Here is a 72,089-nt window from a genome sequence, read left to right on the forward strand (position 1 = left end):
CCACTATGAGCGCGTCCGCTTTCGCTGCATATGCTTCGGGGTCCTTAAAAGAACAATCTGTGAGCAGCAGTCGGACATCCTCGGGAAGCTTCTCTCGGAATGCCTGTTCGAACATGAGGCAATCCGTATGCTCACCGGCTAGCATCATCATCTCGGCCATGAGAACGGCCGGCCGTCGATCTCCGAGGTCCGGTAGGTGCAGAAGTTTTTCAGCGCAATCATGCCTATTAAACCCGAAGGTTCGCAGTAACAATTTCTTCATTGCCTCGTACTTGCTTTCCGCAGGCGGATTAACGATGAACCGCATCACGCGTGTGGTCGTCTCCGGTGATAGAGCGCTGACGAGATAGTAATACTTCGTCGAGTCGGCCGATATGTTCTTTATATGAAATTGGGCTTCGGTGAGAACAAACCAAGATTGCGGTGAATGTGTCCAAAACAACGGAAGGTGAACGCTTACTGCGCTTAACTCCGGTGTGCCAGGCGCGGCATCCAACAACGAGGCGTCGTGTTCCTGCATAGTCGGTGATCGTCCAGATCACGTCGGGGTCACCAATATGGCGAGTCCGTAAACTTGTTGGTTGTAGAAGAAGTTTATTGCGGGAGCAATATTCGAATACAAAGGTTAAACAACAAGGTCAACCATCAAAAACTTACTGTCTTCTTCGAAGACTTCTCCGAACTGAACATTTCGGGCGCCAAAAGCGCACATGACCACGCTGGCCAATCAGCGATGTCGCTCTCTGGACCAATCCCTACGGTCGCGCTCACACGTGACCTTGCTGGCCAATCTGAGGGTTCGACGACCCGGACCATTCTCTATGGTCGCTACAGTAGACACAAAATGCTGGATGGAGTAACTCAGCGGGACAGGCAGCATCTCCGGAGAGAAGGAATTGGTGACTTTTTGGGTCGAGAACTAGTGTGGACAGGTGATCGATGGTCAGCATGGACTGGGTGGGCTGAAGGGCATATTTTCAAGTTGTATCTATAAAGTAAAGTAAAGTAAAAACAAAGTACAGCCCACTGAATTAATAATCAGACCTGAAAACTAATGTATCAAAGCCTCGGACAATAATAATCAGTAAAATGGAATATCTTTGGCGCCTCTCCTTTGATTCTGAAGTCAGAGAAATTATAATTTATTCTATTTGAATAAACAAAAGGTAGATTCTTATTGAATAATAATAATCTGCGAACGGTTTAGAGCATACTAATTAATATCAAACATTCAACATATTACATTAATATCAGTAACCAAACATTTCCTTCTGTGTATTTAAATTAAATTAATTGATAATGAATTAGTAATACAGAAATAATTTGATAACTATATTAAACAGGCTAATTGTATTCATTTCATGCATGTATCTGCCGTCAATCTTACGATTCTGGTTACATGGCTTACATGTTGATGGATTCTTCTGTATATATATTCCTGTTGCAGAATAATAAGTGTAAATGTAGACTGCGGAAATTGTAAGATATTAAACCCATAATTCTCGCAAACATTTTTGATTGGATTAATATATTCATACGGTTGTTTCTAGCCCTGGGGCTTGATGTAAAATTGGTAGCCACTCCACTCCTTTTAGCCCTCGATGGTAAAACCGAATAGTCCTTTCACAAAACTTGTCTTCATCCCGCAAACTTTCGAACCTTTGCATTGAAAACCGCAAAGCTTTCTGTTTTATAAATTCAGAACATGTTGGGGGGGGGGGGGGGGGGGGAAACAAAATGAGACAATGCTACGGTTCAATAGAGCACCAGTTCTCAGTTATTTACTTGGAAGGAATTACATTTACTTACTTCAAAAATATCATGGGGTTCTTAGATAGTCACAAATTTCCAGCAATATGTACTTTCTGAAATGCTTAACTTCCCTTGGACTCTTTCAATTTCCCTCGGGTGCTCATGGACACCCCCGGATGAAAAGGATTAGAGGGAGGCGTGCACGGCGGTCTGACAATTAAACAATATTGAAGAAGGGCGGCACGGTGGAGTTTCTGCCTTACAGCGCCAGAGACCCGGGTTGGATTCTGACTACCGGTGCTTGTCTGTACGGAGTTTGTACTTTCTCCCCGTGACCTGCGTGGGTTTCCTCCCACATTCCAAAGATGTGCAGGTTTGTGGGTTAATTGGCATGGTAACATTGTAAATTGTCCCTCGTGTGTGTAGGATAGTGCAAGTGTGCGGGGATCGCTGGTCGGCGCAGGCTCGGTGGGCCAAATGGCCTGTTTCCGTGCTGTATCTCTAAACTAAACTAAACTAAACTAAGATTGACTTGATGGTGGGGATGTGAATTCCTGTGATGGACTGGGCAGTGTAAACTGCTTTTTACAATTTTATTTATTCCTCGGTATTCGAGTTGCTGTATCTCTAAATCTAAAAAAAATCTAAAATCTATTCCTTTTCTCCAGAGATGCTGTCTGACCCGCTGAGTTACTCCAGCTTTTTGTGTCAATCTTTCATTGTTCTGAGGAATTGTTTCTGCCTTGCACCCTTTGAAAGAAGATTGTTCACAATTATTCACCTCCTTGTCTTTTTCTTCTTATCATATTAACAGGTTGAGTTGTCTCAGGTGCATCCATTGTAATCCATCCTGCACGTCCTGAAAATCACAGAATGCAGCTAACGTTTTTAACCATTCCCATGTGGTTCAAAAGAGGAATGTTTCACAGGCCACCCTGCATGTTCCCATTCAAACTCTGCCATTGTAACTTTGCCAGCTGTTCCTTTGGCAACAGGAGACAAAAATAGTTTAGATTCATTTTGTTTGGTTTTAGAGATACAGCGTGGAAACAGGTCCTTTCTGCCCACCGGGTCCGCGCCGACCAGAGATCCCCGCACATTAACACCATCCTACACCCACTAGGGACAATTTTTACATTTACCAAGCCAATTAACCTACATACCTGTACGTCTTTGAGATGTGGGAGGAACCGAAGATCTCGGAGAAAACCCACGCAGGTCACGGGGAGAACGTACAAACAGCACCCATAGTCGGGATCGAACCCGGGTCTCCGGCGCTGCATTCGCTGTAAGGCAGCAACTCTACCGCTGCGCCACTACGCCATCCTTAAGTTAGGATGACAAATTTGCACACAAAGTACAATGGCCGGTTTGCTTTGTTTTGGGCTAAGATGGCGCTCAACCAAGTCGCAGAAGTGGATCAGCAATCACGCATTACAATCGCTCCACTCTGTTAAATCTCTACTCTGACAGATCAGGTATCTGCACATTGTGGATGGCTCGACTGTAATCATGTATTGTCTTTCCACTGTCTGGTTAGCACGCGACCAAAGCTTTTCTCTGCAACCTGGTACACGTGACAACAAACTAATGACAAATGGATGGAGTGGATGTGGAGAGGATGTTTCCACTGGTGGGAGTGTCTAGGACCAGAGGTCATAGCCTCGGAATTATAGGACGCTCCTTTAGGAAGGAAATGAGGAGGAATTTCTTGAGTCAGAGGGTGGTGAATCCGTCCAATTCTTTGCCACAGAAGGCTGCAGAGGCCAGGTCAATGGATATATTTAAGGACTCTTGATTAGTACAGGTGTCAGGGGTTACAGTCAAGACAAGTCAAGTCAATTTTATTTGTATAGCACATTTAAAAACAACCCACGTTGACCAAGTGCTGTACATCTGATTAGGTACTAAGGGAAAAAAATGAAACATACAGTAGCACGCAAACAGTTCACATCGCCTCCTCAATGAGCCTCAAACGCTAGGGAGTAGAAATAGGTTTTGAGCCTGGACTTAAAGGAGTCGATGGAGGGGGCAGTTCTGATGGGGAGAGGGATGCTGTTCCACAGTCTAGGAGCTGCAACCGCAAAAGCGCGGTCACCCCTGAGCTTAAGCCTAGACCGCGGGATAGTGAGTAGCCCCAAGTCGGCCGACCTGAGGGACCTGGAGTTAGAGAGGGGGGTTAGGAGATTTTTGATGTAGGGGGGGAGAAGGCAAGAGAATGGGGTTAGGAGGGAGAGATAAATCAGCCATGATTGAAGGGCGGAGTAGGCAGGAGGGGCCGAATGGCCTAATTCTGCTCCTGTCACTTATGAACTATAACGACTAATTTAACGATTCATAAAATAAAATGTTGGGCCTCTCATGACCTGTGAAAAACAGAACGTTGTGACTTAAATAAATATCTCATCAATGGAACTTCATTTTAAGGTATCCATATAGACAGTTGAAGGTATGTTTTTTCCAGAGTTATTGTAAATGGCCTGTCCCACTTAGGCGATTTTTTTAGGCGACTGCCGGCGACTGTGAAAGTCGTAGCAGATCGCCAACATTTTCTTTTACCCGATGACAATGACCACGACAATGACCACGACAATGACCACGACAATGACCACGACAATGTCGAGTCAGGTCGAGATTACACCGTCTTCAGAAACATCGCAAAATTCCCATGCTGTCAATTCTTCTCCGGCGTACTGATTTACGCTGAAATCACTGACAAGTCGGTAAGTACTTGAGAGTTTTGAACTATAACACCTTGTATGGGTTACTTAAAAACCAAGCTTCACTGTAACAAGGCATAAACTGGATTTACTTCCAGTTTACTAAAAGCAGTATTAAAAAAAAAAAAAATTTAAATGGTTAAATGGATTTTTGTGAAAAGTGTGGGCATTCTTTGAAGATGTACGGTAGATGCATATCTGGTTTCTGGGTTGCATATCTGGGTTGGGAGCCCACTTTAAATGTAATGACTGATGGCCATAAACATCGCAAAAATTCCCACGCTTACCTGACCGTCAAACTGTCGCCTCCAATCTACCTGTCAAATGTCCTGACGGTAAATAAATTGGTTAAACACAAGCATTTTATGGTATTTTGAAATTACTTTACTTATTTTAATATTATGTGCTTCTAAATGCATCTAAGAGAAGCTATCAAACCTGGGGACAGCGTGCGACAGACAGCGCCCGCAATAAGCAACGATACCTGGCGACAAGCCAGCTGTCGCCAAGAAATTTCAAACCGGATGATTTCTCAGCGACGCGCCGAGATCCACTACGAGCTTTGGAAGACTCCTCGCGATCATGGCGGCACGGTGGCGCAGCGGTAGAGTTGCTGCCTTACAGCGAATGCAGCGCCGGAGACTCAGGTTCGATCCTGACTACGGGCGCCATCTGTACGGAGTTTGTACGTTCTTCCCGTGACCTGCGTAGGTTTTCAGTTTCCTCCCACACTCCAAAGACGTACAGGTTTGTAGGTTAATTGGCTTGGCAAATGTAAAAAATTGTCCCTAGTGTGTGTAGGATAGTGTTAATGTGCGGGGATCGCTGGGCGGCGCGGACCCGGTGGGCCGAAGGGCCTGTTTCCGCGCTGTATCTCTAAATCGAAAAATCTAAAAAATCGAAAAATCATGCCCGCGACATCCCGGCGAACTGTCGGCAACAGCCTAGTCACCGGCAGTCGCCTTAAAATCGCCTAAGTGGGACAGGCCCTTAAGAGTAATCCTATAATTCTTGTCACTGGGTAGAAATTAAATTCTTGAATGATTGAATTCCTTATGCATTAATGTATTTTTTAAATGTAACATTCAATGCGTCAGCCTCAAAGAAACCCCTTGATAGTTCAGACTCGTGTCTTTTGTCACTGCTTTCAGTGAGTAGTTAGAATCATCTCTCACACAATGTCACATTCTGTTACCTTAATCATCTGCTAAAGTCATGCAATGTAAAAGTGCTTTGTGTAGCGATCGGAGCCGTTGAACAAAGATGTGCCGTGGCTATTGTGTGGGAAAACTGATGTGTGATGATCAGCATTGTATACTTTTTAATATTTGGAAAATAGAGCTGGCCAAATTGCTCGTTACACTGAAACAAAAATGCACATCTTGCAAGACAACCCCACCACAAAGCCCATCCTGATCAATTCCTGCCTCTTGTAGAATGCAGTGCAACAGTTCAAATGTTGCTTTTTGTTTCCCGCTCATGGTTGTAAAGCTGAATGCATTCCATACAAGAAGGAAGCATTTCAACCCGAAGCGTCACCTGTTCATTTTCTCTTTGCTGTCTGACCCGCTGAGTTACTGCAGCTTTTTGTGTCTACCTTCAAGACAATAACACATTCTTGTTCAATTACTTGGATACGTTGGAAGCCAAAAAAAGACCTTGCTAATAATGGCTAAGCATCAGAATCAGTCTGATAGAAACAGCCTGATTTTCATAAATACTTGATGCATTGAAGAGAGAGCTGGATAGAGCTCTTAAGGATAGCGGAGTCAGGGTGTATGGGGAGAAGGCAGGAACGGGGTACTGATTGAGAATGATCAGCCATGATCACATTGAATGGCGGTGCTGGCTCGAAGGGCCGAATGGCCTACTCCTGCACCTATTGTCTATTGTCTATTGTCTACTCAATTCTCAATACTGTACTTACAATTCTGATTTCAGTTGAAGACAACTATTACCCAGGGCGGCACAGTGGCACAACGGTAGAGTTGCTGCCTTACAGCGCTAGAGATCGGGGTTCAATCCTGACTCTGGGTGCTGTCCGTACGAAGTTGTACAATCTCCGCGCGCTCCGGTTTCCTCCCACATTCCAAAGGTGTGCAGGTTTTTTAGGTAAATTGTCCCTAGTGGGTTAAGAGGGAAAGGTAGATCGACCATGATTGAATGGCGGAGTAGATTGATGGGCCTATCACTTATGAACTTATGAATTGACAGAGTAGATAGAGGCAACAGGTCAAAAACAAACCCTTCGGCCCACTGAAGCCTTGACCATCAAGAATCTATCAGCGCTATTCCTACACGAATTCCATGTTATTCTCCTGAAATACTGGAGGAAATGTACCGTGTTGGAGCCATTTTGCGTTTATTAGTTATTTTAGTATATTATATTATTTTGTATCCTGCTGTATCATTTTGGACACTAAGAGGTTAATGTTTGCGAATGGGCTGGGCGGAGCCAGTGAGCGTCCAGCTCCGACTTATTTCTTTAGTTCATGCAAAGAAGTGGCTGATAGAAGTTCAGCCAAAAAAAGCTGCCGATATAAATTTAGATTTAGATTTAGATTTAGAGATACAGCGCGGAAACAGGCCCTTCGGCCCACCGAGTCCGCGCCGCCCAGCGATCCCCGCACATTAACACTATCTTACACACACTAGGGACAATTTTTACATTTACCCAGTCAATTAACCTACAAACCTGTACGTCTTTGGAGTGTGGGAGGAAACCGAAGATCTCGGAGAAAACCCACGCAGGTCATGGGGAGAACGTACAAACTCCGTACAGACGGCGCCCGTAGTCAGGATCGAACATGAGTCTCCGGCGGTGCATTCGCTGTAAGGCAGCAACTCTACCGCTGCGCCACCGTGCCGCGAAATCTGCTAAAGAGCCTACTAATAGAAGATCAGTAAGAAATCTCTGCTGGAGGTAAGGTCTGGCAGTTCGTATAAGTCACGTAGGGTACGGTAGGACAATTGATTTTTATCAAGCTAAACAATAACAAGTCGATGACAAGAGATATGCCAATATGTTATATTGCAACTTCAAATGAACGACTAACTAATTCAAACGTCGTGGAGATCTCTGTTGGTGATTGTTTGCGTATAAGAAAATATCGTTCCAACTATCCGACGTCAATGGCAGCTTGGGAGCTTGATAAGAAAGACGAGAACCTGGCCGTAATATACAGCGACCGACTAATTCTCCAACCTGCCCGTCTTTGAGACAGGGGAGGAGACCAGAGATTTTGGAGGAAACCCAAGCAGTCATAGTGACTGCAGAAAGTTGTGAACACTGCCCAGTCCATCACGGGCTCTGACCTCCCCACCATCGAAGGGATTTATCGGAGTCACTGCCTCAAAAATGCAGCCAGCATCATCAGAGACCCACACCACCCTGGCCACACACTCATTTCACCCCTGCCATCGGGAAGAAGGTACAGGAGCCTGAAAACTGTAACGTCCAGCTTAAGGAACAGCTAAGTCCCAACAGCCATTAGGCTGTTATACATGACAACCTCAAATAAGTTCTGAACTACGTAGATATTATTGTTATTATTGCACTATTAATGTTTGTTTTTTTGTGTGTACGTATGTGTGTGTATATATATATACACACCACTCTTCTCTATGCCAGTGAGACTTGGACTGTCTACAGCAGACATGCCAAACAGCTCAATCACTTTCACTTGAGCTGCCTACGCAGACTCCTTCACATCAGGTGGCAGGACAAATTCCTGACACAGAGGTCTTGGAGCGGGCCGGAATCCCCAGCGTCCACACCCTCCTACGGAAAGCCCAAGCCAGATGGGCAGGCCATGTCGTCAGAATGCCCGAGAGTCGACTGCCAAAACAGCTTCTGTATGGAGAACTGTGTCAGGGCAAGCGCTTAGTAGGAGGACAGAAGAAATGGTTTAAGGACTGCCTCAAAGTGTCCCTCAAAGACTTGGACATCAACCTCAGCACTTGGGAGTCTCTTGCTCTGGACCGTCCAACCTGGCGTAGCAAGCTCACCACAGGAGCCTGTGCAGCAGAGAAAAGACGCACTGCAGAGGCCCAGAGGAAACGCACCGCGCGCAAGGCCCGGGCTACCTCCACTTCCACTGCAGCACCCATCCACTTGTGTCCTACGTGTGGGCTTGCCTTCCGGGCCCGGATTGGCCTCACCAGTCACTTCCGGACCCACAGTCACCAATCCTCCAACTGAAAGTGAAGTAATGGTCATCTTCCAACCCGAAGGACGAACAACAACAACAACATACATATAAAAAATTTATATGATCTGTGTATATGTGTATTTGTGAGTATGTGTATATCTACACACACTGACCATTTTTTTCTTTTGTTTACAGTGTACTGTGTTTACACATTCCGTTGTGCTGCTCCAATCAAGAATTTCATTGTTCTCTCTGGGACATATGACAATAAAACACTCTTAGCTCTCGTCTCATAGAGGAGAATGTGCAAACTCAGTCCGGGCAGCCCCAGAGGTCGGGATTGAACCCAGATAGATGGAGAACGAGGTACCAGCGCTATGCCCTTTGTGACTGCACCATCCCAATTATGGTTGGGATCCAAATTGCACAAAATCGTTTGAGCCTCAATGCATTGTAACATGGTGTTTTAGTGCTAATCAACGTCCGGTATATTCATTTATATTATGCAGTTTTTGTCGATTAATCTATATAAGATTCACGAGAGGAATAGATAACGTGTGTGATCATGAGTGGAATAGATAGAGTAAATACATGGAGTCTTTACTGTGTACGTAGTGCCATACCGTTCTGTGTTCTGTTTTCCTTATTTCCAATGCTTGCGTATTTTTGCTTTCAAAGTGTAAACGCACAGAGCCTTTTGCCCAGAGGACAGAGGTTTAAGCTGAAGGAAGAAATATTAAATAGGAACCTGAGGGGCAACCTTTTTACACAAAGGGTCTCAGGTTTATGGAACGAGCTGCCAGAGGAGGTCGTTGAGGAAGATATTATCACAAGATTTGAAAAAACATTTGGATATGAGGAGGGTAGGATTAGTGGGATATGGGCCAAAAGCAGAAGGGACTCGTGTAGATGGGGCAAGGAGGAGCCAGCACTGCCATCGCAGCTGCGACTTGCCTGCAGTCCGTTGTCTTTTGTGTTTGTTGTTGTTTTTGTCTTAATTGTTTAAATATGATGTAGTGTTTGTGGTTGTGTGTTATGTGGGGGGGAACTGTAAAAGTGTCTCTCCCGAATGGAGACCCGACCTTTGTTTTCTGTGTCGTGTCTCCGTTCCCGCTGCGGCCTACCACCGGCCATGCACCTGGAGCTGGCGGGCTCCGGCTGGGACCAGCCGGGCTCTGGTTCGCGGAGCCCGCGGCCCGGACTCACCACCTGCGGCGCTGGCTGCCTTCGGATGCTGCGGGAGCGGCTGCGACTCGTCTCTGGAGACTCCGGCGCGGGCCGCCTGGACGTCGGAAGCCCGCAGGCCCCTGGGTGGGGGCCGACATCGGGAGCTCCGGCAGCGGCAGCGTCTTCGCCCGCCCAGAATCGTGGGGCTTGGGTCGGCCCGCCGCGGACCTTTCACCGTCCGGCGCGGCGCTTCAATGTCGGGAGCCCCGACCGCCCCGACGTGGCAACTCCAACAGCCTGACCGCGGGAGAAGACGGCAGGGAAGAGAAAAAGACATTCTGGGCTTCCATCACAGTGAGGAGGGGACTGGAGGAGACTCACTGTGATGGATGTTTCTTTTGTTTGGTGTTGGTTTATGATTGTATGTGTTATTGCATTTTGATTGCTTATTTTTATTGGTCTTATTGTTGAACTGCGGGTAATTTTTCATTTCACTGCACATTTATGCGTATGTGACAAATAAACGACTATTGACTATTTAGTCGGTGTGGGCAAGTTGGGCTGAGGGGCCTGTTTCCACGCTGTATTACGCTATGACTGTAATCTGATTTAAATTCCAGTTCACACCTACAGCAAGTGATTAGTAAAGTTATTTTGCAATGTTGTATCAGTCGCTCTTTATTTGTGATAACATCAACCCAGTATTTATTTTCTGATCGATATCAGTTTAACCATGAGAGAAAAGGAAAGACAATTATGCTGTTAAATTGTTCCATTATCAATTTAAAGCAAATTTTAGGAGATGTAATTATATTTGTGTCGGAAAATAAAATGAGAAAATGACAAAGAAAATTGGTTGCAGATTCAATAATACCTCGGGATGGAATTTGCATCATTTCAGGGGATAACATGGATTGATTCATAAATTCACAAGCTCGTGATAGGGACAGAATTCTGTGATTAGACCAGTGGTCCCTGCAAACTAACACTATCCTGCACACACACGAGGGACATTTTTTTACATTTACACCAAGCCAATTAACCTACAAACCTGTACGTCTTTGGAGTGTGGGATGAAACCGAAGATCTCGGGGGGAAAACCATGCGGTCACGGGGAGAACGTACAAACTCCGTACAGACAAGTGTAGTTGGGATGGAACCCGGGTCTCTGGCACCGTGAGGCAGCAACTCTACCGCTGTGCCGCCATCTCTCCATCTTCAATTAGCTTGTTCCTGCATAGCTACTTAATTGATGTGCAAGTTTTGTACACAGATATTGGTGGGTGTCTGGAGCGTGCTGTCAGGGGTGTTAGTGGGGGCTGATACAAGAGTGGTGTATACATGTTTTTGGATAGGCACGTGGAAGCGCAGAGAATGGAGGGATATAGCTCACCTGAAGGCAGATGAGATTAGTTTATCTTGTCATCATGTTGGGCAGAGACAATGTGGGCCGAAGAGCCTGCCTCTGTGGCGTACTGTTAGACAATAATAGGCAATAGGTGCAGGAGTAGGCCATACGGCCCTTCGAGCCAGCACCGCCATTCAATGTGGTCATGGCTGATCATCCACAATCAGTACCCCGTTCCTGCCCTCTCCCCCTGACCTCACTATCTTTAAGAACTCTATCTAGCTCTCCTGAATGCATTCAGAGAATTGGCCTCCACTGCCTTCTGAGGCAGAGAATTCCACAGATTTACAACTCTCTGACTGAAAAGGTTTTTCCTCATCTCCGTTCTAAATGGCCTACCCCTTATTCTTAAACTGTGACCCCTGGTTCTGGACTCCCCCAACATTGGGAACATGTTTCCTGCCTCTAACGTGTCCAACCCCTTAATAATCTTATATGTTTCAATAAGATCCCCTCTCATCCTTCTAAATTCCTTCTGTATATAAGCCCAGTCGCTCCAGTTTTTCAACATACAACAGTCCCGCCATTCCGGGAATTAACCTAGTAAACCTACGCTGCACGCCCTCAATTGCAAGAATATCATTCCTCAAATTTGGAGACCAAAACTGCACACGGTACTCCAGGTGCGGTCTCACGAGGGCCCTGTACAACTGCAGAAGGACTTCTTTGCTCCTGTACTCAAGGTTGTTCTATGTACCTGAACAACCTTGCCTGGAGTAGGGGAATCGAGTACCAGAGGACATAGATTTAAGGTGAGGGAGGGAAGAATTAATAGGACCATGATTTGTACCATTTTCACCCAAAAGCTGGTGGGTGTATGGAACGAGCTGCTGGAGGAGGTAGTCGAGACAGGTACTATCACAATAGTTAAGAAACATTTAGACAGGTACATGGATAGGGGAGGTTTAGAGGGATATGGGCCAAATGCAGGCAGGTGGGAGTAGTGTAGTTGGGACATGTTGGCCAGTGTGGGCCGATTGGCCCGTTTCCATGCAATAAGACTCTCTGACTCTATAACAGATTCTTAAATAGTTAGCAAGGTAATTTGTTTGACAATGTGCCTTGAAAAGGTTTGTTATATTAAAGCTGCTACACTAATGCAAATGATAGATGTGTGGGCTACCACCATTTTGAGAGAGTAAAATTCAATCCTGAGTGTTGTGTTTAGTGATTTTGTGCTGAATACTCATCCATTATGGGTACCACGCAATCTTCCCCTGTGTGGCCTTCAGTTCACTTTGCAGATCACCACAATCTGAAAGACTGAAGACAAATGTTGATGGTACAACAGAAAAGGCCAGCTCCAAATGAATTTCTCCATTATTTTCTTTACTGGTCAAAAAAAGACACCAAGTGCTGGAGTAACTTGTCAGGCACCAACTCCTGAGAACATTGATAGGTGACTTTATACCAGATTTTAGAGATACAACGTGGAAACAAACCCTTTGGTCCACCGAGGAGGCATTGACATATGTTCCCAATGTTGGGGTAGTCCAGAACAAGGGGCCACAGTTTAAGAATAAGGGGTAGGCCATTTAGAACTGAGATGAGGAAAAACTTTTTCAGTCAGAGAGTTGTGAATCTGTGGAATTCTCTGCCTCAGAAGGCAGTGGAGGCCAATTCTCTGAATGCATTCAAGAGAGAGCTAGATAGAGATCTTAAGGATAGCGGAGTCAGGGGGTATGGGGAGAAGACAGGAACGGGGTACTGATTGAGAATGATCAGCCATGATCACATTGAATGGCGGTGCTGGCTCGAAGGGCCGAATGGCCTATTCCTGCACCTATTGTCTATTGTCTATTGACCAGTGATCACCCCGTACACCAACACTATTCCACACACAGTAGGGACAATTTACAATTTTATCAAAGCAAATTAACCAACAAACCTGTACGTGTTTAGAGTGTGGGAGGGAACCGGAGCGCCCGGAGTAATTCCATGTGGAGAATGTATAAACTCCGTACAGACAGCACCCGAGGTCATAGATAATAGACAATAGGTGCAGGAGGAGGCCATTCTGCCCTTCGAGCCAGCACTGCCATTCAATGTGATCATGGCTGATCATTCTCAATCAGTACCCCGTTCCTGACTTCTCCCCATACCCCCTGACTCCGCTATCCTTAAGAGCTCTATCCAGCTCTCTCTTGAATGCATGATTGAACCCGGGTCCCTGGTGCTGTCAGTCAGCAACTCTACCAGTGCACCACTGTGCCGCCATGCAAGAACAAACGTTTAATCAGATGGAAGGGTCTCGAACTGAAACATCACCTACCCATGTTCTCCAGAAAAAGCCGGGCCCTGCTGAGGTGCTCCAGCACTTTGTGTGTTTTTTTGTTGTAAACCCGCATCTGCAGTTCCTCGTTTCCATTCCTGCCTTTACTGCTGTTGCACTTGTAGACATTCTCTGTTATATCTGTCGGTGGCATCAGACGTAAAATCTCATGCATGGATTTTAATTGCCAATTGATTTCTGAGGTTGGAAGGGTTCTGGGTCAAGGATATAAAATAGAAAGCCTTGCGAAATAGCAAGAAATCTCCTCGGATTCTAAAAGTCACCAAACCTCAGTAGGCAATGCACATTCTGAAAAAATTGCTCTTATTAATAATAATATGCCTTTATTGTCATTGTACACAAGGTACAACGAAATTAGAAGTGCTACATATCATCATATCATATCATATCATATATATACAGCCGGAAACAGGCCTTTTTCGGCCCTCCAAGTCCGTGCCGCCCAGCGATCCCCGTACATTAACACTATCCTACACCCACTAGGGACAATTTTTTTTTACATTTGCCCAGCCAATTAACCTACATACCTGTACGTCTTTGGAGTGTGGGAGGAAACCGAAGATCTCGGAGAAAACCCACGCAGGTCACGGGGAGAACGTACAAACTCCTTACAGTGCAGCACCCGTAGTCAGGATCGAACCTGAGTCTCCGGCGCTGCATTCGCTGTAAAGCAGCAACTCTACCGCTGCGCTACCGTGCCGCCCTACAGCTACAGCTGAATACAGTGCGACAGTGCAGAGACAATTGCACAGACATACGAACCAACACAACAAATGCCAGTATCAAATAAGAACCAATTTAAAAACCTAATAAATAATGAATGGGTTAAACACTTAAAATTCTTAAAAGAAAGTTCCTTTTTAAAAAAAATGAGAATAGTCGAGTCATGTGTTCACTGAGTTCACTGTTCTTATCGCCCAGGGAAAGAAACTGTTCTTGAGTCGATTTGTCCTGGCCCTTAGGCTCCTATAGCGCCTCCCAGAGGGCAGGAGAGCAAACAATTCGTGTCCTGGATGAGTGCTGTCCTTGATTATGACTCTGGCCCTGTTCAGACAGCGCGAGCTGGTGATGTTCTTCAGAGAGGGTAGTGGACAGCCGATGATTTTCTCTGCTGTCCTGATGACCTTTTGGAGGGGCCTTCTGGTCTGCAGCCGAGCAGCCAGCATACCACACAGTGGTGCAGTATGCCAGTACACTCTCGATGGTGGAGCGGTAGAAGGTCACCAGCAGATTCTCCTTCAGTCTGTTTTTCCGCAGTAATCTGAAGAAGTGCAGTCTCTGCTGTGACTTATTCACTACCGCCTTGGTATTTGCAGTCCAGGAGAGGTCCTGGGAGATGGTGGTCCCTAGGAACTTGAAGGTGGAGACCCCTCTCCACTTCCTCCCCATTTATATGAAGTGGGGTGGGAGCCACTCTTTGTTTCCTGAAGTCCAGCACCATTTCTTATTCAATATCAAGGTTAGATAATTCAGAGTTCTTTATGAAGCTGGGATCATTTATTCCATTATAGAGCATGCCAGAGACCTGGTATTTTGTTTGATTACTAGGAATTACATCAAAGGGTTTAACAGGTTAGCTGGAATGTAATTCTTTAATAGCTTCTGATTGGAAATGTGCAAGATACATCGTCTGGATGCACTGGGACGCATCCTCAGTGATGTGACCTGGGGTCATGGGGTGTTTCGGGTCTCACAACATCAGACATCAGGCGACCCAGCCGGGGTTGATCAGGCCCCGACTTGCGTCCCAGCAGCAACTGCCCACGGATCAGCCCTCTTCATCCAAAGCCATCTAGTGGCTTTCTCTGCGGCTTTGCTTGCGGATTGAATGGGCCTCTTCTTTGCCAGCCCCGTAATGCCCAATTAGTTGGGGACTTTGCAGAGTGAGCGTCCTGCAAAGCCTCTACAGCCCACCTCTATGGGTTCATAGCGTGTCTTCCAGCCTCTGTCCCGGCGCATCCCCACCTGCTCCTGGTACTTTGCGCATTTCCTCTCATTTGCTTCTTCCATACGCTCTTCCCAGGGCACCGTCAGCTCCAGAATGATCAGCTGCTTTGTCACTTCGGAGGTGATGGTCATGTCTGGCCAGAGTGATGTTGCTGTGATGTTGCTGCGGAAACAGCTTCCTTATAAAACATACCGTATTAGTTTTGCAGATGATAGAGCTTTTATCCTCCAATCATTTTTAATTAATTTCGAAATGATTGTGTTCATTATAAAGCTAAGTGTGCCCCAATTAAGATTTGGTAACTGACCACTTCTTTATATAGAAATCGGTCCTCACGGAAGGATTTTATAGAGACGTTTAAAAAAGGCACAGCGGTACAAAATCATGAGAGGAACAGATCGGGTAGATGCACAGTCTTGCCCAGAGTGGGGAAATCAAGAATCAGTGGTAAGGTTAGGGGGGGGGAAGATTTAATACGAAGCAGAGGGGTAACATTTTCACGCAAAGGGCGGTGGGTGTATGGAAAGAGCTGCCGGAAGAGGTAGTTGAGGCAGGTGCTATCGCAACGTTTAAGAAACATTCAGACAGGAACGTGGAGAGGACAGGTTTGAAGGGATATTGGCCAAATGCAAGCAGGTGGGATTAACGTAGATGGGACATGTTGGTCGGTGCTGGCAAGTTGGGCCAAAGGACCTGTTTCCACGCTGTATGACTATGATTCTAAGGATGATTTTCTGGAAGACATAGACCATAGAGTGCAGAACAGCACAGAACAGGCACAGGCCCTGCAGCCCACAGAGTCAGTGCCAAGCTGGATGCCAAACTAAACTGGTCTCTTCCTGCATCTGTTCCATATTGCTCCATTTCCTGCATATTCAAGTGCCTATTCCAAAACCTTCTTAAACGCCACTGTCGTATCTGCTTCCAACACCACCCCTAGCAGTATATCCCAGACACCTGCCTCAGTGCAGAAATCTGCTGCCTTCAAAGCTGATACAGGCCTTTGGTCTAACACAGGACTCCAGCTCTCTTGCGGAAATCCCACCATCTGTAAGGAAGTCTTTGATATAATCCTTGTATCATAGAAACACATAGAAGCATAGAAAAATAGGTGCAGGGGTAGGCCATTCGGCCCTTCAAGCCAGCACCGCCATTCAATATGATCATGGCTGATCATCTAAAATCAGTACCCCGTTCTTGCTTTTTTCTCCATATCCCTTGATTCCTTTAGCCCGAAGAGCGAAATCAAACTCTCTTTTATCACTTTTTTGGCACACCCCTGGTTACAGTAGCTCTGTGTAAGGACTCCATAATATGCAGACCAGACAGAATTGATAGGCAAAAGTGTCCCCTTTACAAATTCGTACAGATGGTGAAATATTCGGCCTGGATTATTTTAAGTTAATCCCAGGAGAGGATACTGAAGCTTCCGAGGATTTCAGTTTGGAAAATATAAATAGCACTTTCTAGCGATGCTTTATCTCAAATTGCTACAATTTCACATGTAAATCAAAAGCTTAATTCTAGTCTGGATTGACTGAACCGTTTTTATTTGGACAGCGATGAGTTCCGACTGCGATCCCCGTTTAGCTTTTCACTTGGTCGAAGAATCTGCTGCCAATGGAAACCAATTAATCAGAAAGCCCCTGTGATGAAAGAAATCAGTCAATTTCCTTTAATCCCGTCTACTCTTAATTCCCTTGATGCAGACCCCAGAGTGTGTCAGCATTTCCGAATATCCAGCATGTAACCATCTGTGTTGCGTTCTTTTACTAAATGTTTTTTTTAAAAATCAGACCTGTTTTCATGGAATCAGAGTCACAGAGTCATTTAGCACAGAAATGGGCCCTTCGTCCCAACTCATCCAGGATGCCCCATCTAAGCTTGTACCGTGTCCCCATTTTTTGACCCATCCATATACTAAAACTCTCGTTTGTTTGTTTGTTTGTTCCTGAACTACAGCCAAAACGGTACACGATAACGCGGCAATCTTAGGCCCACCTTACTCACCGTCGTCCCTTTGGTGCTAATGGAAGAAGTTTCATTGAAATTGATGTGATATTTTAAAAGTTATTCACATTTTAAAGCTTAAACCTATCTCCTAGGGAGGGGGTGAGGGGGGTGAGGGGGGGTGGGGGAGGGTAAGGAGGGTTGAGGGGGATGAAGTTGGGGGAGGGGTGGAGGGGAGGGGAGGGGGAGGGGGAGGAGGAGGGGAGGAGGGGGGAGGAGGGAGGGGGAGGGAGGGAGGGGGAGGGAGGGAGGGGGAGGGGGAGAGGGGAGGGGGGGAGGAGGTGGAGGCTGCACCAATGCGGGAGAGGTTTGGGCCCAACGGGTCCACTTGATCTAGTATTCCTCTAAACCTTTCCTATCCATGTCGAAGTGTCTTTTAAATGTTGTTATAACTCCTGCCTCAAATATCTCCTCTGGCAGCACATTCCATATACACACAATCATCAATGTGAAAAAGTAGCTTCTCAAGTTACTATTCCATCTTACCCCTCTTACTGTAAGCCTATGTCCTCTGTTTTAGATTCCACTACCCTGGGCAAGAGACTCTGTGGATTCCCCTCATGATTTTTTTCCATCTCTGCAAGATCACTCCTCAGCCTCCTGATAAATAGAGTCCTAGTCTGCCCAAACTTTCCCTATAAGCTCAAGTCCTCAAGTCCTTGCAACATCTTCGTAAATCTTCTCTACACTCCTTCCAGCTTAATTTCCTTTTATGTGATAAGGCAGTGGAGGCCAAGTCTCTGGATGCATTCAAGAGAGAGCTAGATAGAGCTCTTAATGATAGCGGTCAGGGGGTATGGGGAGAGGGCAGGAACGGGGTACTGATTGTGGATGATCAGCCATGATCACATTGAATGGCGGTGCTGGCTCGAAGGGCCGAATGGCCTCCTCTTGCACCTATTGTCTATTGTCTATTATCTATTGTCTATTGGATCTATACGGTAGGTGTATTCCCCATTTGACAATGCCACGTCCTGTAAGAATTGATAAAATGTGTCATTAAATTAAATCACCTCTGACAAAAACAAGAAAATGTGCAACTGTTCTAATGTAGAAATACAAGATTATTGATACATTGGCCTGTTTTAGCTTTTGTTTAAATGAACCAATTTGCACTTTTTCTAGGAGCAGATGATAAACTAATTGTAGATAAATAAACAAAGATTTTGTTAAAAAAGTAGAAACAGGGAACTGCAGATGCTGGTTTACAATAAAAAGATACAAAGTGCTGGAGTAACTCAGCGGGTCAGGTAGTATCCCTGGAAAACATGACCTACCCATGTCCTTTAGGGATACTGCCTGACCTGATGATTTAGTTGTAGCTCACCAATTCAGCGCCGACCCCATACACTAACACTATCTTACATACACTAGGGACAATTTATAATTTTACCAACCCAATTAACGTACAAACCTGTAAGTCTTTGGAGACTTTAGAGATACCGCGCGGAAACAGGCCCTTCAGCCCACCGAGTCCACGCTGACCAGAGATCATCCCGTACACTAGCACTATCCTACATACGGGAGACAATTTACAATTCCATCGAAGACAATTAACCTACAAATCTGTACGTCTTTGGAGTGTGGGAGAAAACTGGAGCACCTGGAGTAAAACCCACGCAGGTCACGGGGGGAACGTACAAACTCCGTACAGATGGCACCCTTAGTGAGGATCGAACCCTGGTCTCTGACGCTGTAAAGCAGCAACTCTACCGCTGTGTTACCGTGCCGTCCTTTTTTAAATGCAATAACAATAAATATCACACATCTTTAACAGTATTTTAAATTTTCATCCTTGTACACTGTACCCACAGGTTAAAATTCAGTCCGTTTTTTTACAAACAATGTACCGAACACATCCAAAATGAGACAGACACAAAAAGCTGGAATAACTCAGCGGGTCGGGCAGCATCTCTGGGGAGAAGGAATGGGTGACGTTTCGGGTCGAGACCCTTCTTCAGACTGACACAACTAACATGAGAGCATCAACAGACTTAAACAGTCAGTCAAAGCACACCCAATCTAATAAACATCAAATAAATATCAATCCTCTAGCAGCGTCTCTGAAAGCCAAATAACAAAATTAAATTCTTGAACTGAAATGCAAGAGGTTTCTATAACTGGTGAGGGGAAAGATGATCCAGAATCAGATTTAAAAATAAAACTACGTGTTAATTTGTTAATAGTCTTGTGAACACAAAATGCACTTGCTTTTATTATTCAGTCACGCTCAGGAAGAAGAGCTCACGATCTAAGATTAGCCTTTAACCTGGTGCAAAATCAAATTGCAATCAAATCAGCCCTTACTGTCTAAATGACACCAGTGCAGACAGTGAAATTCAGAGTTCGTTGCCAAGGTCTCACCACTCTTCTCACCATTGAGTGAGAATGAACACGTTAATTCGTAGAAATGAAGATTTGTTTGGTTCACTTAGCTTAGTTTAGTTTAGTTTAGAGATACAGCATGGAAACAGGCCCTTCGGCCCACCGGGTCTGCGCCGACCAGCGATCCCCGCGCATTAACACTATCCTACACCCATTATGGCCAATTTTTACATTTACACCAAGCCAATTAGCCCACAAACCTGCACGTCTTTGGAGTGTGGGAGGAAACGGAAAATCTTGGAGAAAACCCACGCAGGTCACGGGGAGAACGTACAAACTCCGTACAGACAGCACCCGTGGTCGGGATCGAACCCGGGTCTCCAGCGCTGCATTCGCTGTGAGGCATCAACGCTACCGCTGCACCACCGCGACCGCTCAATTTGGTGAATCCGAACATTTTAAAGAGTGATTCGATTTTTTTAATCCTACATTCATAAGTTCATAAGTGACAGGAACAGAATTAGGCCATTCGGCCCATCAAGCCTACTCCGGCATTCAATCGTGGTTGATCTATCTTTCCCTCTCAACCCCATTCTCCTGCCTTCTCCCCACAACCCCTGTCACCCGTACTAATCAAGAATCTATCTATCTCTGCCTTTAATAATATCTATTGACTTGGCCCTCTGTGACAATGAATTCCAGAGATTCACCACCCTCTGACTAAAGAAATTCCTCCTCATCTCCTTCCTAAAAGAACGTCCTTTAATTCTGAGTCTGTGACCTCTGGTCCTAGACTCTCCCACTAGTGGAAACATCCTCTCCACACCCACTCTATCCAGGCCTTTCACTATTATTTCTAATGATTCAAAATTTATCCTTGCCTTCAAAGGTTGAGCTTGGAATTTAAAAGTTAGGGCTTTATGTCATAAAATACTTACAAACAGGCACAACACCAGCCACCACTCATTAAGGACCCTATGGAAATTCAGAGGGAAAGAGATGTGTGTCACGTTCGTCTCCCAATTATTTTATAAGTATAACAATTGTAGTATTAAACTGTATTTCGATTAATAGTTTGAGTACTTGGCTGACGAATGGAAACCCAAGAGATGAGCTGAATCAAGTCTACATCACGTAACGAACTAAACTGAAAGAAGTCAATGTGACCGAAGGTAGACCCAAAATGCTGGAGTAACTCAGCGGGTCAGGCAGTGTCTCTGGAGAGAAGGAATGGGTGACGTTTCGGGTCGAGACCCTTCTTGAGACTGAGGGTCAAGGGAGTGGGAAACGAGAGATATGGAAGGATAAGATGTGAAAATGAGAGATCAAAGGGGACGAAACTCAAGGAAAATGTAGAATAGACCATTGTTAGCTAGGGGAAGGTACAATGGATCAATGTGATTATCAGACTTCCCCTTAGGTCTCCCCTTCCCATTAAAGAACTTCCTCTCCTCCTCCACCCCCCAATTCTCCCACCAAGTTATTGAGCCAAACTACTTGCGAAGGTTTAATTCGGATGAGAAATCCGCAGTGGTAGTCAATACTAAATGCATCTTGGGAAACATTGAACCATCCTACCACAACTAGAGAGCAGTCCTGAACTACTATCCACCTCAATGGAGACCCTTGGATTATCTTTGATTGGACTTTATTCACAAAATGCTGGAGTAACTCAGCAGGTCAGGCAGCATCTCAGGAGAGAAGGAATGGGTGACGTTTCGGGTCGAGACCCTTCCTCAGACTGAAACGTCTCGACCCGAAACGTCACCCATTCCTTCTCTCCTGAGATGCTGCCTGACCTGCTGAGTTACTCCAGCATTTTGTGAATAAATACCTTCGATTTGTACCAGCATCTGCAGTTATTTTCTTATACTATTTGATTGGACTTTATTGGCTTTACCTTGCACTAAAGGTTATTCCCTTATCGTGGCCCGATTGTAATCACGTATTGCCTTTCTCCTGACTGGTTAGCACGCAACAAAAGCTTTTCACTGCACCTCCTGACAATGAACTAAACTGAACTGAATATTGAAGGTCATTTTCAGTCACTCCTGCACATTTGAGCCCACAACTTCAGTGATAATGAAATGTGTTGCTCTCGTGACGACTAGAATCTGATCCCCTTTACGTGTCTAATGGCGGTGACCAGACCGTTACTAGTTTCCACGTATAATTTATCATGAAGGGGATTCGGGTTTGATCGAGCTTTATGCCTTTGCAGGGTGAAGTGCGTAAGATCTTATCCGCTGTGTGGGGTTTTGATCAGAGGTATTGCCACGAGAAGGACAGACCTGACAATAGATGCTGTGAATTTAAATACTTAATATAGAACATTTCTGAGTTCTTCTTTGGAAATGAGGGTGGCACAGTGACGCACCCGGTCGAGATGCAGCCTCGTGTTGCTGATCTTGACCTTGGGTGCTGTGGGTACAGAGTTTGCACGTTCTCCCTGTAACCGCGTAGGTTTCTTCCTGGTGCTTGGCTCGGCTTCTTCCTAAATGCCAGAAATGTGTGGGTTTGTAGTTTAATCAGCCTCTGGAAACCACTATATACACACGGTCAGTATGAGTGTGTGTGTGCGTGCGTGCGTGCGTGCGTGCGTGCGTGCGTGTGTGTTGTGTGTGTGTGAGTGTGAGTGTGAGTGTGCGTGTGTGTGTTGTGTGTGTGTGTGTGTGTGCGTGTGTGTGTTGTGTGTGAGTGTGTGTGTGTGTGTGTGTGTGTGTGTGTGAGTGTGTATGTGTGTTGTGTGTGTGTGAGCGTGCGTGTGTGTGTGTGTGTGTGTGTGTGTGTGTACGTGTGTGTGTACGTGTGTGTGCGTGTGTGCGCGTGGAGTGAGTGGATGACAAAGTAGGACAAATAGAACTAGTGTGAACAGGTGATCGATGGCCTGTGTGGGCTTGGTGAGCTAAAGGGCCTGTTTCTGTATTGTATCTCTAAACTAAAGGGCCACCTAGGAGTGGCACAGTGGCACAGCGATAGAGTTGCTGCCTTACAGCATCAGAGACATGGGTTCAATCATGACCATGGGTGCTGTCTGCGCAGAATTTGTACGTTCTCTCTGTGACCACACGGTGTTTTCTCCGGGTGCTCCGGTTTCCTCTGACATTCCAAAGTTGTACACCTTTCTAGGTCTGTAGGTTAATTGGTTTTTGGTAAAATTGGAAATTGTCCCCAGTGTGCAGGACAATGCCAGTGTACAGAAACCATAGATCGGTGCGGGCTCGGTGGGCCGAAGGGCCTGTTTCTGTGCTGAATCTCTGAGGTCCTAAACCATAGATCGGTGCGGGCTCGGTGGGCCGAAGGGCCTGTTTCTGTGCTCAATCTCTGAGGTCCTAAACCGTAGATCGGTGCGGGCTCGGTGGGCCGAAGGGCCTGTTTCTGTGCTCAATCTCTGAGGTCCTAAGGGTCTAAAGTAAAGTCTAAACAAAACTGTACTAATCTCAGCTGAAGGAAGTTCTCCTTAGAACCTACCACATCGATATCAAACCCATGATGGCAAATGGCATTAGATTAAGTAAAACTTCCTACTGATTGCCAAGTATCTTCCTCCTTCAGTTGATGCATCGGCTCTCCGCCATACGATATGACACGATACAACGAGTGGAAAGAATTGGGGATTTTGTGTCTATCTTCGATTTAAACCAGCATCTGCAGTTCCTTCCTACCAATAACGTGGTGATGGAACTGGGGAATGTAACATAAGGCTGTAGAGGTGACTGAGGTAAGGCAGGATATCTGTTTCGGGACACAAGGTCCAGTGGAGTTTAACAGTCTGGACAGTAACTACATTTCACGTTTCGCTGAACACCTCCGCTCAGTCTGCCAAAGATTGGGGATGTGTAAAGATTGTGTGGGGGTGGGGGTGGGGGGGAGAGTCAGTCTACTCCATGACAGAGGGGGAGATAAGACTGGAAAAAACCCACTGAGGGTACCAAGACAGTAAATGCACTGTTGATGGGGAAATTGTTTCACAACTGGCCTGCACTTGGAAATGACTCAATGTACTGGATGCTGTTAAATCTGTGGGACATGACAACATCTCAGAGGACTTGCGTTCCCGAACTAGTCTAGTTTAGTTTAGTTTATAGATACTGCGCAGAAACAGGCCCTTGCCCACCGAGTCCACACCGACCAGTAATCCTCGTACACTAGCACTATCCTACACACTTGAAACAATTTACCATTTTTATCAAAGCCAAATAACCTACAAACCTAAGATAGACACAAAATGCTGGAGTGACTCACTGGGACAGGTAGCATCTCTGGAGAGAAGGAGTGGGTGACGTTTTGGGTTGAGACTCTTAGTTCCTTCCTGCACATTAACCTACAAACTTGTTCATCTTTGGAGTGTGGGAAGAATCCAGAGCCACCCGGGGAAAACCCACACAGTCGCGGGGAGAACGTGCAAGCCCAGTTCAGTTCAGTTCAACTTATTGCCACGTGTACTGAGGTACAGTGAAAAGCCTGAGGCGCTGGCTGCCTTCGGAGGCTGCGGGAGCGGCTGTGACTCGTCTCCGGAGGCTTCGGCGCGGGCCGCGTGGACGTCGGAAGCCCGCAGGCCCCTGGGCGGGGGCCGACATCGGGAGCTCCGGCAGCGGCAGCGGCAGCGGCAGCGGCAGCGGCAGCGGCAGCGGCAGCGGCAGCGACTTCGCCCGCCCAGAATCGCAGGGCTTGGGTCGGCCCGCCGCGGACCTTTCACCGTCCGGCACGGCCTGAAATAGGCCGCGGGATATTCTCCGCCCGGCGGGGGCTTCAATGTCGGGAGCCCCGACCACTCCGACGTGGCAACCCCAACAGCCTGACCGCGGGAGAAGACTGCAGGGGAAGAGAAAAGCCATTCTGGCCTTCCATCACAGTGAGGAGGTGACTGGAGGAGTCTCACTGTGATGGATGTTTCTTTTGTTTGGTGTTGGTTTATGATTGTATGTGTTATTGCATTTTTATTGATTATTCTTATTGGTCTTATTGTTGAACTGCGGGTAATTTTTCATTTCACTGCACATTTATGTGTATGTGACAAATAAACGACTATTGACTATAGACTATTTCTGTTGTGTGTTAACCAGTCAGCGGAAAGACAATACATGATTACAATCAATCCATTTATAGTATAGATACCTGATAAGGGAATAATTTTTAGTGCAAGGTAAAGCCAGCAAAGTCCTGTCAAGGATAGTCCAAGGGATATCAAAGAGGTAGACAGTAGTTCAAAATCCGTACAGGCAGCACCCGTAATCAGGATCGAACCCGGGTCTCTGGCACAGTAAGGCAGCAACTCCATCGCTACGCCACCGTGCCAACCACATAGTCCTCCATCCAGCAGAGATTGCAGAGTGAATGATAGCACTGATATCTCCTTGATAATGTGGAAAATTGTCCAGTTACGTCCTAATCAGTAAAAGTAAGACAAATCCAGTCTGGTTGATTACCACCTATCAATCTACTCTTAATCATCTATAAAGTGATGGATAGTGTTTTTGACAATGCGTTCAAGCTGCATTACCCGCCAATAACCTGCCCACTGATGCTTGGGGTTCCACCAGTAACATTAATCTCCAGACTTCATTGCAGCCTCAGACCAAACATGAACAACTGAGCGTAGCTTTAAGGTGAGAGAGGCAAGGTTTATAGGAGATGGGCAGGGCAACCTTTTTAACACAGAGGGTGTGCTAGAATGCACAGCTGGGGATGGTGGTTGAGGCAGATACCAGAGTGGGATTTAGTTTAGTGTAGTGTAGTGTAGTGTAGTGTAGTGGTAGTGTGTAGTGGTAGTGTAGTGGTAGTGTAGTGGTAGTGTAGTGTAGTGTAGTGGTAGTGTAGTGTGGTGTGGCATGGCGTGGCGTGGCGTGGCGTGGCGTGGCGTGGCGTGGCGTGGCGTGGCGTGGCGTGGCGTGGCGTGGCGTAGTTTAGCGTAGTGTAGTGTAGTGTAGTGTAGTGGTAGTGTAGTGTAGTGTGGTGTGGCATGGCGTGGCGTGGCGTGACGTGGCGTGGCATGGCGTGGCGTGGCGTGGCGTGGCATGGCGTGGCGTGGCGTGGCGTGGCGTAGCGTAGTTTAGCGTAGTGTAGTGTAGTTTAGTGTAGTTTAGTTTAGTGTAGTTTAGTCTAGTTTAGTTTAGTTTATTGTCACGTATACCGAGGTACTGTGTAAAGCTTTTGTTGCTTGCTAACCAGTCAGCGGAAAGACAATGCATGATTACAATCGAGCCATTCACAGTGCATCATACAGATACAGGATAAAGGGAAAAACGTTTAGTGCAAGATAAAGTACAGTAAAGTCCGATTGATAATAGTTTGAGGGTTTCCAGTGAGGTAGACACTAGTTCAGCACTGCTCTCTAGTCCTTGATAGGATGAATCAGTTGCCTGATAACAGCTGGGAAGAAACTGTCACTGAATCCGGAGGAGTGCGTTTTCACACTTCTGTTTGCCTCTTGCCTGAGGCCATCTTCGGTTTAAACCAGTATCTGTAGTTCCTTCCTACACAATTAACCTACATCCCTGTATGTCTTTAGAGTGTGGTAGGAAACTGGAGATCCCAGAGAAAACCCACGCAGGTCACGGGGAGAACGTACAAACTCTGTACAGACAAGCACCTGCAGTCAGGATCAAACCCGGGTCTCCGGCGCTGCGTTCACTGTAAGGCAGCGACTCTACCGCTGTGCCACCGTGACCGCCCATTAATTGGTTAATTGGCTTTGGTAAGGCAGCAACTCTACTGCTGCGGCACTAATGTGCTGACCCAGCATTTTGTTCTCTTCACCATAGATGATTTAATAAAACTGTTTGTGTCTCAAAGCACTAAAGCTGAGCAACCGCGTCCTCAAGGTCGGCTGCGGGAGGCACAACGGTGGATGGGCGAGGAGAGAGACCAAGGAAGGCAATGGCTGGAGGCCCTGCAGCAGCCTGGGGCTCGCCTGGATCAGGCCCCGCTCATAAGAACTAGAGCAAGGACTGGTTCCCATCTGCCCGGGCTAGGCCCATCTATGTACTATAACTCTCGTTTGTTTGTTTGTTTGTTCCTGAACTGCTTTGTTCCTGAACTGAACCGCCAAAACGGTACACGATAGCGCAACAATTTTAGGCCCACCTTACTCACCACCGTCCCTTTGGTGCTAATGGAAAAAGTTTCATTGAAATCAGTGTTATATTTTTTAAGTTATTCACATTTTAAAGTTTAAATCTATCTCCTAAGGAGGGAGGGGGGAGGGAGGAGGGGAGGAGGAGGGAGGGGGGATGAGGGGGATGGTGTGAGGGGGAGGGGAAGGGGGAGGGGGAGGGGAGGGGAAGGGGAGGGGAAGGGGGGAAGGGGAGGGGGAGAAGGGGAGGGAGGGGGAGGGAAGGGGAGGGAGGGGAGGGAGGGGGGTGAGGGGGAGGAGGGAAGGGGAGGGAGGGAGGGTGGATGAGGGGGAGGAGAGGAGGGGGAGGGGGATGAGGGGAGGGGGAGGAGGGGAGGGGAGGGGAGGGGGGGAAAGGAGAGGCTGATGCACCATTGCAGGAGAGGTTTGGGCCCAACAGGTCCACTTGGTCTAGTATCTGACTAAACCTGTCCTATCCAAATAGCATCTCCAACACTGCAGGGTTCTTAGTTCTGCTGTGGGAAGCCATTTTAGATTTTGAGCACCAGCTTGAGGAGTGGGGAGTAAATAAATGCACAAATTTTGTTAAATCAGAGCCAAAAGTACCAGCTATGACTCACAGCTGTGACAGCTATGGGAAGTTCTGCAGAGACATATATCGTTAAGTATTTCATGCTTAGCAGAGAGAGAAAAAAACCAACCCATAATCATGATCATATTTTCCTGCTGAATTATGCGATGATAACAAAGCATATTTCTTATTCTGGTGAAAACTCAAGCTTACCAGTCACTGAGTAGGTGCACTGCTACTGCACTGGGAGAGCTGAAGTGCACAGAACCAAAACTGATGCTGCATTATGGCACAGGTGGTGCAGCGGTAGAGTTGCTGCCTTACAGCGCCAGAGACCCAGGTTTGATCCTGACCACGGGTGCTGTTTTGTATGGAGTTTGTATGTTCTCCCCGTGACCTGTGTGGGTTTTCTCCGGGCGCTCCGGTTTCCTCCCACCCACCAAAGACGTGCAGGTTTGTAGGTTAGTTGTCTTCTGGATAGTGTAGGATAGTGCTAGTATACGGGGTGATGGCTGGTCGGTGCGGACTCGGCAGGGCCGAAGGGCCCGTTTCCGCGAGGTATCTCTGAAGTCTAAAGGACAATTAGAGCCTGCAGGCAGCTGCAGACTGGGGCCCATGCCCTTTGTCCCCAGCCAATAATTATTCAGCAAATTAAGCATGTAATTCAGATGAGTAACTCAGACGTGAAATTCACAAGTCATCAGAGCAGAATTGGACCATTCGGCCCATCAAGATCTATCTTTCTCTCCTACCTTCTCCCCATAACAATAGACAATAGGTAATAGGTGCAGGAGTAGGCCATTCGGCCCTTCGAGCCAGCACCACCATTGACTGAAAAAGTCCCTGACTGAAAAAGTTCTTCCTCATCTCCATTCTAAATGGCCTACCCCTTATTCTTAAACTGTGGCCCCTGGTTCTGGACTCCCCCAACATTGGGAACATGTTTCCTGCCTCTAAAGTGTCCAATCCCTTAATAATCTTATATGTTTCGATAAGATCCCCCTCATCCTTCTAAATTCGTGACACCCGTACATATCAAGAATCTATCTACCTCTGCCTTGAAAATATCCACTGACTTGGCCTCCAGAGCCTTCTGTGACAATGAATTCCACAGATTCACCACCCTCTGACTCAAGAAATTCCTCCTCATCTCCTTCCTAAAGGAACGTCCGTTAATTCTGAGGCTATGACCTCTAGTCCTAGCCTCTCCCACTAGTGGGAACATCGTCTCCACATCCACTCTTTCCTAGCCTTTCATCAATTTGTACAATAGACAATAGACAATAGGTGCAGAAGTAGGCCATTCGGCCCTTCGAGCCAGCACCACCATTCAATGTAATCATGGCTGATCATTCTCAATCAGCACCCCGTTCCTGCCTTCTCCCCATACCCTCTGACTCCGCTATACTTAAGAGCTCTATCTAGCTCTCTCTTGAATGCATTCAGAGAATTGGCCTCCACTGCCTTCTGAGGCAGAGAATTCCACAGATTTACAACTCCCTGACTGAAAAAGTTCTTCCTCATCTCCGTTCTAAATGGCCTACCCCTTATTCTTAAACTGTGGCCCCTGGTTCTGGACTGCCCCAACATTGGGAACATGTTTCCTGCCTCTAACGTGTCCAACCCCTTAATAATCTTATAAGTTCCGAGCGTTACGGCCGCCATTTTAGTAGGCAAAATCCACTGTTCGTTCTGCCTCTCGCAGTGTAATCAGTGTTTTGGGGGAACAGTATGTGTAATGATATCATTATGCATTGATACCATGCAGAGTACATCTCATCTATCAATTGACAGATTTTTGTTATCTTTCTTTTAAAATGTTTCTGCAAGTTTCTGCAATGCTACTAAAATGGACGTGCAGTTTGGGCGTGCAATTTGAGTGTGTAATTCAGGCGTGTAACCCAGGCGTGTGATTCAAAGTGTGAACCCCTGAAGACAAAATATTTCATTGCAATTCCATCCCTGGCTTTCCCCCGTGTCACTTGCGTCTGACATTCCCCAGTTGCGGAGCTGATTGTCGGAGCCAAAAGCACACAAAAAGAAGCATCAAATGGAACAACCAAACTGAATGTAATTCTGTTCAAAGAACTTCCACTGAAATGAATGACTATCGCTGTCAGCTGGCATGTATGATTTAACACTTGTAGCCTTCCAGCTTCTGCCAGTCATTTTGTTCCCCTGTGAGATATAAATCATGAAAATTGCATTTGTCTTCCAAAATATATATTTTGAGCTGGTGGACTGTTAACCCAATGAAGTCAGTATAATTGTGTAAGGATTGCAGATGCTGGTTTAAACTGAAGATAGACACAAAAAGCTGGAGTAACCCAGCGGGACGGGCAGCATCTCTTGGAGAGAAGGAATGGGTGAAGCTTCGGGTCAAGACCCATCTTCAGTCTGAAGAAGGGTCTCGACCCGAAACGTCACCCGTTCCTTCTCTCCAAAGATGCTGTCTTGTCCTGCTGAGTTACTCCAGCTTTTTGTGTCTAACTTCGAAGTCAGTATAATTGTTCATTTCTCACATGAGATCAAATCGTGTGATGGGATATGCATCATAGCTCAGAGTGACACCTAGCTATGTTCTCTGAGACTACTAATACTGGATATACACAGATAAAGCAAATCAATTTAAGATTTTACCTTTTGTGTTTGTACAGTATAGAACTGATAAAATCAGTCACAGTTCTACGTACAATTGGATCAGTTGATATATCTTTCATTTCTAAGAGTAACTGGAAATTCAATGAAACAAATGCTTTTGAGTTAGACACAAAATGCTAGAGCATATATGGAAGGAATGAATAGGCAACTTTTCTTTAGAATTTAGACTTTAGAGATACAGTGCAGAAACAGGCCCTTCGGCCCATTTGAGTCCATGCTGACCAGTGATCACCCAGTAGATTAGCACTATCCTCCACACGAGGGACAATTCACAATTTTTAATTTAATTTAGACAATAGACAATAGACAATAGACAATAGGTGCAAGAGTAGGCCATTCGGCCCTTCGAACCAGCACCGCCATTCAATGTGATCATGGCTGATCATTCTCAATCAGTACCCTGTTCCTGCCTTCTCCCCATACCCCCTGACTCCGCTATCCTTAAGAGCTCTATCTAGCTCTCTTTTGAAAGCATTTAGAGAATTGGCCTCCACTGCCTTCTGAAGCAGAGAATTCCACAGATTCACAACTCTCTGACTGAAAAAGTTTTTCCTCATCTCCGTTCTAAATGGCCTACCCGTTATTCTTAAACCGTGGCCCCTTGTTCTGGACTCCCCCAACATTGGGAACATGTTTCCTGCCTCTAACGTGTCCAACCCCTTAATAATCTTACACGTTTCGATAAGGTCCCCTCTCATCCTTCAGTTTAGTTTAGAGATTCAGCGTGGAAACAGGCCCTTCAGCCCACCGAGTCCACACCGGCCTGCGATCCCCACACATTAACGCTATCTTACCGACACACACTAGGAACAATTTATACTTACACAAAGCCAAATAACAGACGTCTTTGGAGTCTGGGAGAAAACTCAGAGAAAACCCAAGCAGGTCACGGGGAGAATGTACAAACTCTGTACAGACAGCACCCGTAGTCAGGATGGAACTCAGGCCTCCGGTGCTGCAAATGCTGTGAGGCAGCAACTCGACTGCTGTGCCACTGTGCCGCGATTTTTATCCCACCATTTTATACCAAAGCCAATCAACCTACAAACTGCATAGCTTTAGAGTGCGGGAGGAAACTGAAGATCTCTGAGAAATCCCACGCAGTCACCGGGAGAACATACATACTCTGTACAGACAGCACCCGTAGTCAGGATGGAACCCGGGTCTCTGATGCTGCAAGGCAGTAACTCTACCGCTGCGCCACCGTGCCACCCCTTTTCAGTTTGGGACCTTTCTTCAGAGTGCCCAGTGAAGGACTCTAATGTGACAAAGGATTGAAGAAACCTTGAATTTCTGCTTGCAAATTGAGGGACGATTTTATCGAACAAAATAGTTTCTAAGGATAAAGGAAATATTAGGTCTGGATATTATTTTAAATTAAACTGCAGAAGTGAAATAAGGCGATATAGGGTCAAAGTAGAGTAGACACCGTGAGGAACAATATCAAGATATTCTTCAGAAGGAGGGGATCAGCCTGTGAGGATGAATTCTACATTAGGCCAGGATTAGCACACGGATAATTGAATCAAAATGTCTTTGACGATTTGTTTTAATGTTGTGCTCTCGTGCTCACTAATCAGTTAGTCTAACAAAAGGATTGTCAAGCTGGAATGAGTACAGATAAGATTTACGAGGATGTTGCCAGGACTAGAGGGTGTGAGCTATAAGGAGAGGTTGAGTAGGCTGGGACTCTATTCCTTAGAGCGCAGGAGGATCAGGGGGTGATCTTATAGAGGTGTATAAAACCATGAGAGGAATAGATCGGGTAGATGCACAGAGTCTCTTGCCCAGAGTATGTGAATCGAGGACCAGAGGACATATATTTAAGGTGAAGGCGAAAAGATTTAATAGGAATCTGAGGGGTAACTTTTTTACACAATGGGTGGTAGGTGTATGGAACAAGTTGTCAGAGGAGATAGATGAGGCAGGGACTATCCCAACGTTTAAGAAAAAGTTAGACAGGTACATGAATAGGACAGGTTTGGAAGGATATGGACCAAACTAGGGCAGGTGGGAGTATTGTATCAGGGACATGTTGGCCGGTGTGTGCAAGTTGGGCCTAAAGTTGGCACGTTAAATCACTCTATGACTCTATGACTTGGTGATTGAGGTGTGAAAATTGATAAGCTTGGCCGAAAGAATTGATAAATCATTTGAAGCTGAATGTGGACTGGGGGATGGGAAAGGAGGCAGGCAAATAGTAAAAGTTTAGAATGACGTGGAGCCACGATGAGGGTTTTTGACCATTTGGTGACCACGAGAAAGTGAAAGTCAAGAAATGCATAACAGCGGCACAGTGACAGAGCTGTGAGTTGCTGCCTCACAGCGCCAGGGACCCGGGTTCCATCCTGACCTCAGGTGCTGTCTGTGTGGAGTTTGTACATTCTTCCTGAGACCACATGGGTTTTCTCCAGGTGCTCCGGTTTCCTCCCACATTCCAAAGACGTGCAGGTTTGTAGGTTAATTGGCTTCTGTAAAATAGAATTTTCCCTCATGTGTAGGATAGAACTAGTGAATTGGTGATCGTTGGTCAGTGCAGACTCGGTGGGCCGAAGGGCCTGTTTCCACATTATCCCTACATTAAACTAAACTCAAACTGGTGCAATGCATGAGTAGATTGTATTGAAACAACATGCAATGCCTTAAACCTAATGAAACACCCAGAAAGATCGTGTATGTTTAATTCTTTAGATTCTGTTTACTTTAGTTTAGAGATATAGCGCAAAAGATGCCCTTCGGCCCATCGAGTCTGCACTGACCAGCAATCCCCGTACACAAACATTGTCCTTTACAATTTTTACCAAGCCAATTAGCCTCCAAACCTGTACGTCTATGGAATGTGGGAGGAAACCAGAGCACCCGGAGTAAACCCATGCTGGTCACGGGGAGAACGTACAAACTCTGTACAGACAGTACCCGTAGTCAGGATCAAACCCAGGTGTCTGGGGCTCTAAGGCAGCAACTCTACCGCTGCACCACCTTGCTGTCATTCTCTCCTACTACTTTGCTCGTGTTTATGAGCTTCACACATATACATCACCTTGTTACATGCACAACACTTTCTCTCCTTTGTGACAAAAAAAAAAGATTCATATCTAAATATTTGCAGTTTTAATCTCCTGAGGCTTCGCTGAATCTCTTTGATCTCCTCAAAGGAATCTGTCATCGCCAATGTACCCAGCTCTTGACTTGAGGAAGGTGTCGCTTCTCAATTAAATTCTGTGGAAGACTGTGCCATATCCTCCATCAGCCTTCATTACATTAACTTATGGATTGCATTCACGATCACACGACTCTTCAATATTTTCTTGTTTACCTCTCTGAGGGATCAAGTGATTTATGTGCACACTTCTAATTCTATCTCCGATTTTCAAAGGACGTCTACTTGTATCACATACTCCCACGATCACTCCAACTTCTCATCCCAGAGTGTCTGCTTTGTTATGCTGTGTTAACGCACAAACTCGATCACATTGCTTAAAATGCCCTTCTCTGTGACTTGAATCATAATTTAATTTCTGGCTCAAATATATCTCTTTCACTGAACCACGTTTAATCATGTCCAGAGTCTTGTATACAAGCAGAACTCAACAGGGGTGTCACCTGTGAAATGTGGTCTCGATCTCTCGCTTAGCGAGAGGTTTACTTACCAGTGTCTCATTGTTAAACCCCTACTTCGATGTAACACACGTTTATCAAGTGTTTCGACTTGAGTTTAGTTTATTGCCACGCGCACTGAGGTACAGTGAAAGGCTTTTGTTGCGTGATAACCAGCCAGCTGAAAGACAATACATGATTAGATTTTAGATTTTTTTTTTTAGATTTAGAGATACAGCGCGGAAACAGGCCCTTCGGCCCACCGGGTCCGCGCCGCCCAGCGATCCCCGCACATTAACACTATCCTACACCCACTAGGGACAATTTTATTTTACATTTACCAAGCCAATTAACCTACATACCTGCACGTCTTTGGAGTGTGGGAGGAAACCGAAGATCTCGGAGAAAACCCACGCAGGTCACGGGGAGAACGTACAAACTCCGTACAGACGGCGCCCGTAGTCAGGATCGAACCTGAGTCTCCGGCGCTGCATTCACTGTAAGGCAGCAACTCTACCACTGCGCCACCGTGCCACCCTTATCAAGGCATCCAATCCTCGAGCCATCCACAATGCACAATCAAGCCATCCACAATGCACAGTTACATGATATCTTTCCAGAGGCAATGAGTACCAATTAATTATTAATAATAACAATAATAATAATGCATTACATTTATATAGCGCTTTTCTAGAAACCCAAAGACGCTTTACATATTAGATATAACATAAAGATAAATAAATAAACAAACAGAAAAGGATGAATAAGGTGGAGTGGCGGTCAATGATTGAAGGCAGTGTTGAACAAGTGAGACTTCAGTGATGTTTTAAATGTGGTGAGTGAGGAGGAGTCTCTGACGGTTTGAGGTAGTGAGTTCCAGAGGGTGGGAGCAGCGATGGAGAAAGCCCTGTCCCCCCAGGATCTGAGTTTGGTCCGGATGGGGGGGACGGGGGGGGGACGACGGGGGGGGGGGGGACAGGAGGTTAGCAGCAGCAGAGCGGAGGGTGCAGGTGGGAGTGTGTCTGTGGAGGAGGTCAGTCAGGTAGGATGGGGCCAGGTTATGGAGGGCTTTGTAGGTCATGAGGAGGATTTTGTACTGGATTCTCTGGGGGATGGGGTATTCTCCCAATTATCATCAGGTGCTTTAAATGAAGGGCTGATCGGTCACTTCTGATTATACAAAGGTTTCTCCATTAGCTTGGCTCTGCAACCTTGATTAATCTCCCAGTTCTTCAAGATCTTTACGCAAGGCAGGATCATAAACTTAAAGCTGTTGCCTACGTTCACACTATGCTAGTCTACACTATAAATCTATTCCAGAAGCAATACCTTCAACATACCTGGTAAGGCAAATCATGGTCTCCATTTAACACAATGTAATGGCTCAATTGTAATCATGTATTGTCTTTCCGCTGACTGGTTAACGAGCAATAAATGCTTTTCACTGCACGTCAGGACACTTGACAATAAACGAAACTGAACTGAACCTTGTTCCATCCACAATTTGTGCTGCCAATTATGGTATAGGTCCCTTGCATTTCTGTGCATTTGATTGAATTCATACTTTTGACGGGTTTTCATGTACCTGCTTGAGGAGGTGCATGTTTGGAAGATGGTGCTGATGCAGTCCAGGTGAGTAATGGCTGCGTATGGCATCACTTCCACCTTGTGGGCTGTTGCTCAGGTTTTCGACTGTGTGGAAGGGCTGTCATCGTGTCTGACGTTATGCATCCATTGGGAGTGTGTCCTTCTGTTAGTTGTTTACTTATGGTGTCTACTGAGTACTATGTTTATATACCCAAGGTAGACACAAAATGCTGGAGTAACTCAGCGGGTCAGGCAGCATCTCGGGAGAGAAGGAATGGGTGATGTCAGGGGAGACTCTCAGTCTGAAGAAGGGTCTCGTCCCAAATCGTCACCCGTTCCTTCTCTCCCGAGATGCTTCCTGACCCGCTGAGTTACTCCAGCATTTTGTGTCTACCTTCGATTTAAACCAGCATCGGCAGTTTCTTTTCCCCTACTATGTTTATTCAAGATTCAAGATTCAAGATTCAAGATATCTTTATTTGTCATCCAAAAAACAAGTTTTTTGGACGAAATTTCGTCACCCACAGTCCAACAATAAGAGCAATAAAATAAGCGAATTACACAACCCCAACCAACACAAAACCCCCCAAAAAGAAACATCCATCACAGTGAGTCTCCTCCAGTCCCCTCCTCACTGTGATGGAAGGCCAGAATGTCTTTTTTCTCTTCCCCTGCCGTCTTCTCCTGCGGTCAGGCTGTTGTCGTTGCCATGTTCCAGGCTGCGCCGGACGGTGAAATGTCCGCAACGGGCCGACCCAAGCCCCGCTGTTAGTGTTGTTGCAAGTATGAATTTCATTGAAGATAGACGCAAAATGCTGGAGTAACAGCAGGTCAGGCAGCATCTCTGGAGAGAAGGAATTGGTGATGTTACAGGACACTCAGTCTGAAGAAGGGTCTCGACTCAAAATGCCACCGATTCCTTTTCTCCAGAGAAGCTGCCTGACCTGCTGAGTTACTGCAGCATTTTGTGTCTATCTTTGATGTAAACCAGCATCTGCAGTTCCTTGATACACAGTAAGAAATTCATTGTTCTGTTTTGGGGCGTATGACAAAACAAAAAAACTCTTGACTGTTCTCATGAGGTAACTGGGCAGTTTCGTGATGTTCTTACCCCATTCAACCATAATTGGCATATCACTGTACCTTAATTGGTACACGTGGCAATAAAAGACCTTTCAAACCTTTGAAACTGGTGAGCTGTGTGTAGGATGGAACTAGTGAACGTGTGATCGTTGGTCAGTGCAGACTCAGTGGGCCAAAGGGCCTGTTTCCATGCTATTTCTATATTAAACTAAACTCAAATTGTGTGAAAAAGTCACCCCTCAGATTCCTATTAAATCTTTTCCTCCTTCACCTTAAACCTATGTCCTCTGGTCCTCGATTCCCTTACTCTGGGCAAGAGACTCTGTGCATCTACCCGATCTATTCCTCTCATGATTTTATACACCTGTATAAGGTCACCCAACCCCCCCCCCCCCCCCCATCCTCCTGTGCTCCAAGGAACAAAGACCCAGCCTACTCAACCTCTCCCTGCAGCTCACACTCTCCAGACCTGGCAACATCCTCGAAACTGCTCAGATGGGCAAGGATATTTGAGCGGCACAGTTGTGCAGTGGTAGAGTTGCTTGCCTCACAGCTCTAGAGACCCGGGTTCGATAACAAGTTACAAAATTATAGAAAATTAAAATGGGGCACGGAGGAGAGGGGGTGGGAAAGGAGGGTGGGGAGGGTAGTAGTGGGGAGATGGGAGAGAGGGAGTTAAAGAGGGAACTAACAAGAGGGAATTAACCCTGATTAACAAGTCTGAAGCTCTTTGCGTATACCATTTATTGCGATTCTTTGTTTAATGTCAGCCATTTAGAAGTCTGACATTCCGACTGCTTGCATTTGCAGACAAAGCCGGATTAGTAATGAAACCTTAAAGCCTTTAATTTGGGAAGCACTAAATTCACTCAAAACTATAAATTATGATCAAAGGATTCAAGGTGCATAGTAATTTAATAATTTGGTTTCTGGAAACAGCGGGGCTCCACCTGTAATACCACCTCTCTCTTCATGAAGCTGGGAGACCCGCTGTGATGAATATTCCAGCACACGCTGTGATGAATATTCCACACAGTCGACAACTCCGCCACCCTTCCTTGTCTGTTTGGAAACCAAAGCCAGAGTATGTACCTACCAATTACTGCCACCAACCCATGCTGGTCATGGTGAACCCGGCTTCCTCCTTTTTAGTTTCAGTTTAGTTTATTGTCACGTGTACCGAGGTACAGTGAGAAACTGTCCCTGAATCTAGAGGTGTTCGTTTTCACACTTCTGTACCTTTTGCACTCGATCCATTGACAGAGTAGCGAACATGATAAGGGAATGAAGTTTAGTGCAAGGTAAAACTTGTACTATCGGAGGAAGGGTTCTGACTCAAAACATCACCTGTCCATTCCATCCACAGGTATTGTCCGACCCGTTGAGTTCCTCCAGCACTTTGACTTTTTGCTCAAGATTCCAGCATCCTTTAGGACCGAGATGAGAAAACATTTCTTCACACAGAGAGTGGTGAGTCTGTGTAATTCTCTGCCACAGAAGGTAGTTAAGGCCAGTTCATTGGCTATATTTAAGAGGGAGTTAGATGTGGCCCTTGTGACTAAAGGGATCAGGGAGTATGGAGAGAAGGCAGGTACAGGTTACTGAGCTGGATGATCAGCCATGATCATATTGAATGGCGGTGCAGGCTCGAAGGGCCTACTCCTGCACCTATTTTCTATGTCTATGTCTATCTGCAGTTCATTGCGTCTGAATAAGCAATCTGTTCTTAACATAAATGCTAGACTTGCATAATGTTTTTTATTTCTCTCAATTTTCTTCTTTAGTTTCCTTACAGAATCTCCAAAGACTCTATCCTTTTTGAAAAGGCAGATGGATTAATTAATTTACGTTAGGCTGCACTGTCCCTGGAAAGGAATAGAGTAATTTCTTCTATGTATTCAGACCTTTGTTGTCCTATGAATCATGAGAGGAATAGATTGGGTAGATGCACAGAGTCTCTTGCCCAGAGTAGGGGAATCGAGGACCAGAGGACATGGGTTTAAGGTGAAGGGGAAATGATTTAATAGGAATCCGAGGGGTAACTTTTTCACACAAAGGGTGGTGGGTGTATGGAACGAGCTGCCAGAGGAGGTAGTTGAGGCAGGTATAATTGCGATGTTTAAGAAACATTTGTACAGGTTCATGGATAGGATAGGTTTGGAGGGATATGGACCAAGCGCAGGCAGGTGGGACTATTGTAGCTGGGACATGTTGGCTGGTGTGGGCAAGTTGGGCCAAAGGGCCTGTTTCCACACTGTATCACTCTAGGACTCTAAAGGAGAGCTGGCAAATCACAAATAGTTGCTCATCTATAATCAAGAGACTAAAGTTTAGCGTGCATAAAATTTCTTAATATGAATTGTCCTTAATTGACATTTCCAAGTGTCTGTTTAGAGATCTTGGACTGTGTATGCATCGGCGACATTTGAAGACACACCTGCCCTATTTTGAAACAGGTTTCCATCATCATGTCCATTGTTTAATTGTCCTATGCACCAAAATCAGAACATTGAAATCCTTACTTGCAGCAGCATAACAAGTCTGTAAACACAGTACTCATAGATAACATTATAAACCGATAAACATCAATAAATTAAAAACCCTAATATTAGTGCAAAATGCCCCAAATCCAGAGTAGAGTCATTGTCATAGAATCATACAGTGTGGAAACAGGCCCCTGCAGCCCAATTTGCCCACACCGGACAACATGTCCCAGCTGCACTAGTCCCACCTGCCCGTGTTTGGCCCATATCCCTCCAAACCTGTCCTATCCATGTACCTGTCTAACTGTTTCTTAAATGTTGGGATAGTCCCAGCCTCAACTACCTCTTCTGGCAGCTTGTTCCATTCACCCACCATCCTTTCTGTGGAAAAAGATACCCCAAAGATTCCTATTAAATCTTTTCCCCTTCACCTTAAACCCATGCCCTCCGGTCCTCGATTCACCAACTGTGGGCAAGATACTCTGTGCATCTACCTGGTCTATTCCTCTTGTGGTTTTGTACACCTCTATAAAATCACCCCTCATCCTCCTGCGCTCCAAGGAATAGAATCCCAGCCTACTCAACCTCTGCCTGTAGCTCAGACCCTCTAGTCCGGGCAACATCCTCGTAAATCTTCTCTGTTCTCTTTCCAACTTGAAAACATATTTCCCATAACATGGTGCCCAGAACTGAAGACAATACTCTAAATGTGGCTTCACCAACGTCTTATACAACTGCAACATGGTGTCCCATCTTCTATTCTTTAGTGTATGAAAATAACTGCAGATGCTGGTACAAATCAAAGGTATTTATTTCACAAAATGTTGGAGTAACTCAGCAGGTCAGGCAACATCTCAGGAGAGAAGGAATGGGTGACCTTTCGGGTCGAGACCCTTCTTCAGACTGATGTCAGGGGGGGCGGGACAAAGGAAGGATATAGGTGGAGACAGGAAGACAGTGGGAGATCTGGGAATGGGGAGGGGAAGAGAGGGACAGAGGAACTATCTAAAATTGGAGAAGTCAATGTACATACCGCTGGGCTGCAAGCTGCCCAAGCGAAATATGAGGTGCTGTTCCTCCAATTTCCAGTGGGCCTCACTATGGCACTGGAGGAGGCCCATGACAGAAAGGTCAGACTGGGAGTGGGAGGGGGAGTTGAAGTACTCGGCCACCGGTGGGTGAGAAAGTGGGATAGCATAGAACTCGCGTAAACGGGTGATCGACAGTTGTCGTGGACTCTATGGGCCAAAGGGAACTTTTTCCACGCAAGGCTAGACTAGAAAAAAATCCAAAAGAAACTTGGAGTGCCCAATTTCATGGGCTGAGCCTGCTATAAAAGAGGCTATTGAATGTCTAAGTACAACTCACAAAGGAATAAACTTAGCACGGAATTATACTGGATATAAATTGAATACAAGAATCTAAGAAATCTTTAATATTGAGCTTATTGCTGTAATACTATTGCTTAGCCCTCAATTACAATTGAAATCTGATACTTCAAAATCAGAACCGTTACATTATAGATTCTTCTGATTTAATAGAAAAGTTGATTTAATTTATTCTGTCTTTTTATATAAATGGCATTGGCGAACCTAACTTCATTAAGAAGCACCACTCTATTACTCTGTCTATTTAGAATGGAATTACTCCACACTTGCATAAATTTATTTCGGTTATTAATTAATTAACACGAGAGATTGAAATCACCTCCCATTATTTTTAGGAACAGCTTCTTCCCTGCTATTATCAGACGACTAAACCATCCTCCCGTGCTAGGATGAAATCCTGATCTTCCAACCTACCTCATTAAAGACCGTGCATTTTTCCTCTATTAGCTGTAACGCTGTGATGCTGTAACACTATATTCTGTAATCTGATGGTTTTCTCTTAGATTCATAGAGTGATACAGTGTGGAAACAGGCCCTTCGGCCCAACTCGCCCACACCGGCCAACAATGTCCCAGCTACACTAGTCCCACCTGCCTGTGCTTGGTCCATATCCTTCCAAATCTGTCCTATCCATGTACCTGTCTAATTGTTTCTTAAACGTTGGGATAGTCCCAGCCTCAACTTCCTCCTCTGGCAGCTTGTTCCATACACCCACCACCCTTTGTGAAAAAATTACCCCTCGGATTCCTATTAAATCTTTTCCCCTTCATCTTGAACCTATGTCCGCTGGTCCTCGATTCCCCTACTCTGGGCAAAAGATTATGTGCATCTACCCGATCTATTCCTCTCATGATTTTGTACACCTCTATAAGATCTCCCCTCATCCTCCTGCGCTCCATGGAATAGAGTCCCAGCCTACTCAACCTCTCCCTTTAGCTCACACCCTCTGGTTCTGGCAACATCCTCGTAAATCTTTTCTGAACGCTTTCAAGCTTGACAATATATTTCCTGTAACACGGTGCCCAGAACTGAACACAATATTCTAAATGCATTTGCATAATTTGCACTGCCCATTATACTTGTGTATGAAGGTAGACACAAAATGTTGGAGTAACTCAGCGGGACAGGCAGCATCTCTGGAGAGAAGCATCTCTCCAGAAATGCTGCCTGCCCTGCTGAGTTACTCCTGCATTTGTGTCTACCTTCGATTTAAACCAGCATCTGCAGTTCTTTCCTGCACATCCTTGTGAATGACATGATTGTAGTGGTGTACAGTATGATTAGACTGGGTAGCACATTAACAAAGCTTTCCACTGTATCTCGGGACGGGATATCTGTGGGAGGAAACCAGTGCTCCCAGAGAAAACCCACACAGGCCATGGGGAGAAGGTACAAACTCAGAACAGACAGCACCCGTAGTCAGGAATCTTCAGACTGGTTGTAGGGGGGGGGGGGGGGGGTGGAAAGAATGGATGAATTATGGTCTCTTATCATGTTCAGGACTGAATGAAAAAAAAATAGAACTGCAACTGGTATAAAAGATGATTGAATCACATTCAATTTATGAATGAAATTAATCCTAATGTGCAGAAATCAGTTCACTTTTGCAGATCAGCAGAGGTGAGGAAAATGTAGACAGGGTTTGTCAAGTTATAAGTATTGTGAATGTAACAGATATTCATAGTATGGAGTGAAATTGAAATGACGTTTCGGGTCGAGACCCTTCTTCAGACTCAGTCATATAGACCGACACCGTCTGTATCTCTTTTTTCCCTTTCCCCTGACTCTCAGTCTGAAGAAGGGTCACGACCTGAAACATCACCCATTCCTTCTCCCCAGAGATGCTGCCTGACCCGCTGAGTTACTCCAGCATTTTGACTACTGAACGTTCTGTCTAAGTGATGCACAGAAGACGAGTTCTGGTTGATTATCAGGCTGCTCGTTTTAACCTGGGTGTGGGAATTCAATGAGAGTTGGTTTTTAAGATTTTTAGATTTTTTTAGATTTAGAGATAGAGCACGGAAACAGGCCCCTTTGGCCCACCAAGTCCGCGCCGCCCAGCGATCCCCGCACATTAACACTATCCTACACACACTAGGGACAATTTTTACATTTACCCAGTCAATTAACCTACATACCTGTATGTCTTTGTAGTGTGGGAGGAAACTGAAGATCTCGGAGAAAACCCACGCAGGTCACGGGGAGAACGTACAAACTCCGTACAGACGGCGCCCGTAGTCAGGATCGAATCTGAGTTTCCGGCGCTGCATTTGCTGTAAGATGGTATATTAAAATTCCAGTTCAAAGTACAAAACATTTACAATTTAAGTACTTGGGCCCAGAGGAGAGGGTTGAAGTGAACCAACGCAGACAAAAGAAAAGTAGAACCACAGTAGTATTTTGGTTAAAGTGAAGAGTTTTAAGTAAAGTGAGGAATCTGAACAAAACGACATAGACATAGAAAATAGGTGCAGGAGGAGGCCATTTGGCCCTTCAAGCCAGCACCGCCATTCATTGTGATTATGGCTGATCATCCACAATCAGTAACCTGTGCCTGGCTTCTCCTCATATCCCTTGATTCCACTAGCCCCCAGAGCACTATCTAACTCTCTTTTAAATTCATCCAGTGAATTGGCCTCCACTGCCCTCTGTGGCAGAGAATTCCACAGATTCACAACTCTCTGGGCGAAAAAGTTTCTTCTCACCTCAGTTTTAAATGGCCTCCCCTTTATTCCTAGACTGCGGCCCCTGCTTCTGGACTCCCCCAACATTGGGAACATTTTTCCTGCATCTAGCTTGTCCAGTCCTTTCATAATTTTATACGTCTCTATAAGATCCCCTCTTATCCTTTTAAGCTCCAGTGAATACAAGCCCAGTCTTTCCAATCTTTTCTCATATGACAGTCCCACCATCCCGGGGATTAACTTTGTGAACCTATGCTGCACTGCAACAAGGGCGGCACGGTGGCGCAGCGGTAGAGTTGCTGCCTTACAGCGAATGCAGTGCTGGAGACTTGGGTTCGATCCTGACTACGGGCGCCGTCTGTACGGAGTTTGTACGTTCTCCCCGTGACCTGCGTGGGTTTTTTCCGAGATCTTCGGTTTCCTCCCACACTCCAAAGACGTACAGGTATGTCGGTTAATTGGCAGGGCAAATGTAAAAATTGTCCCTAGTGGGTGTAGGATAGTGTTAATGTGCGGGGATCGCTGGGTGGCGCGGACCCGGTGGGCCGAAGGGCCTGTTTCTGCGCTGTATCTCTAAATCTAAAAATCTAAAAATCTAAAAAATCTAAATCTAAAAATCTAAATAGCGGTCAACTGTCCTTTTTCCCTAGAGATGCTGCCTGACCCTTTGAGTTACTCCAGCATCGTGTGTCTATCTTCAGTTTAGTTTAGTTTATAGATGCAGTGCAAAAACAGGCCCTTCGGCCCACCAATTCTGCACCGACCAGTGATCCCCGCACACTAACACTATCCCACACGCACCAGGGACAATTCACAATTTTACCAAGCCAATTAGTCTTTGGAGTATGGGAGGAAACAGGAAATGCTGGAGAAAACCCACGCAGGTCACAGGGAGAACGTATGTCTTCCGTAGAGACAGCACCCGTAGTCAGGATCGAACCCCGGGTCCCAGGCGCTGTAAGGCAGCAACTCTACCGCTGCGCCACCGAGCCACCACAGTTTTAAACGATTCCTGCCTCTTGTCACATGAGTACAAAATTTAAAATGTAACGTGAAACTCGGAGAAAGGAACCCTATGACAATGTGCGACGTTTCAGAAGGTCTGGGCATGAGATATGCTCATATGGAAGAGTTTGCCCAGTACATCACAGTTGGAAACCTAAAGAAATCTGAAGAGAAGTTGAAGAAAGGTGGCGACCCAAAATGTTGGCTGTCCATTGCCTCCACAGACACTGCTTTACCCATTGAGTTTTAGCTTTTAGTTTTAGTTTTAGAGATACAGCGCAGAAACAGGCCCTTTCGGCCCACCGGGTCCGCGCCGACCAGCGATTCCTGCACATTAACATTATCATATACACACTAGGGACAATTTTTACTTTTACCAAGCCAATTAACCTGCATACCTGTATGTCTTTGAGTGTGGGAGGAAACCGAAGATCTTGGAGAAAACCCATGCAGGTCACGGGGTTAACGTACAAACTCCGTACAGACAGCACCCGCAGTCGGAATCGAACCCGGGTCTCCGGTGCTACATTCGCTGTAAGGCAGCAACTCTACCGCTGCGCCACCATGCAGAGTTCTTCCAGCACTTCCAGTTCTTCCAGCTCAAGATTCCAGCATCTGCAGTTCCTGGTGTTTCCACAGGAAGAAACCTATTCCACTTGTATTTAATGGTATATGGAATTGTTTTGATGGAGTCCCCTAGTATTTGGAGAACAGCGACCTTCATTTATTTAAAGATTTAGAGAAATGATCGTAATGAATGAAGGATAATCTTGGGTAACGTAGTTTAGCAGGATAAGGAGCACATTTAGTGAGTTGAGAAAGCAATCTGGATCAGATGGATTGGAATCAAAAATGATTTGCTGCCTAGCAATTAGACATTGGATGAGTTTCAAAGAGAAATTAGCAATGGTGCAGAGTAAACATGTTCCCTTGACGTGGGGAAAGGAAATATTTGGCTTTTCTAATGAATAAAGAAGTCAAGATTAAAATGAATCAGACAGCATATTGCGCGGTCGCAACTGGCCATAAGGTCGCAAGGAATAGGATTAGAATTAGGCCATTCGGCCCATCAAGTCTACTCCGCCATTCAATCATGGCTGATCTATCTCTCCCTCCTAACCTCTTTCTCCTGACTTCTCCCCATAACCTCAGACACCCGTACTAATCAAGAATCTATGAAACTCTGCCTTAAAAATATCCACTGGCTTGGCCTCCACAGCCTTCTGTGGCAAAGAATTCCACAGATTCACCACCCTCTGACTAAAGAGATTTCTCCTCAACTCCTTCCTAAAAGAACGTCCTTTAATTCTGAGGCTATGACCTCTTGTCCTAGACTCTCCCACTAGTGGAAGCATCCTCTCCACATCCACTCAATCCAAGCCTTTCACTGTTCTATATGTTTCAATGAGGTCCCCCCTCATTCTTCTAAACTCCAGCGAGTACAGGCCCAGTGCCGACAAACGCTCATCGTAGGTTCCTGGGATCATTTTTGTTGTAAGGTTAATTACAAAGTTGAACAAAGGATGAAGGATACCTGGCAAAATAGAGAAATATGGGTCAAAGTACCAGTATGACAACAGGTGGGCTGGTCACATGGAAACGCAAACGTTTTATTACAAATGTTATTGGTAATATAGAAGCCAAAAGAAATTAGTGACTCATTCGGGAGTGAGAAGGAATTGCTTGCCTTCATTGCTCAGTGTATTGAGTGTAAGAGTCAGGAAGAGTTAGGCTGTCAGGATGCAGCTTTACAGGACTTTGATTAGGCCACATTTGGAGAATTGCATGCAGTTCTGGTCGCCCCATTACAGAAAGGATGTGGAGGCTTTGGAGAATTGTCCTCCACTGCCTTCTGAGGCAGAGAATTCCACAGATTTACAACTCTCTGACTGAAAAAGTTCTTCCTTTTCTCCGTTCTAAATGGCCTACCCCTTATTCTTAAACTGTGGCCACTGGTTCTGGACTCCCCCAACATTGGGAACATGTTTCCTGCCTCTAACATGTCCAACCCCTTAATAATCTTATATGTTGCGGGGAGAGATGATTTCAGAGGTTGCAGGGAGAAATGATTGAAGTATGTAACATTATGAGAGACATAGATAGGGTAGACAGTCAGAACCTTTTTCCCAGAATGGAAAAAAAAACAAATACCAGAGGGTATAGCTTGAAGGTGAGAGGGGTAAAGTTTAAAGGAGATGTGTGGGGCAAGTTTTATTTTTACACAGAGGTTGGTGAGGGCCTGGAATGTACTGCCGGGGGGGGTGATGGAGGCTGATTTTTTTTTTTAGTTTAGTTTAGTTTAGAGATACAGCATGAAAACAGGCCCTTCGGCCCACCGGGTCCGCGCCGACCAGTGATCCCCGCACATTAACACTATCCTACACACACTAGGGACAATTTTTACATTTATACCAAGCCAAATTACCTACAAACCTGTACGTCTTTGGAGTGTGGGAGGAAACCGAAGATCTCGGAGAAAACCCACGCAGGTCACGGGGAGAACGTACAAACTCCGTACAGGTAGCGCCCGTAGTCGGAATCGAACCTGGGTCTCCGGCGCTGACAAGCGCTATAAGGCAGCGACTCTACCGCTAGGCCACGATGTGATAGTGGCATTTAAATCAAATCAAATCAAATCAAATCAAATTGCTTTTATTGTCATTCAAAAATAAATTTGAACGAAATTGTCGTTATCACGCAGTCACAAACAATAAAGAGTACAAGACACACAACCACACAAGTTTAACACAGACAACCATCGCAGTGATTCCTCCAGACACACCCTCACTGTGATGGAAGGCAAAGAAAAGTCTTATCTCCTCCTCCGTTCCTCTCCCGCGGTCAGGCAGTCAAACTGCTGCCTCGAGGCGATCGAGGCCCCCGACTTTTGAAACCCCCGCCGGGCGATGGAAGGTCGCAGGCCGAGCCACGCAGACCGATGAAGGTCCTGAGCCCCCACCGGGCGATGGAAGGTCCCAGGCCGATCCACGCAGGGCGATGAAGGTCCTGAGAACGGGTCGATCGAGCCTCGCGATCCGGGGTGGTCGAAGCTGCTACGGCTGGAGCTCCCGAAAGCCGGTCGCCAGCCAGGGACCTGCGAACTCCCGATGTTGTGGTCTGCAGCGCCCGCGGCCGAAGCCTCCGAGATGGTAAGTCCAGGCCCTGCGACCGGAACCTTCAAGGTCGATCCCAGCTGGAGGCCGCCGACTCCACGGTGTTAGGCCGTAGATACGACATGGAAATAGGTCGCGTCTCCGTTGAGGAAGAGATTTAAAACAAAAGGTTTCCCCCCCCCACCACCCCCCACATATACAGGGCTAAAAATAGGTCATTACATTACATACATTTAAACGCTAACAATACACAAAGAAAGAAAAAGACAGACAGACTGCCGGTGAGCCACAGTCCGCAAGGCGCAGCCACTTCCGGAATCCCTTTAAGAAACCTTTGGATCGGTACATAGAAGTGCAGTATACAGAGGGATATGGATTGTGTGCAGGCAGGTGAGAGATGGTCTTGGCATCATGTTCGGCATAGACACTGTGGGACAAACAGCTTGTTCCTGTGCTATGTTCTATGTCCATCTTTTGGAGGCAGAAGATGTGACCAACATACCAAATCTCGTGGTATGCAGAAGCTGCACAAAATTAGCAGTGAGGATGGAGACAGAAGCAACATTAGATAAGACTTGTACCTAGTCTGATGTAATGTGATTACTGAGAAAAGACTGGCAATCACAGAGATTTTTGGACACAATCCCTTCAAACCACTTGGACGTGGGGTGGTGAGGACGAGATAATTGCAGGTTTTTGCCTCTGTTTTTTCTAAAAGGAAAGATGGGAAAAAAAACTGGAAGCTGAAAGACTGTCAATCTAACGTAAGTGGTGGAAGAAAGGAACCTTTCAGAGAAAATAATCCAGAAAATGTTTGGTGTTGAGAGAATTTCAGGTTAATAAATTTGAACTTAGGCTGTTCTGTCGCTGGCAAAATGTTGTGTGTTTTTATTGTACTAGTATTATGGTTACCAACTTTCTTGCATTTTTGATTATTATATTTATCTTTGTGCGTTGCGTCTGCAGGCTTGGAAAAGCTGCAGCTTGTAAGAGTTTTTATTCACAAAATGCTGGAGTAACTCAGCAGGTCAGGCAGCATCTCAGGAGAGAAGGAATGGGTGACGTTTCGGGTCGAGACCCTTCTTCAGACTAGTAAGAGTTTAATTGTTCTGTTGTCTGTGCCCATTATAGATAACTCCACCTGCAGGAATGAATGAATGAATGAATGAATGAATGAATGAATGAATGAATGAATGAAGCAGGTCAATATTGGCGTCAATCACGACCCTGAACTCTGAACTCTGAATTTCAAAACCGTCTGCAATGTGGAAATTATTCATTGTTGACAAATCTCGACACGGCTCTCTACTTTGGAAAATCTCGGATCATAAATTCATATCTTAAGTCAAGAATTTTTTTTCGTCATGAGTCCTGAAATGGAACAACAAAATTCTTTCCTGCCGCGGCACAACACACAAGATCGACCACGAAACGCTGGAGTAACTCAGCGGGACAGGCGGCATCTCTGGAGAGAAGGAACGGGTGACGTTTCGGGTCAAAACCCTTCATCAGACTGGGGTATCGACCCGAAAAGTCACCCATTCCTTCTCTCCAGAGATGCCGCCTGTCCCGCTGAGTTACTCCAGCATATTGTGTCTATCTTGCATTTAAACCAGCATCTGCAGTTCCCTCCGACACAAAGTTCAGTGTGTGTGTGTGTGTGTGTGTGTGTGTGTGTGTGTGTGTCTGTCTGTGTGTGTGTGTGTGTGTGTGTGTGTGTGTGTGTGTGTGTGTGTGTGTGTGTGTGTGTGTGTGTGTGTGTGTGTGTGTGTGTGTGGAAAAAAATACACACACATATATATACACATATAAATATATATAAATGTATATATGATATATGTGCGTATATGTGCATTTCCATATACGCGTATGTATATAGACACATATATATATCTATATATACGATATGTGTGTGTATATATGTGTGTGTATCTATAAATATACACATGCGTGTATATACATATATAACATATATATAAGACATGTGTGTGTGCATATGTGTATATATGTATGTGCATATATTTGTGTGTATCCATCTACATAAATGCATGCACATATATATACATATGTGTGCATGCACATATATACATATGGATGTGTATACATTCATACATATATACACGTGTGTGTACACATGCGTACATATATGTGTGTGTGTATATACATGCATGCATATATACATATATGTGTGTGTATATACATGCAGTCCATGTAGTTTGGAGGTTAATTGGAGGTTGTAGTGTTTAACAGCCTGTTGGTTGCCATTTGATTAAAGTTGTGAGCGACTACATTTTTTTTCTAAAATCCCAATCAAATTAACATTAACTTTAATTAATGGTATTGCTTGCATTTCGGTGCCTTAAAACTGAATTCATTAGGTTTAGGTTTATTATTATTGTCACGTGTACCGAGGTACAGTGAATAGCTTTGTTTGGCAATCTATGCAAACAGATCAGACATTCCACACAGACTAAGCCGAACAACAAAACATGTTTTGATGGGTTCTGGTAATGACTTAAATACGTCAAAAAAGAGCAAATAAAAGTTTGTCTTTTAATCAGTTGCTTTGAAAGAAATCGACCGGATTTATTGTGCTTAAACTGAGCTCCACTTTGGAATGAACACAACTTAGTTTTGGTGGTGAAATGTCAAAACCTATTTTTCATCACATATATAAATGTCTCGCGATCCGATTCCAGGGCGCAGAGTGAAAGGTCCACAGCTTTTAGGTACCAAGAATTATGTGGGAGCTATATTTTTGACAATATTAGGTGAGAAAGGAGTTACCAGAGCCATTAATTTTCAGCCTAAGCTACTGCAGTGAACATATTAAATTGGAAAGTGTCGGTGCTGTCAATGAGAGCTGTACAGTGTGGGGTTCTGAAGAGTGCAATTGAAGAGAGGAGCTGCTATTTGAAACTTCTCAAAATTTGCCCAATGTTTTGGCAGGTTTATGCTCGAGTTGCAGAAATGGCTATGTGGCATGAATACTAATGGTCGTATTACAAAAGGTGGATCCAATGTTCAAGTTTTCTGGTACACAGACATTGACAGTGGAATAAATAGCAGCAGAAAGTAATAGATTTCAGCAGGACACTTGAAGTTAGAGAAATCATTAGTCATACCACTGGGCCGTGAGTGGCCTGAGCGAAATATGAGATGCTGTTCCTCCTGAAACCCCTGCATTCCCCCTCTCTCCATCCCTCCCCCCACCCTAGTCACACCAGGCTCCCGTTCTCACCGAGCAGCCCGCTAACGATGGCCTGTTTCCTTTATCATTGTTACTTTTTTGCATATCTTTAACATCGTGGAGCTCGCGGTCCCTGGTTAGAGACCGACTTCGGGAGCTCCAAGGGCTTAGATCGCCAGCTGCGGTAGCTTCGACCGCCCCGACTGCGGATGGCTCGACTACTCCAACCACAGGAGAATGCAGAGGAAGAGGATTTGACTTTATTACCTTCCATCACAGTGAGGAATGTGGGGAATCCGCTGCGGTGCATGTTTATGTTAACCTTTATGTAGTTGTGTATCTTGTTGCTTTTTTTTCAGTATGGCTGTATGGTAAATCGAATTTCACTGTACCTTAAGTGGAACATGTGACAATAAATTGACCTTGACTTTGAAACCTTGAAACCTTGATCTTTATATCTCCCTACATCACCGCCTATAAATCTTGTTTCCCTTTCTCCCCCCCTGACTCTCAGTCTGAAGAAGAGTCTCGACCTGAAACGTCACCCATTCCTTCTCTCCAGAGATGCTGCCTGTCCCGCTGAGTTACTCCAGTATGTTGTGCCTATCTTCCCTCTAAACCTTTCCAATCCATGTACCCGTCCAAGTGCCTTTCACCCTCCAAGGGAAAAAAATAATATTCCTGGGTTAGGATTACAAACTCGAATCAATACTTTACTGTCGACTGGGTGAATGCATTTAGCTAAGTGATTTAATATTAGTAATAGAAACAATAAGACAAGGGAACTAATTTGATATGTTGCTGAAACAATGAAACACAAACCACTTTCCTATTATAATTTCAATCTGATCAGTCTGAAGAAGGGTCTCGACCCGAAACGTCACCCATTCATTCTCTCCTGAGATGCTGCCTGACCTACTGAGTTACTCCAGCATTTTGTGAAATAAATACCTTCGATTTGTACCAGCATCTGCAGTTATTTTCTTACACTTCCTATTATAATTCATGAGTTGCAATTTCAGTGGCAAAGTGCTGTACATTTGATCTGCTTTTGGAGCTTCTTGGGGCAGGTATAAATAGACAGCATAAATTCTTGTTGCACTTGTGGATGTGGAGAGGATGTTTCCACTAGTGGGAGAGTCCAGGACTAGAGGTCACAGCATCAGAATTAAAGGACGTTCTTTTAGGAAGGAGATGAGGAGAAATCTCTTTAGTCTTTAGGGTGGTGAATCTGTGGAATTCTTTGCCACAGAAGGCTGTGGAGGCCAAGTCAGTGGATATTTTTAAAGCAGAGATAGATAGAATCTTGATTAGTACGGGTGTCAGGAGGTTATGGGGAAAAGGGGGTTGGGAGGGAGAGATAAATCAGCCATGATTGAATGGCGGAGTATACTTGATGGGCCGAATGGCCTAATTCTACTCTATTACTTATGACCTGATGACCTTATGACTCAGACTGCAGCAGTTCACTTGTTGAGATGTACTATTCCCGAATGCTGTTAATACAAATATTACTACTGCAAGCATGGACTGTGCATATATTTTATACTGTCTCAGAATCTCAATTGTTTATGGATTTATCATTTGTTTGAAGTAAAAGGAAAATGAGCAACTCCAGGAGTGGATTGCACTAAACTGATGAACTAAACTGATGAATTGCAGCAATCGTTGAGTCCTTGGAATCAACGCCATTCTCTACATGATTTGGACATAAAATGCTGGAGTAACTCAGCAGGTCAGGCAGCATCTCCGGTGAACATGGATAGAAGGCATTTCGGTTTGAGACAGGTTTGAAGAGTTGCGGATTGTGAAACCAGGCGAGATGGAAGAGCAGGAATGGGGAATTTGTTTACTTTCGTTTAGAGATACAGCACGGAAACAGGCCCTTCGACCCACTGAGTCCGCGCCGACCAGCGATCCCCACACACTTAGATTATCCTCCACACACACTCGGATCAATTTACAATGATACCAAGCCAATTAACCCACAAACCTGTACGTCTTTAAAGTGTGGGAGGAAAACCAGAGATCCCATAGAAAAGCCACGCAGGTCATCTGGAGAACGTACAAACTCCGTACAGACAAGCACCCGTAGTCAGGATGGAACCCGGGTCGCTGGAGCTGTAAGACAGCAACTCTACCGCCGTGCCACCCAAGGTTAGAAACATAGAAAATAGGTGCAGGAGTAGGCCATTCGGCCCTTCGAGCCTGCACCGCCATTCAATATGCTCATGGCTGATAATAGACAATAGACAATAGACAATAGACAATAGGTGCAGGAGTAGGCCATTCAGCCCTTCGAGCCAGCACCGCCATTCAATGCGATCATGGCTGATCATTCTCAATCAGTACCCCATTCCTGCCTTCTCCCCATACCCCCTCACTCCGCTATCCTTAAGAGCTCTATCCAGCTCTCTCTTGAAAGCATCCAACGAACTGGCCTCCACTGCCTTCTGAGGCAGAGAATTCCACACCTTCACCACTCTCTGACTGAAAAAGTTCTTCCTCATCTCCGTTCTAAATGGCCGACCCCTTATCCTTAAACTGTGGCCCCTTGTTCTGGACTCCCCCAACATTAGGAACATGTTTCCTGCCTCTAATGTGTCCAATCCCCTAATTATCTTATATGTTTCAATAAGATCCCCCCTCATCCTTCTAAATTCCAGTGTATACAAGCCCAATCGCTCCAGCCTTTCAACATACGACAGTCCCGCCATTCCGGGAATTAACCTAGTGAACCTACGCTGCACGCCCTCCATAGCAAGAATATCCTTCCTCAAATTTGGAGACCAAAACTGCACACAGTACTCCAGGTGCGGTCTCACCAGGGCCCGGTACAACTGTAGAAGGACCTCTTTGCTCCTATACTCAACTCCTCTTGTTACGAAGGCCAACATTCCATTGGCTTTCTTCACTGCCTGCTGTACCTGCATGCTTCCTTTCATTGACTGATGCACTAGGACACCCAGATCTCGTTGAACTCCCCCTCCTCCTAACTTGACACCATTCAGATAATAATCTGCCTTTCTATTCTTACTTCCAAAGTGAATAACCTCACACTTATCTACATTAAACTGCATCTGCCATGTATCCGCCCACTCACACAACCTGTCCAAGTCACCCTGCAGCCTTACTGCATCTTCCTCACAATTCACACTACCCCCCAGCTTAGTATCATCTGCAAATTTGCTAATGGTACTTTTAATCCCTTCGTCTAAGTCATTAATGTATATCGTAAATAGCTGGGGTCCCAGCACCGAACCTTGCGGTACCCCACTGGTCACTGCCTGCCATTCTGAAAGGGCCCCATTTATCCCCACTCTTTGCTTTCTGTCTGTCAACCAATTTTCTATCCATGTCAGTACCCTACCCCCAATACCATGTGCCCTAATTTTGCCCACTAATCTCCTATGTGGGACCTTGTCGAAGGCTTTCTGAAAGTCGAGGTACACCACATCCACTGACTCTCCCCTGTCAATTTTCCTAGTTACATCCTCAAAAAATTCCAGCAGATTTGTCAAGCATGATTTCCCCTTTGTAAATCCATGCTGACTCGGAATGATCCCGTTACTGCTATCCAAATGCTCAGCAATTTCGTCTTTTATAATTGACTCCAGCATCTTCCCCACCACTGATGTCAGACTAACTGGTCTATAATTACCCGTTTTCTCTCTCCCTCCTTTCTTAAAAAGTGGGATAACATTTGCTATCCTCCAATCCACAGGAACTGATCCTGAATCTATAGAACATTGAAAAATGATCTCCAATGCTTCCACTATTTCTAGAGCCACCTCCTTAAGTACCCTGGGATGCAGACCATCAGGCCCTGGGGATTTATCAGCCTTCAGTCCCATCAGTCTACCCAAAACCATTTCCTGCCTAATGTGGATTTCCTTCAGTTCCTCCATCACCCTAGGTTCTCCGGCCCCTAGAACATTTGGGAGATTGTGTGTATCTAATCATCCAGCTCAGTATCCCGTACCTGCCTTCTCTCCATACCCCCTGATCCCTTTAGCCACAAGGGCCACATCTAACTCCCTCTTAAATATAGCCAATGAACTGGCCTCAACTACCTTCTGTGGCAGAGAATTCCACAGACTCACCACTCTCTGTGTGAAGAAATGTTTTCTCATCTCGGTCCTAAAAGACTTCCCCCTTATCCTTAAAGTGTGACCCCTGGTTCTGGACTTCCCCAACATCGGGAACAATCTTCCCGCATCTAGCCTCTCCAACCCCTTAAGAATTTTATATGTTTCTATAAGATCCCCCCTCAGTCTTCTAAATTCCAGCGAGTATAAGCCTAGTCCATCCAGTCTTTCTTCATATGAAAGTCCTGCCATCCCAGGGAACAATCTGGTTATTTGGCAGCAGTTCGTATTTAGACATTTTTGAAAACAGTTAGGCATAAAATGCAAATCCAGTGCTTCTGCATCAAAGAATGGGTCGACTGGGCTTATATTCACTGGAATTTAGGATGAGATCTGATAGAAATATATAAAATTCTTAAGGGATTGGACAGGATAGATGCAGGAAAGATGCTTCCGATTTTGGGGGAGTCCAGAACTAGGGGTCACAGTTTAAGAATAAGGGGTAGGCTATTTAGGACTGAGATGAGGACAAAACTTTTCACCCAGAGAGTTGTGAATCCTCTGCCACAGAACGCAATGGAGGCCAATTCACTGGACTTTTTCAAGAGAGAGTTAGATATCGCTCTTTAGGCTAACGTATAATCAAGGGATATGGGGAGAAAGCAGGAATGGGGTACTGATTTTGGATGATCAGCCACGATCATATTGACAATAGACAATAGACAATAGGTGCAGGAGGAGGCCATTCGGCCCTACGAGCCAGCACGGCCATTCAATGTGATCATGGCTGATCATTCCCAATCAGTAGCCCGTTCCTGCCTTCTCCCCATACCCCTGACTCCGCTATCGTTAAGAGCTCTATCCAGCTCTCTCTTGAATGCATTCAGAGAATTGGCCTCCACTGCCTTCTGAGGCAGAGAATTCCACAGATTCACAACTCTCTGACTGAAAAAGTTTTTCCTCATCTCAGTTCTAAATGGCCTACCCCTTATTCTTAAACTGTGGCCCCTTGTTCTGGACTCCCCCAACATTGGGAACATGTTTCCTGCCTCTAACGTGTCCAACCCCTTAATAATCTTATACGTTTCGATAAGATCTCCTCTCATCCTTCTAAATTCCAGTGTATACAAGCCTAGTCGCTCCAGTCTTTCAACATATGATAGTCCCGCCATTCCGGGAATTAATCTAGTTAACGCCCTCAATAGCAATTGAAAGGCAGTACTGGCTCAAAGGGCCGAATGGCCTACTCCTGCACTTAATTTCTATGTTTCTATGTTTCTGAACTGGGACATACTGTGGAATCTCATCAGGCTATCAAAACAGAAAGCATCCCCTTAACTCATTCTGCTGGAGGCAACTTTTAAAGTGTTCATTATCATGATTGTATTGCTATCTGCATTAGCCACTCAATCATATGATTTTATTTTTCTTGAGGAGCTCGGAGAACTGATTTCCAAAGGGTGAAAACATCAATGCAGCATCTTGTCATCACAATCACAGCAGTGAGTCTGATGGGAATCCATTACAGACACTGATGACGTCTGGAGTCAAACTGGATGCTGCCCATTGTGTTTCACACTCAAGGAAAGCCAGCAAAATAACTGGGAGAAATCTGAGAAATTCATAAGGCTACGTATTTAAAAAAACATGTTTAGTTTAGTAGGGGAATTGAGAACCAAAGGACATATGTTTTAGGTGAAGTGGGAAAGATTTAATAGCAAGCTGAGGAGTAACTTTTTTACACAAAGGACGGTGGTTGTATGGTGGCGCAGCGGTAGAGTTGCTGCCTTACAGCGAATGCAGCGCCGGAGACTCAGGTTCGATCCTGACTACGGGCGCCGTCTGTACGGAGTTTATACGTTCTCCCCGTGTCCTGCGTGGGTTTTCTCCGAGATCTTCGGTTTCCTCCCACACTCCAAAGACGTACAGGTATGTAGGTTAATTGGCTGGGCAAATGTAAAAACTGTCCCTAGTGGGTGTAGGATAGTGTTAGCGTGCAGGGATCGCTGGGCGGCACGGACCCGGTGGGCCGAAGGGCCTGTTTCTGCGCTGTACCTCTAAATCTAAAAAAAACAAAAACATTATGGAGTCATAGTCACAGAGTGATACAGCATGGAAACATACCCTTTGGCCCAACTTGCCCATACCAGCCAACATGTCCCTCCTAAACCAGTCCCACCTGCCTGCGTTTGGTCCATATCCCTCCAAACCTGTCCTATCCATGTACCTGTCTAACTGTTTCTTCAACGTTGGGATAGTCCCAGCCTCCACTACCTCCTCTGGCAGCTTGCTCCATACACCCACCACCCTTTGTGGAAAAGTTACCCCTCAGAATCCCATTAAATCTTTTCCCCTTCACTTTGAATCTATGTCCTCTGGTCCTCGATTCCCCTACTCTGGGCAAGAGACTCTGTGCATCTACCCAATGTATTCCTTTCATGATTTTATACACCTCTATAAGATCACCCCTCATCCTCCTGTGCTCCAAGATATAGAGACCCAGCCTACCCATAGACTCAACCTCTCCCTATAGCTCAAACCCTCTAGTCCTGGCAACATCCTCATGAATATTCTATATATTTATATGTATGTGTATGTGGAAGACACAAAATGCTGGAGTAACTCAGCGGGACAGGCAGCATCTCTGGAGAGAAGAAATGGGTGACGTTGCGGGTCGAGACCCTTCTTCAGACCCCAAAACGTCACCCATTCCTTCTCTCCAGAGATGCTGCCTGTCCCGCTGTGTTACTCCAGCATTTTGTGCCTATCTTTGATTTAAACCAGCATCTGCAGTTCTTTCCTGCACATGTATGTGTGTGTGTGTATATATATATATATATATATATATATATATATATATATACATGTATATGTGTATATGTATACATGTATATGTATATGTATACATGTATACATATATATATATGTGTGTGTATATGCACATATATATGTGTGTATATATATTGGTGTATATATATGTGTGTATACACACACACACACACACACACACACACACACACACACACACACACACACACACACACACACACACACACACACACACACACACACACACACACACACACATATATATATATATGTATATGCATGTAAGAGGGAACTGCAGATGCTGCCTTAAACCGAAGATAGACACAAAAAGTGACGTTTTGGGTCGAGACCCTTCTTCAAACTAGTCAGGGGAGAGGGAAACGAGAGATATAAACGATGACGTAGAGAGATAAAGAACAATGAATGGAAGATATGCAAAAACGTAAGGATGATAAAGGAAACAGGCCACTGTTAGATGTTTGTTGGGTGAAAACGAGAAGCTGGTGTGACTTGGGTGGGGGGGGGGGATGGAAAGATCTGTGTGGGAATGGGAAGGATAATTAAAGTGTTTTGCCACCGGGAGATCAGGTAGGTCCAGGCGGACTGAACGAAGGTGTTCAGTGAAATGATAGCCCAGTCTGCGTTTGGTCTCGCCGATAGGGGTCCACATCTTGAGCAAAGGATACAGTAGATGAGTTTGGAGAAGGTGCAGGTGAACCTCTCTCTGCCTAACCTGAAAGGACTGTCGGGGTCCCTGGACAGAGTCGAGGGAGGAGGTATTGGGACAGGTTTTGCATCTTCTGCTGTTGCAGGCGAAGGTACCTGGGGAGGGGGTGGTTTGGGTGGGAAGGGATGAGAAGGGATATATTTACATATATATATATATAATGTTGGATTCACGGGAGGTGGTCTTGGAGGGGAGGATGCTCCTCAAACTGAGGAGCATCCTGGACAATACAGCTCATCCCCTCCATGACACACTGGTCAAACTGAGGAGCACCTTCAGCAACAGACTGGTTCCACCAAGATGCAGCACAGAACGCCTTCTGCCCTGTGGCTAAGAAACTGTACAACACCTCCCCCTTGTGTCATGGGGTAGACTGAGACTAATTCGCTCCCCACTTTTTGCACATCGCCCAGGTATTTTGTGTTTTTATGACTGTTGGCAATCAATTTCCCTCCTGGGATAAATTATGTTTTATCGTATCGTATCAAATGTATATATATATATATATATGTGTGTATGTGTGTGTGTGTGTGTGTGTGTGTGTGTGTGTGTGTGTGTGTGTGTGTGTGTGTGTGTGTGTGTGTGTGTGTGTGTGTGTGTGTGTGTGTGTGTGTGTGTGTGTATGTATGTATGTATGTATGTGTATATATATACATATATACATATATGCACACACACACACACACACATATATATATATATATGTGTGTGTGTATGTATGTATGTATGTATGTATGTATATGAATGATGGGGAGTCTGGTCTGTGTGATGGACTGAGCAACATCACAATTCTCTCCAACTTCATGCTTCATTGTGTTGATGTGCGTTCAATAATGAGGAATGATCTACAAATAAGATTGTTTTATAATTTCCTGGTGCAGGGATAACATTTGTGACACCAACAGTTGTGCAATGAAAGCATTACAGTGACTGACTACAGTATCTGACAGATTATGACAAATTGTCAATATTACAGCACTTAGGGCACATCACCAGAGCCTCAAAAAAAGTTCCTGGATCAGCATTTCCGTTTTCAGTATAGATTCGGTGGAATAGATTGCTTTCACAGGCACTGGTGGATTGACTGTGATCCACGAGCCAAATATTTTCCATCCCGCAGTCAGCACCGCCTCTGAACGAGGTCAGGATCGAAGTCACAAATGGTTAGTGTGAGTGAGGACGTGAGAGCAGGTGGGTGTGACACGGGTAGCCTCTTCAGCAACAGACTGGCACCATCTCTCAAATCGGCTGGGCAAACATTGACACCATTACTGCACCAATCCCCTCCATCACTTTCACTCCCCCTCACATTCCCACACTGACTTTCGATGGACAAATAAAATGCTGGAGTAACTCAGCGGGACAGGCAGCATCTCTGGAGGGAAGGACTGGGTGACGCTTTGAGTCTGGGCCCTTCTTCAGACTGAGAGTCAGGGGAGAGGGAGTCCAGAGCTATGGAAGGGGAAGGTGTGAAAATGACAGGTCAAAGCAGATGCTAAGGAAATGTAGAATGGTTCTCCTGATGAAATATTACTGCTTGTATGCCTTGTTGCCACCTTTCTCCTCAGCCATCTGTAGCCACCCAGGGAAGTTTAAGTGCGCTCTTATAGTTTTGTCCGGATTCAAGGAGGTGACCGACCTTCTGTTGCTGGAAAATCGATGGTGGACCTGTACATGGATCACAATTGAAAATGACACAAAATGTTGGAGTAACTCAGCAGGTCATGCAGCATCTCTGGAGAAGATGGATTTGCGATGTTTCAGGTCAGGTCCCTTCTAGTAGGCCTTTCCCCAAGCCTCCATCACCACCAACACTCTCTCACTTACATCTTGCAATTGCCTTCACCTGTATCCACCTATCACTTGCCAAGATTTGTCCCTCCCCCACCAATTCTCTTTTCCAGTTTTCTCCCCCCCCCCCCCCACCTACTCCAACCAGTCTGAAGAAGGGTTCCAACCTCAAATGCTGCCGGCCAATTCCCTCCACAGGTGCTGCCTGACCCTCTGAGTTCCTCCAGCACTTTTTGTTTTGCTAAGGATCCCAGCATCTACATTTCCTGTGTCTCCGCCATTCTTTGTACAAGTTTGTTGTTAACCTTAGAACTGTCATGACCGGGTTGAGACTGGTACTTGATTAATTGAGCAGCTAGTTGTAGACAAAGGAAATGAGGATAGTTTGTGTGATAGACTGGGTTGTGTCCACAATTCTCTGCAATTTCTTACGGTCTTGGTTGGAGCTGCTCCCAAACCATGTTGTGGTGCATCCCAATGAAATGCTTTCTAGGGCGCATCTGTTGAAGTTGGTGAGAGTTGTGGGGGATGTGCTGAACTTCCTAAGCCTTTCGAGGAAGTAGAGGCTTTGGTGTGTGCGTAGCAAGGATATTCTTGCTATTGAGGGCGTGCAGCGTAGGTTTACTAGGTTAATTCCCGGAATGGTGGGACTGTCGTATGTTGAAAGACTGGAGCGACCAGGCTTGTATACACTGGAATTTAAAAGGATGAGAGGGGATCTTATCGAAACATATAAGATTATTAAGGGGTTGGTCACGTTAGAGGCAGGAAGCATGTTCCCAATGTTGGGGGAGTCCAGAAACAGGGGCCACAGTTTAAGAATAAGGGGTAGGCCATTTAGAACAGAGATGAGGAAAAACTTTTTCAGTCAGAGAGTTGTAAATCTGTGGAACTCTCTGCCTCAGAAGGCAGTGGAGGCCAATTCTCTGAATGCATTCAAGAGAGAGCTAGATAGAGCTCTTAAGGATAGGGGAGTCAGGGGGTATGGGGAGAAGGCAGGAATGGGGTATCATATCATATCATATCATATCATATCATATCATATATATACAGCGCGGAAACAGGCCTTTTCGGCCCTCCAAGTCCGTGCCGCCCAGCGATCCCCGTACATTAACACTATCCTACACCCACTAGGGACAATTTTTACATTTTACCCAGCCAATTAACCTACATACCTGCACGTCTTTGGAGTGTGGGAGGAAACCGAAGATCTCGGAGAAAACCCACGCAGGTCACGGGGAGAACGTACAAACTCCTTACAGTGCAGCACCCGTAGTCGGGATCGAACCTGAGTCTCCGGCGCTGCATTCGGTGTAAAGCAGCAACTCTACCGCTGCGCCACCGTGCCGCCCTGATTGAGAATAATCAGCCATGATCACATTGAATGGCGGTGCTGGCGCGAAGGGCCGAATGGCCTCCTCCTGCACCTATTGTCTATTGTCTATTGTCTATTGCTTGGCCATTGCTTCGACTTGGTCCGAGGACAAGTTGCTGGTGACATTCACTCCTCGGAACTTATGTCTCCTTTTTCTCAATTTTGTCCCTTTGTTCCTCCATCAATGAATCTCCCTTCAAAATGACCACATCTATGGTCATAACCTGCTGTCTTCTTTCTCCGACGGCTGATGAACTTTGGTTGCCTCCATGAACCTCCATGAAGCACCTTGGGACATTCAGGGGCAAGTGCTGTGGAGAAGCAGGCACGGTAGAGCTACTGCCTTACAGCGCCAGAGACCCGGGTTCGATCCTGACTACAGGTGCTTGTCTGTACGGAGTTTGTACGTTCTCCCCGTGACCATGCATGGGTTTTCTCCGAGATCTTTGGTTGCCTCCCACACTCCAAAAACGTTCAGGTTTTGTAGGCTAGTTGGCGTGTGTGGGGTAGCGTTCGTGTGCGGGGGACCTCTGGTCGGTGCGGACTCAGTGGGCCGAAGGGCCGACAGTACTTCGGCCCTGTATCTCGAAAACTAAAAAACTAAAAAACTAAAAAACTAAAGTAGGCTTTTGGATTATACCTGATAAAACAATAGTTTCAATTGCTAACAACTTGTGGAACAAAGCTTCTTTTATGTTCTGACTGCCATCATATGTCATGTTAATTGCAGTGTATAAAGTGAACTGTGAGGGAAGCTGGAGTACTTGTTGTCCTCAATCACTTCCATTATGAGCTGTTTTTCTCAGTTTCTCTTGAGAGTTTAGAGTCAAGAGTGTTTAATTGTCATATGCATCTGGATCGGAAAGATTAAATTCTGACTTGCTGCAGCTTTACGGGCACATTCAACGCACCAACACAACAAATAAATACACAATTATGCAATAAACTATCTGAAACAATAGTGCAGCCCAAAATACTGCCTGCAATCTTACACAAAGTCCATCATCCAAAGTCCATACATGGTTTTAGTTTTGTTCGGTTTAATTTAGAGATGCCACACGGAAACAGGCCCTTCGGCCCACCGAGTCCACGCCGTCCAGTGATCCCCGCACATTAACACTACCCGACATACACTAGGGACAATGTACACATACACCAAGCCAATTAACCTACATACCTGCACGTCTTTGGAGTGTGGGAGGAAACCGAAGATCTCGGAGAAAACCCACGCAGGTCACGGGGAGAACGTACAAACATCGCACAGCCATAACCCGTAGTCGGGATCGAACTCGGGTCTCTGGCGTTGCAAGCGCTCTGAGGCAGCAACTCTACCTTAATGGGCACCACCATGCCACCCATTAATCTGCCTAGGATTTGGGTCAAACGCAGGCAGGTGGGACTAGTGTAGCTGGGATGTATAGGCTGGTGTGGGCAAGTTGGGCCGAAGGGCCTGTTTCCAAACTGTGTGACTCTCTAACTCTATGAGTAGCTCAGTACTGAGGCGGGTTGCACTTAGAATGTGCAGATTGACGGGAAAAAGCTGCTCTTGAACTAGGAGGTATCGGTTCTCAGGCTCCTGTACCTTCTTCCCGATGGTAGCAGCGAGACAGGAGCATGGCCAGGGTGGTTTGTATCTTTCATTAGATCAGCTGCTTTCTTGAGGGAGCATTTCCAGTAGGTTCCTTCGATGGTGGGGGGCTCAGTACTGGTGATGGACTGGGCAACGTCCACCAACTCCTGCAATCTTCTCGGTTTCTGGGCCTTTGACTTACCAAACTCAGCCGATATACAACCAGTCAGTTCACTCACCACCGTGCACTTGTAGATGTTCAATAGAGTATTCAGTGACAAGCAAACTTCCTCAAAATGCTGAGGGAGAAGAGGTTCTTTGTAACTGCATCAATGGGCTGGATGGGCACGAAATGCTGGAGTAACACAGCGGGCCAGGCAGCATCACGGGAGAGAAGGAATGGGTGACCTTTCGGGTCGTGACCCTTCTTCAGCAATACAATACAATACAATACAATATATCTTTATTGTCATTGTACAGGGGTACAACGAGATTGGGAATGCGCCTCCCATACGATGCAATAATTTAATTAGCTAGTCAGTATTAATTTAAACAACCCAATGAAACAAATTGTAACAGTTTTAAAACAGAATAAAGTGCAAGTAGGTCTGTGCCGGATCGCTGTGCGATGTGACCATCCGGCTCAGCAGGACCGGTTCATGGCAGCTATGGCCCTGGGGATGAAGCTGTTCCTGAGTCTGGAGGTGCGGGCGTAGAAGGCCTTGTATCGTCTGTCCGATGGTAGAAGTTCGAACAGACTGTTGCAGGGGTGTGAAGAGTCTTTGTGGATGCTGGTGGCTTTTCTGAGACATCGTGTGTTGTAGATGCCCTCCAAGGCTGGTAGCTGTGTTCCGATGGTCCTCTGAGCTCTATGGACTACCCGCTGAAGAGCTTTCCTCTCTGCCTCCGTGCAGCTGAGGTACCACACAGGGATGCCATGTGTAAGGATGCTCTCTATGGTGCAGCGGTAGAATGGCGAGACCGTTGTTCAATTTGCCCAGGATAGAACTTGAAACTGTTGACTCTGTCCACCGATGTCTACACCGATGAAGATAGATTCATGGACCCTCGACTTTCCCTTCCTGAAGTCAACAATCAGTTCCTTGGTCTAGCTAACGTTGAGACCAAAATGTTTGCAAGATTCAACTTAGAATATAGTTAATACAATGTGATAACATACATTCACGTTTAGTTTGAAAATACAAGCCAATTGATAAGTTTAATATTTGGTGGGATCTTTTGCTGGTAACCTGGAAGTTAGAATTCAAAGATCAGCCATGATCGAATGGCGGAGAAGACTTGATGGGCCGATTGGCCTAATTTTGCTCCTACATCTCATGTTCTTATAGTCTTAACTTTGGCATCAAACATACGTGCAGTCCCTAGGGTAGCAGGACTTCTGATATTGAAACATGGTTTGAGAGAATGATTGATTGTACCTCTCTGCTCAGTTAAAGGCTGTCAGTGTACATGTGTGCTGTACATCAATCCAAAAGCCCTTTGCTCTGCTGTGAAGACGACATTGCAGTTCCCAACCCAACGACCATGTAACAGCTCATAGTTGAAGCATTGTTTACCAATACGCTGCGCACCAAACTATTTTAAGCATCTGCCACATGCACGTAAAAAAGTCAAGTAAGAGTAAGTTCACTGGATATTCTTAAGGCAGAGATAGATAAATTCTTGATTAGAACGGGTGTCAAACGCCATGGGGAGAAGGCAGGAAAATGGGATTAGGAGGCAGAGATAATAGACAATAGACAATAGGTGCAGGAGGAGGCCACTCGGCCCTTCGAGCCAGCACCGCCATTCAATGTGATCATGGCTGATCATTCTCAATCAGTACCTCGTTCCTGCCTTCTCCCCGTACCCCCTGACTCTGCTATCCTTAAGAGCTCTATCTAGCTCTCTCTTGAATGCATTCAGAGAATTGGCCTCCACTGCCCTCTGAGGCAGAGAATTCCACAGATTCACAACTCTCTGACTGAAAAAGTTTTTCCTCATCTCAGTTCTAAATGGACTACCCCTTATCCTTAAACTGTGGCCCCTTGTTCTGGACTCCCCCAACATTGGGAACATGTTTCCTGCCTCTAACGTGTCCAACCCCTTAATAATCTTATACGTTTCGATAAGATCTCCTCTCATCCTTCTAAATTCCAGTGTATCAGCCATGATTGAATGGCAGAGTAGACTCAATAGGTCGAATGGCCTAATTCTACACCTATAACCTGTGAACTTGTGAACTCGTGAGCTCAGCTTCTCTTCTGAAAGTTGGCCCACAAAATTGAACATTATTGCTTTTTTTTCTCTGGTAGTGAGCTATATAAATATGATAAGCACTCATTTTTATAAGACATAGTAATAAGTCATAACTAGTAAGTCTGAAGAAGGGTCCCGACCTGAAACATCACCTATCCACACATGAATCATGAGAGGAATAGATCGGGTAGACTTACAGATTCTCTTGACCAGAGTAGGAGAATCAAGAACCAGAGGACATAGGTTGAAGGTGAGGGGGGGGGGGGGGGGGGGGGGAAGATTTAATGGGAACTGGAGGAGTAATTTTTTTTAACACACAGGGTGGTAGGTGTATGGAACGAGGTGCCACAGGAGGTAGCTGACTCAAGGAACTACCACAACGTTTAAGAAGCATATAGTCAGGTGCAAGGATAGGACAGGTTCAGAGGGATATGGGTCAAACGCAGGCAGGTGGGACTAGTGTAGATGGGGCAGGTTGATCAGTGTGGGCAAGTTGGGCCCAAGGGCCTGTTTCCACGCTGTAGTACTCTATGACTCCAAGTGCTATTCCAGCCTATTCTCAAAATTGGAGACCCGATTATTTCAAATGTAAATTACATGTTCATTTTTAGATCTCATAATCTGATTCTACATCTCATGATTTGCTAATTTAGTCCGCTAATATATCTGTCGAGTGTGATATTGGATTCAATTTCTTTTCTTAAGATTACCATTTACTTTATATTCAACTCTAATGTTGTAACATTGATCTGCATGCATCAGTGACATTACCGGTTATGACTCTCTAAGATATTCATTGCATGGAAGTTGTATCAATCAGTGGAGAAGAAAACCAGCATGTGCAAGTTCAAAGGTGGACACAAAGTGCTGGAGTAACTCAGCGGGACAGGCAGCAACTCTGGAGAGAAGGAATGGGTGACGTTTCGGTCGAGACCCGAAACGTCACCCATTCAATAGACAATAGACAATAGGCACCTATTGATCATGTGATCATGGCTGATCATTCTCAATCAGTATCCCGTTCCTGCCTTCTCCCCATACCCCCTGACTCCGCTATCCTTAAGAGCTCTATCCAGCTCTCTCTTGAATGCATTCAGAGAATTGGCCTCCACTGCCCTCTGAGGCAGAGAATTCCACAGATTCACAACTCTCTGACTGAAAAAGTTTTTCCTCATCTCCGTTCTAAATGGCCTACCCCTTATTCTTAAACTGTGGCCCCTTGTTCTGGACTCTCCCAACATTGGGAACATGTTTCCTGCCTCTAACGTGTCCAACCCCTTAATAATCTTATACGTTTCGATAAGATCACCTCTCATCCTTCTCTCCAGCGATGCTGCCTGTCCCGCTGAGTTACTCCAGCATTGTATGTCAACCATCGATTTAAACCCATATCTGCAGTTCTTTCCTACACATGTGGAAGTACATTACATTTAGAGATTCAGCAGAGAAACAGGCCCTTCAGCCACCGAGTCCACAACCAAATATTGTGTAGGAAAATAACTGCAGATGCTGGTACAAATCGAAGGTATCACAAAATGCTGGAGTAACTCAGCAGGTCAGGCAGCATCTTGGAGAGAAGGAATGGGTTACGTTTCAGGTCCAGACCCTTCTTCAGACTGAAGGTTTCGGGACGAGACCATTCTTCAGACTGAAGAAGGGTCTCGACCCGAAACGTCACCCACACCAAACATTGATCCCTTCCACTAGCACTATCCTACACACTAGGGACACTTTATAATTTTTACCAAAGCCAATTAACCTAAAAACCTTACAACTTACCGAAGCCAATTAAACCTCAAACCTTGTGGGAGGAAATCAGAGCACCCGGAGAAAACACACGCAGTCACAGGGAGTTGTAAATCTGTGGAATTCTCTGCCTCAGAAGGCAGTGGAGGCCAAGTCTGAATGCATTCAAGAGAGAGCTAGATAGAGCTCTTAAAGATAGCAGAGTCAGGGGGGTATGGGGAGAAGGCAGGAACTGATTGTGAATGATCAGCCATGATCACATTGAATGGCGGTGCTGGCTCGAAGGGCCTAATGGCGTCCTCCTGCACCTATTGTCTATTGTCAGGGAGAACTTGCAAACTCCCTACAGACAGCACCCGTAGTCAGGATGGAACCCGGGCCTCTGACGCTGTAAGGCAGCAACTCTGCTCCACTGTGCCACCCTCATGCTGCCCTAGTTCCAGTCAAATACCATCCTGGAAGAAAATGTCGTCTGGGTAGTGCCCACCAATGGTTAAACCAAAAACAACTTGACCCGAACTTGTGTGTAACTCCCCGAATGGGTGCGGTACAGGGGACTGATAACCCTCCACCCTCATGGCATGCACTTCACATCCAAAGGGTGACAATGCCCAAAGATTTCTGGCTGAATATCTGAAGCCATGCATACAAACCTTGAAATGATTTGTCATATTATTTCACTATTGGAAAAAAATCCAATTTTTCCAACTGTGTCATATAGAAAAGAACAATATTTTACAAGCGGGGATTGCTAGGCAAATATTTGTTATTCTCTCTTGTTTCATCAATTGTTTGACTAGGCACGAGTTGGCTGAAGGCATTAGGCTGGTGCTCTATTGTGCTTCCACCACACTACAGCCTTTCCCATTGATGTGCATTTGAGTTTATCATAAGAATAAACTACAGTGAGAATATCCAGCAGGCTGCAATATCGTCTGTTCATTGTCAGAGATGGATTGATTTAGATTTTCAGCGTTAAGCTGAGAATATGAATAACATGAACTGGAGCACACAACCATTTAGCCTTGACTTGGGAAGCAAATTGGTGTGATTGAGTGTGGGTGAAGTGGTCAGGGTAGCGCATACTTATTGCCTTTAGACTTTACTTTAGTTTAGTTTAGAGATACAATGTGGAAACAGGCCCTTCGGCCCACCGAGTCCGCACTGACCAGCTGTCCCCGGGCACTAACACTGTCCTACACACACTAGGGACAGTTCACATTTACACCAAGCCAATTAACCTACAAACCCGCACGTCTTTGGAGTGTGGGAGGAAACTGAAAATCTCGGAGAAACCCCACGCAGGTCAGGGGGAGAGCGTACAGACTCCGTACAGACAGCACCCGTAGTCAGGATCGAACCCGCGTCTCTGCAACTGTACGGCAGTAGCTCTACCACTAGCAGTAGCTGTGCCACCGTGCCGCCCGGCAGGTGATGTTTCGGGTTGGGAGCCTTCTTCAGACTTGATTGTGTTGGCTGCTTTTCCGAGGCACTGTGAAGTGTAGATGGAGTCGATGGCGGAGAGGCTGGTCAGAATGAAGAAGGGTCTCGACCCGAAACGTCACCCATTCCTTCTCTCCTGAGATGCTGCCTGCCCCGCTGAGTTACTCCAGCATTTTCGATTTGTACCAGCATCTGCAGTTATTTTCCGGTAAGATGGACTGCGTTACATCCAACACTTGCAGCAATTTCATGCAGTCTTGACCAGCAATTAGCAGCGTCTCTGTGGCCTAAAATGTACATTTGACTTATCATTCATTCCTCTTACATACCAGATGTAAGATTCAACAGGGTTGATGCAGGGAAGATATTGCCTTTGACTGAGGTCTTGTGAACTAGGGGGTCACACCACAAGAGGGGCAAAGGGACTTGGGGGGGCAGGTGCAGGATTCCCAGTGAGTGGGTTAACATACGATGAGCGTTTGACGGCACTGGGCCTGTACTCGCTGGAGTTTAAAAGGATGAGGGGGGACCTCATTGAAACTTACCGAATACTGAAAGGCCTGGATAGAGTGGATGTTGAGAGGATGTTTCCACTAGAGGAAGAATCTAGGACCAGAGGTCATAGCCCCAGAATTAAAGGACGTTCCTTTCGGAAGGAGATGAGGAGGAATTTCTTGAGTCCGAGGATGGTGAATCTGTGGAATTCATCACCACAGAAGGCTGTGGAGGCCATGCCAATGGATATTTTTAAGGCAGAGACAGATAGATTATTGGGTGACGTTTCAGGTCTTGACAAAAAACGTCACCCATTCCTTCTCTCCAGAGATGCTGCCTGTCCCATATAACCATATAACCATATAACAACTACAGCACGGAAACAGGCCCGTTCGGCCCTACCAGTCCATGCCGACCACTCTCTCTGACCTAGTCTCATCTACCTGCTCTCAGACCATAACCCCCTAATCCCCTCCTATCCATATACCTATCCAATTTACTCTTAAATAATAAAATCGAGCCAGCCTCCACCACTTCCACCGGAAGCCCATTCCATACAGCCACCACCCTCTGAGTAAAGAAATTACCCCTCATGTTACCCCTAAACTTTTGTCCCTCAATTCTAAAGTTATGTCCCCTTGTTGGAATCTTCCCCACTCTCAAGGGGAAAAGCCTACCCACGTCAACTCTGTCCGTCCCTCTTAAAATTTTAAAAACCTCTATCAAGTCCCCCCTCAACCTTCTACGCTCCAAAGAATAAAGACCCAACCTGTTCAACCTCTCTCTGTAGCTTAAGTGCTGAAACCCAGGCAACATTCTAGTAAATCTCCTCTGTACCTTCTCCATTTTGTCGACATCCTTCCTATAATTTGGCGACCAGAACTGCACACCATACTCCAGATTCGGCCTCACCAATGCCCTGTACAATTTTAACATTACATCCCAACTTCTATATTCGATGCTCTGATTTATAAAGGCAAGCATACCAAACGCCTTCTTCTCCACCCTATCCACATGAGATTCCACCTTCAGGGAACAATGCACAGTTATTCCCAGATCCCTCTGTTCCACTGCATTCCTCAATTCCCTACCATTTACCCTGTACGTTCTATTTAGATTTGTCCTACCAAAATGCAGCACCTCACACTTATCAGCATTAAACTCCATCTGCCATCTTTCAGCCCACCCTTCCAAAAGGCCCAAGTCTCTCTGTAGACTTTGAAACTCTACTTCATTATTAACTACACCACCTATCTTAGTATCATCTGCATATTTACTAATCCAATTTGCCACACCATCATCCAGATCATTAATGTAAATGACAAACAACAGTGGACCCAACACAGATCCTTGGGGTACTCCACTAGACACTGGCCTCCAACCTGACATACAGTTGTCAACCATTACCCTCTGGTATCTCCCATTCAGCCATTGTTGAATCCATCTTGCAACCTCACTATTAATACCCAACGATTTAACCTTCTTAATCAACCTACCATGTGGAACCTTGTCAAATGCCTTACTGAAGTCCATATAGACAACATCCACAGCCTTGCCCTTATCAATTTCCCTGGTAACCTCTTCAAAAAATTCAAGAAGATTAGTCAAACATGACCTTCCAGGCACAAATCCATGTTGACTGTTTCTAATCAGGCCTTGTTTATCCATATAATTATATATATTGTCCCTAAGTATCTTTTCCATTAATTTTCCCACCACAGACGTCAAACTAATAGGTCTATAATTGCTAGGTTTACTTTTAGAACCTTTTTTAAACAAAGGCACAACATGCGCAATGCGCCAATCTTCCAGCACCATCCCCGTTTCTAATGACGTTTGAAATATTTCCGTCATAGCCCCTGCTATTTCTGCACTAACTTCCCTCAATGTCCTAGGGAATATCCTATCAGGACCTGGAGACTTATCCACTTTTATATTTTTCAAAAGTGTCTGTACCTCCTCTTCTTTAATCCTCATAATTTCCATCACTACTCTACTTGTTTCGCTTACCTCACATAATTCAATATCCTTCTCCTCGGTGAATACCGAAGAAAATAAATTATTTAATATCTCCCCCATTTCTTCCGGCTCAGCACATAGCTGTCCACTCTGACTCTCTAATGGACCAATTATTTCCCTCGCTATCCTTTTGCTATTGACATATCTGTAGAACCCCTTGGGGTTTACTTTTACATTACTTGCCAAAGCAACCTCATATCTTTTTTTCGCTTTTCTAATTTCCTTCTTAAGATTCCTTTTACATTCTTTATATTCCTCAAGAACCTCATTTACTCCCTGCCGCTTATATTTATTGTATATCTCCCTCTTTTTCCGAACTGTGTCCAATTTCCCTGGAAAACCACGGCTCTTTCAAATTATTATTCTTTCCTTTCCACCGAACAGGGACATAAAGACTCTGTACTCTCAAAATTTCATCTTTAAATATCCTCCATTTCTCGATTATATCCTTTTCATAAAACAAAATGTCCCATTTCACTCCTTTTAAATCCTTTCTCATTAGCTTTTCTCCAATCCAAAATCTCAACCTTTGGTCCAGATTTGACCTTCTCCATAATTATATTGAAACTAATGGCATTGTGATCACTAGACCCAAAGTGCTCCTCAACACATACCTCCGTCACCTGACCCGTCTCATTTCCCAACAGGAGGTCCAACACTGCCCCTTCTCTGGTAGGTACCTCTACGTATTGCTGCAAAAAACTATCCTGCACACATTTTACAAACTCCAAACCATCCAGCCCTTTAACAGAATGTGATTCCCAGTCTATGTACGGAAAATTGAAATCACCCACAATCACTACTCTGTGCTTACTACTAATATCTGCTATCTCCTTACATATTTGCTCTTCCAATTCTCGTTCCCTATTTGGCGGTCTATAATACACCCCTATAAGTGTTGCTAAACCTTTCTCATTTCTGAGTTCCACCCAAACAGCCTCCCTAATCGAGCCTTCTAGTCTGTCCTGCCAAAGCACTGCTGTGATATCCTCCCTGACAAGCAATGCAACACCCCCACCTCTTGCCCCTCCGATTCTATCACATCTGAAACAATGAAATCCTGGAATATTTCATTGCCAATCGCAACCCTCCTGCAACTAGGTTTCACTGATCGCCACAACATCATACTTCCAGATGTCAATCCAGGCTCTAAGCTCATCCACCTTTCTTACAATGCTCCTAGCATTAAAATATACACATTTAAGAGACCCATCATTTCTTATTCTCAGTTTATTTCTTTTCACTTCTTTCTCTCCTACATATTGGGTCTGAGTGTTTCCCTTTTCTGCCTCCTGCCTCACACACTGCCTATTAGCTATCTGTGTTTGAGTCTCCCGCTGAGTTACTCCAGCTTTCCGTGTCTATCTTCGGTTTAAGCCAGCATCTGCAGTTCCCTCACACAGATAGATTCTTGATTAGTACTGGTGTCAGTGGTTATGAGGAGAAGGCAGGAGAATGGGATTACGAGTGAGAGATAGATCAGCCACGATTGAATGGCGGGGTAGACTTGATGGGCCGAATAGCCTAATTCTGCTC

Source organism: Rhinoraja longicauda, chromosome 13 (assembly GCF_053455715.1).
Source record: "Rhinoraja longicauda isolate Sanriku21f chromosome 13, sRhiLon1.1, whole genome shotgun sequence".
NCBI classification, from domain to species: domain Eukaryota; kingdom Metazoa; phylum Chordata; class Chondrichthyes; order Rajiformes; family Arhynchobatidae; genus Rhinoraja; species Rhinoraja longicauda.